Source organism: Zingiber officinale, chromosome 9B, assembly GCF_018446385.1.
Source record: "Zingiber officinale cultivar Zhangliang chromosome 9B, Zo_v1.1, whole genome shotgun sequence".
NCBI classification, from domain to species: domain Eukaryota; kingdom Viridiplantae; phylum Streptophyta; class Magnoliopsida; order Zingiberales; family Zingiberaceae; genus Zingiber; species Zingiber officinale.
The window spans coordinates 115,204,229-115,276,317 of NC_056003.1; the positions used below are offsets into that span (position 1 = coordinate 115,204,229).

Here is a 72,089-nt window from a genome sequence, read left to right on the forward strand (position 1 = left end):
CTTTTTGGTCCAGAGGTGTTCTTCAAATTCTCTATTCTTATTCTTTAGTGCTTCAAAATTATATTTTATTATTATTAAATATTAAAATTTATTTTAAAGAATACCTCCATTCGTCGCTTTCAAAATGTGACATATTTTACTTAGTTACAACCTAGGTGGTTATTAATCCAAGACAGATAAAAGCTCACTAAGATTCTCCTTCGTTAAAGACGGAGAAGCCTCTTACACTCTTTGATAGCTTAGAATAATATTAAGAATTGAATACAAGAGTTGCTCTTAACTAAGTGAACTAGGGCTTTATTTATAGTGCTCTGGTCAAGCTTATCCATTGCGGACTCCAGGCGCCTGAATGGTGATCCGGGCGCCTCCATAGTGGCAAGTTTATCTCCATGCAACGGCTGGAAGATTGAATTTTTCATGTCTGAGCGCCTAGACCATGTCCGGGTGCCCGAACCATTGCTAACGTGGACCCAAAGAGTGATACACTGCTACGAGGCGCCTGTTCGACACCTTGGTAGTCCGGGCGTGTCGACCAGTTAGCCCAGTGCTAACTCATCTGGGGCATTCTCCGGTCACTGACTTCATCTCCAGTTGCTTGGATGATCCTCTAGTCTTCTAGAGTTGAGCTCACCCAAACTCAACTCCAGCTTCTCATCTCTCGAAAACACCACGCGCATCCTTCTCACTCCACTGGCATACTCTTCCGCAACTTTTCGTCCCTCAGATGCACCGAGCTCATCGACTTGATTCTTGTGCCATCATTCTCATTTGTCGCATCTTTTGCTTGACTTCTTACATTCCTAAGTCCCTGCACACTCAAGCGTAAGACATCAAATACTTAGAGCCTAATTAACTTGATTTGGTTGATCACATCAAAATCACCACGGGGGGGGGGGTACTTACATATTACCTACGAAGATAAGAGGATCTAGTAAATGGTTGTTTTTTTGTTGAATGAAGGCTCGCTCGATTATAGAAATGCTGAATACTATCATTGCTTAAAACCATGATGCATTTCAGGATCATGAAGTAGAGAGACATTCAGTTGATTTACAACTTCAATTCATATCTTAATTACTTGTAAATGTTAATATCACTTACAAGGAGATAGAAGATGGAGAGATGTCTAGAAGTGAGCATGTTGTTGAACTAATAAAGTCTAACAATGAGGACTTAGAAAATATTAATGTTGATTAGTCAGATTATTAAATATTTGTATTATTGTTCATCAAGTAAGTTATGCTTCCATCTTGTTTTGTGCAAAAATTACCATATTAGTAAACTTTATTATGATGTATTGTAATGTTATTTTATAGATATTATCATGGTAGAACAGACAGTAGCACTATATGGTCATATAATTCTAAGGGTTGTCGGGGAGTCGTGGGTATTTTTTGTTATTAGTAATTCAAGTCCATATATAATTTTATTTTTAACATATCTCTCATACCTTAATATTTTTTCATGTAGTTTTACTCCAAATAGGCATCAAGTAGTGACATACAATAGCGGGAAATTTAAAGAAAGAGTTTGTGCTTTTGGTACTATATGGAGGTATGTAGAACAAGAGATGAAATATTTCTATTATAAAGAATTTGTAGTAAGTAATTGAATATATTTGGTATTATATAATATATTTATCCTTTAATATACTAAATTTTTAACTTATAATTGTAGAAAAAATATACTTAGGAGGAAGGGCATGAAATATAATTTATAGCCACTTGAAATATATATTGTGCAAAACTATACAAAGACCTTTTATACTATATGAGAAGTAATGACATGAGGACAGTGTATGTATAAAAAGAGATCTGGGGTGTATGGACGACCACCTAGGCTGCAGAAAGTGACAATCAAATTTTGAAAAAGCTCGAACAAATAGAAATACAGAGTCAGGTGACCCGAGCACAGGATTCACTCGGCATACGTCATGATCCCCATCTATAGTAGAGCATGTCATGGATTTGGTGAGTTTAATTTAAAGTTATATAAGCAAAATTTTAATTTATTACCAAACTTATATAATTTTGGCCCAACTTGTTTGTGCATGCAAGAATGTTCTCTAGATCGACGACCCACTTATTTAGAGGTCTTTATCAAGACTCACAAGAAAAAGAATGACACATTTATCGAAACTCGATCCAAGGTCATACATATAAGATTATTAACTTTATTACATTTAATCATTTACAATGATTACCTTTAGTAATTGTGATCAAATTGGATATTAATCATATTATTTTTTTTTCCAAACAGAAGAAAATGATAAATGGAGTGACTTAAACATCTTAACCACCAGTAGAGGGGGAGAGTTACAAACTGTATCCACCGAGGTGATAAATGAGATATATTATGATGTGGTCGGTGGAAAGACAAAAAACTCTTCCCTTAATAGCCTTGTCTTCCAGGCCAAAGTGGTATTTGATCGTTTGAGGATTCCTAGGAGTTGTGCTACATTTTCTTCTTCTTCTGAGGTGCAGTCATTAGACACGAAAATTAAGAATTGCGCACTCAACTGGCCTCAATGGATCAAAGGATGATTGATCAGGAGCAGAGGATGGAGGATTGGGAGTGGAGGATGGTCAAAAGGGACAAGAGTCATGATGCTGCCTTGGCCTAGATTTAAGCAGTCATTGCTAATTGGACCCCTGACATTGTATGATTTTGAGTCACTGGAGACTCAAGACCCATCAAACCTTGTTGATTATCCTATTCTCTGATTTGTTCAACTACAACTTAGTTTTTTTTAAATATCATACATAAATTATATAAAATAAATTTATTCTGTTTTGATATTTTCTACTTGTTCATTTCTAAACATTATATTACATTTTCTTAGGAATCTCTGTTGATATATTCATTATCATCACTATATGATCCAAGTATCTTTTTTTTTTATTACATGTGGAATTAGTTATACATATTATATAATTTTTAAATTATATATATTATATATTTTTTATTGCATCATTCTGATTACAATTTATCATATTTGACTTTTTGTAGGATTTTATATTACTACCTCATATGATTGTATTTGAATGTATTATTTGAAGTGGATTTCTATGTATGGATTTAGATACTTTATTCTAGATATTTGGATAATTTGTATCATATTATGGATCATCATATGGATTTTAATTTAGTTTGTTTGTGTATGATTACGATTAGTTTGTATGATTGTAATCGTGATTAGTATGGATTGTGTGGATTGTGATTAGTGGTATGTATTGTATGAATTGTATTTGTTTATATGGATTGTGATTAGTTTGTATGGTTGTGATTAGTTTGTATTATTGTGATTAGTATGTATGGATTGTGTTTGTATCACCATCATCTGTGATGGTTTATATTGAAATGGAAATTGTAAATAAGATACATTCTGAATATAAAAATTTTCTTACAATTTCTTTATTATTTACCGATGGAGATTCAAATTCTGTCGGCAAATATCAATATAGAATTGCAATACATTTCCGATGAAATCCTTGATTCCGTCGAAGATTGTCGATGGAAAATAAATTTCTATTGGTGATCATTGACAGAATCATGGATGCTGTCGGTATTATCCATAATGATTTTAACTACGAAATTTAAATTCCGTCAGTAAAATCTTCTACAGAAATATACCTTTCGCAAAAAATTATCGATAAAATTTGTATTCTGTCGATAATATTCATCTACGACCCAATATTTCAATCGTCTGTCGTTAGATTCAATTACCAACTAAATATCAAGAGAATATTTCGTCGTTAACAGTAGATCTTTTTTATAGTGGATATTTCTAAAACCATATATGTAATGGGGGTAAATGTATATTCGCCTGTTAAATTATCAAAAAAATAGAGATGGTTTTCATAGTGCCCATAGAATAATTTTAAAATACCTTTATTATTTTATTCATTGTTAAATTATCCGGTATTTTTTTTTGTTTTGTTGTTAAAATGATGCATAGCAATTAATAAACATGTAAGTCGAGTAGTAATTACCATCAATAAAATAAATATTTTAGTTTTAGATAGGGAATGCTTTGATAATGAAATGCAAGTTATAAAGGGCGTTTTTCATTAATAACGAAGAACACTTTGACTGTATTATCAATAACTAGGGCATCTTTAATAGTAGGAGCTCTTTCTCATAATATCACATCAACATCATGTCAAAATTATAAAATCCACTCACTCTACTATATAAAAAAAATCTTTCGATAACTCTAGTCCCACACTTTCTTACACATTATCCATAAAATATAATATTAAATATATCGTAATTAATAAATTACTTTTTCATTGATTGTAACTGTAGCGTATCCAAATATGCTGAACCAAGTTGGCTCGAAGTTGATGATGTAGTTAACTATCACGTAGCTTGCAATTTCTTCAGAGATATTCTTAAAATTCTTGGGTGGAGCTAGCCTTGAAATATTTGTGACGGATGCTCTCCTTTATCATATCATTTAACCAATTGATTATTGCATGCCCTCATTCTTAATAAACATATTGTACAAAATAATACATATATACATGATGTTCTTCAAGTTATTCTTATACCAAAATCGTCTTGGACCTTTGATCATTGTCTGTTGAGATTGGAGCACTCGAAATGCTCGCTCGACATCCTTTCTTGCGGCCTCCTATCATTCCTTAAACATCTTTCTCTTGTGATCCTGGGGCTTGTAAAACTCTTGACAAAAATAGTCTATTTTGGATAGATATATACATACCATCAGTTAAATAGTATTTTTTATATATTGTGCATTGTTAACTGTAAAATTAACCTCTGGTGTATTTCCTTATAAGACATTGTTGAATAAATTTGATTGGCTAAGCATATTGATATCATTACACGACCCTGCAACCCTAAATAAAGATGTGTGAGATCCATAAGTCTATAGATGTGACTGCTTCAAGCACAATTGTTGAGAAGTCATGATCTTCCCGAGTAAATTGACCTTTCTAAGTGATGAGGTAAATTTTCCATTGTCAATGCATACAATTAAGACTACCCAATATGTCAAGGAAGCAGTGTCTCTGCTCATGTATTTCAAGCAAGTATTGGATGTCAACAACATACATAGGGTTTTCTTAAATATTGAACCCCACACATTTCAATTACAAATCGACAGAAGTTAAACAAGCATTAGATAATAGTTTTTTCAACAATCCATAGGCACTCATGATAATGATCAGCATGGACTCTGTACACCAATTGGCAGATAATCGCTGTGCATTTCTGAAGTGGTGACAAACATTTTTTTTCCACCGCATTGGCCTTCTATTAAAAATAATTTTCAAGACATCGATTATGTGAAAGAATAACCCTCTTTGCATTTGAAATCGATGTTGGAATATAACATCGAGATATATCGGCTCATCAGAGAAGTAATCATTGAAAAGATGAGCGCATCCAACTTCATGATCCCGATTCAAATATCGTCTCCTCTGTATTCTGTCAAAATTTTTTTTAACTCTTTGATATACCATTAGTCGTTGTTCATATAGTCGAAGTATTATTTGTTCATTTATATCCTCTGTATTTCGATCAATTTATTTTTCCAGAATTTATGGATCATAGATTGATCTTAATTTTTAAACATTTGGAATACATGAAGATATTTGCGTGGTTGAAAGGATGGGAGATGAATGAAATGAAAAAAAAAAAAAAAAAAAAAAAAAAGTAGAGGGGAGAAAATAATATGATGGATGAAATATTGAAGTTGTACTTATAGATAATTTTTTAAATAAAAAAATAAAAACTATCCTTGGAATAATAACTAAAAATTAGAGCCATTGAACAATGACTTTTTAAAATTATTTTATTATTTTTAATTTTTTAAAATTAAAATTAAAAAATTATTTTAATAAAAAAAGTTTCCTCGTCGTCATAGCAATACGATAGGAGCTCCTATGGACCTGGGTGAGTATTCGATTAAAATCAAACCGAACCGAATTAATCGAAACCAAACAAATCAAATTTTTTTAACAAACCGAACCAACAATTTTTTTTAATGAAAACTGATTAAATTTAACCGATAAAATATCAGTTAATTAGTCGAAAAATAAATAATTCGAGCTTTTATATAATTCTCCATTTCTCCTCCCGATGTCGGGTGTTTGAAGCCACGAGGACAAAGGCGTTGGGTAGAATTTCATGTGTGGTGCTGTCTGAACCCAAACCTAGCAACCACACAATCGACATCATTGGGAATCAAGCAAGAAATTTCACTAATTTCAGAATTCCCACTGAAATTAGTAAGAAACAACTCACCGAATTTTAGAATCCCCACTAAAACAAGCAAGAAACAACTCACCATATCAAGGGCTATGGTCTTGGGGCTGTAGTCTTGGTCGGAGAGGTAATCCGAAGAGGAGTTTAGGAAGCAGAAGACTAAATGGAGTTGCTGTCAGACTGGAAAATGAAAGAGATGAGCTTCCCGACACCGAAGATGAGGCTAAGAAGCCAACTAGGGCTCTAGTAAGCAGATAGCTCGACTTCCTCTTCGATCACGGAGGGTCTTCCCTCCCGATCTACCCTCCTCTGGCACTGTGTGGCAAGCCCTAAATAGGGAAATGGAGAAATGACAGTGAGTGAAGTCCAGAGCAGCGATTGACGAGTGTCAAGATTGAGGAGAAGTCGTGGACCGATTTACGGAAAAGAAGAGGAGACTCATGAGGAGAGAAGTCGTGTAAGAGATTTCTTTTATTCGGTTTGATGGAAAAAAAATCAATTTATTTGATTTAACTAAATTTCATTTTTAAAATTAAAATCGAACTGATTAAATCGATATAATTGATATTTTTTTAAAAAATTAAAAATTTAAATTAACTAATTAAATTTTAATTCAATTAGTTTATAAATTAATTCAATTTAACCGAACATTTGATCACTCTTATTCGTAAATACTCTAACAACCTCCGTGCCCACTATATCTGTATTATTTTTATACAAATTATAAATTATTATAAACTACATGGCCTCAACTGTAAAATATTGATTCCTTGATTGTGTACTCCGTACCTGTGGGCGCGCTGCAAGCATTGACAATGACCATGAGAGATGAACGTAGGTCCCACTAAAGAAATACACGTGTTTGATTAGTTTAGGCGGACTGTGGTGTTTTGAGTTTGTGTTAGATGCGAACTTATCGCCTCCGTCTTTATTCCCTCGCTCACTCTATTCCCATGTGATCGCCCACATTTGCTTACCACTTCACACTGATCGCTCTTCACTGAAAAGTGCCTCAATACACACACACTGCGAGAGCGAGCGAGCGAGCGAGCGAGCGAGAGATAGAGTGGCAAAAGGTGACAAAAGGTGAAACCCTCGCCCTCAGGACCCCCGTCGTACTCTGCTCAGGGTCATCACGAGGGAGATAAATCACGGTAACTCGGTGGCAAGTACGCAGTGGGCCGAGACTTTTTTACACAGGGATAGAGAATAAATCCCCGTTACCCTGCGGACTCGAACCCATGTTCTCAGTGGCAAACTTCCACGCCTTTACCAGCCGAGATAACCCCGTGGGGCGAGCGAGAGAGAGAGATAGAGAGAGAGAGAGAGAGGGGAAAATGGAAGGGAAGGGGTCGATGCTGGTGCACGTACTGGTAGTGGCCCTCAGTCTCACCGCCTTTGGCTTCGCCATCGCCGCCGAACGCCGCAGGAGCACCGTAAGCGTACTGTGCCTTCTATTTCTTTTAGCACTTAAATGCCGCCACTGGCGCCGCGCTTCTATGAATCCTGATCTGGATCACAATGGAATTGTTCTGTATGTTGATCTGGCTTTTCCCGTTGTTAACTTCCGTGTTGTTAGTTTTCCGGGGGAATCAGGGATGATCATCGCTGGATCTCGATTTTTAGAGAACTAGTTAAGGGTTGAGTGGTGTTAGTAGATGATTAGGGTTCAGATTTACAATGATCGTTTTTGTTATTGAAACATCCTGTTGATTCTATTATTGGCTTGCGAATGAAGTCTTCCATTCTAAAAGAAAAAAAAAAAGTAGGTAAAGAGAAACAGATGGGTAGGAGACATGGTCTAGTGCCCATCGCGCAGGTTTTCCTTGGAACTGGTTTGCTGATTTCCTTTGTCTGTAATTAGTGGCTACTTTTACATTTCTCATGACCAACACCTAGATGGTGTTTGACACAGGTAAAAATCACTAAGGTGAATGAGCCACCATGCTAATTCAATCAAGCGTGTCTTGACTTTCTTTGCAATTATAATAGATAAAAAAAAAAAAAAGGGCAGCCCGGTGCACGAAGCTCCCGCCATGCGGGGTTCCGGGGAAGGATCCATTGTACGCAGCCTTATCCTGCTTTTTGCAAGAGGCTGTTTCCAGGATTCGAACCCATGACCTTTTGGTCACATGACAACAACTTTACTGTTGCGCCAAGGGTCCCCTTCTGCAATTGTAATAGATAAATTATTTTTTTCTCCCAGTATTTAGATAAAATCACTCCATGGGGTTGGGAAATACTCTCCTTTTAACAATGACAACATGAGTGAGATTCATTTACGATGAGAATTTTATATGTATCACTCACATTGGTGTGATTTACCATGGTGATTTAATGTAACCATTCAGAAATGCTGCAATGTTAATTTTATATTATCTATCCTTCTAGAAAGCTACTCCAAAGTGAGACCAAATATATTAAATATATGATTGTTACAGGAATCAAAGGAGAATTGGATTGACTAAATCACATAAACCAAATACCATCTTATTCTTTACCTGTCACTATAAGTAAGTTTGTCATGATTCAAGCACAATGATAAAATTATTACTTTATCTTGATCAGTTTAAATGGTGGCATAGACAAGCATCTGAAGCTATGTTGATGAGCTCGATTAGTTTGACTGGGAATGCATAAAGCCAAATTGATGGTAGTATACTCACCAATGTCTTATAAATTCCCTCATGGCAATGATTTGAAATGTGAGATTGAATCGAGAGGTCACAATAATTCCTTTTTAAAAATTAACGTCCATCCAAAAGACAAAGCAATAGCCCCATACATAATTGGTCCTTGTGAGGCTTTATGTTGTCCGCCATCACTAGTAATTCTTTTCTACTAGATTAGTTCATTCATCCTAGGTTTAGGTCAATTCTAATTTTATTTGTTACAACCTAGTGCGATATTAAGCAAACTTATTAACTTCGTAGTGATTTTGAAATATTGAAGTTTAATGATAGAGGGCTCCTTAAAGCATTAGTAAATCTTTTAATAGGATCACGATATTAACTCTCTTAATAAATCTTTGATTTTGATTTGGGGTTAATTTTGGGATGCCATAACATTCGGTTAGGTCCAATTTTTTTTATTCCTTTGGGTGGGCAAGGGTGGGGTACATAAATGGTGAACAATTAATCGCTAAACACAAGCTCAAACCAATTGTTAGATGGGGAATGTGCATGTGTGATCAATCACACTATCTAAATGCAATGGAGAAAAATAAAAGAAACAATGTTAACAGTTATTTTAACTTGTTTCAAAGACTCTGCCCATGACCCATGTCACAGCTCATCCATGACTGAAAATGTCAAGTTGAGCTGATTAGTATATCATCCAGTTCACTGATTTGCACTTGGAACATTTGCAATATTGTGACATTGTGAGCAAATGTTATGGCGACAAACAAATATTGCTCCTGTGAAATTGTGTGTGTCTTGCAATGTTGGCGACGATCGTGCAAGGGTTCCACACTTGCGACATCAATAAGGTCACGTGTATGGTATGACGTTTGCAAAGCTTCTCCTCTTATGCCTTTTTGCATACTAACACAGGCAAAGCTTCTTCTACTGCAAGCTTCTCCTTCTCCTTCTCCTTCATGTCCCAAATCTCCTCCTTTGCATCTTGGCACGAGCAAAGCTTCTCGTACTGTTAGCTTCTCCTCCTACTTCGTCTCCTGAATCTCGTCCTTCGTATCTCGACATGGGCAAATCTTCTCCTACTATGAGTGAAGAAGGTAATCTCCTTCCTTGTTTTTTCCTCTCCTTCTCCCTTCTGCCTTCCTTCTCCTCTATGATGCCTTTGATGCTGCATCTCGACACACTTCAGTATGGCACGAAATTGCCTCATTTCGGTCAAAATCAATATCCTTACTTGGAACAAGATTTCAAACCGTGATCTCTCCCATAAATAAATCCACTGAAAAGGGTATAGCAAGACTGCTCTTAAAAACTTAAATACAAAAGTACCTCGAGATCCAATCTAGAGGTTACCTTGTACTAAATGATTTATGTTCAAGAGAGAAAAACCCTAATCTCACTCTAGAAAATGAAATGGAGCATTGGATGAGTAGTAAATTGGAGAATATTTGCTCAAGGACAAGAATGGATTGTAAATGCATTAAGTTTTATAACAAAATCCTTCCAAAGAGTCATTTAAACTATGGCTCAAATCGTCACTTGAGCAGCCTTTTTAACCAAAATTATTGACCAAACATTATAATGTAACTGTTGGAATTTCTATCATTCCAAAACTAAGGTCACTCTAGGATTGTTGGTCTACCAAAAATTTAACATTGCTCAACACAACTTTCTAAAATAGAAAATTGATTGACCAAACTTAGGTGTTCATCGACCTGCCTTTGGAGAAGGTAGGTTTCCAAGTTAGTTTTGGTTGATCCTTCAAAACTCGAGGGCTAACACTAAACTCTTATATAACCTTTTAGACATTGTTGAAGCTTCTAAATTTCTCTGTCACTTTACACCTTAACATTGCTTTCAATCAAGCATAAGGCATCCATCTAGGTCTCTCTACGTCGACCTTAGATAGTCTTTGATGCTTAGGATTAAATGTCGAGACCTAGCTCAAAGTCAATGCCAATACTTAGGATTAAACCTCAATATCTGACTCAAAATCAACGATAAGTGTGATATGACTTCTTTAATTGCTCTCTTGGTAACTAAAATTCTACCTTGATACAATAATACATTCAATATAAAAGTTATTTGGAATAAACCAAAAATACAATACTTGTTATCGAGTCTTCTGATCCACATTCAAGCTTGAAGGCATCTCTTCGACGTCAAAGCTTTATGCAGCTTCACACTCGATCCAATTAGCCTATTAAAGCTTAACACATGCAATCCTGCATTACTCAAGTGGACTTATCAAATACAAACCATTAAACAAACATTAAAACACACTATTAACACTAATCACAAGGGAGGAACCAACAACATTAACTTAGTACATTTATGTTATCTATGTTGTCTCTATTAAATTGATTTCATATACTTCTTTGTGATTGGTATGCATTTCCACCCCATTGCATTTTTGTTATAGGGTGAGCAACACTGTTTTTATTGGGTTGATGTGAGTCATCATTGACTATATTGCCATACCTATATTGAACTTTATGTTAGGTGGTGTTATTAATAGTATACCAATCAAGTAAAACTAGAGTTTTCTTTAATATGCATCAATGTTTTACACCTTTAACACTAACTGGTTTAACTCACATAATATAATCTACCTTGTACATTAGAACATGCTCATAGCATCATGACCTATTCATATCATTTGATCATTTATTAGAGCTATGCTAGTTCTCTAGGTGATATTTTTTTTATTTATCTTTTTAGCAATCTCACACATCCATTTTAGTGTTTCCATTTATCTTACATTATTTTTTGTATGTGCGATTGCAACTCAAATCCATAAAGTACAACAGGACAGTTGTATACAATATAATTTCTTGTGTTAGCATGACAGGTGCACAATGCTCACAAATATACTGTTGTTAGCTCATCTCCCTTTCCAACCACGCACTTCTATCCGATATGTATTAGTTAAAATGTTTTTGTAAATATCTAATTCTTTTTGAATAATATATCTAAGACATTAATTTCATATTCATCTATTTTGAAATGTTTCCTCAATTTTTTTCTTATTATTGAAATTGTAATTCACATAATTCTTTTTTAGTTCCAAAGAATGTAATAATGAGGAAAATTGTTACGGTATCTCCGTAGGTAGTCCCATCTACCTGTATGTATATTATTCATTTACGTTTACATCCCTCAATAGGGTATCTCCTAAGGTAGTCCCATTTAGCTGTTTATATATTATTCTTTATATTTATGTCCCTCAAGTTGGTATATTTACAATTGAATCCTATATTATTGATAATTTAGTTCTCAACACTTTTGTCTAAATTAGTTTAGGAAATATTACATATATACACAATTCTCATATTTGCAAAGAGTCAATGAGCAAAGCTGCTGGCTAATAATTTGAACCAACCAAAGGGGTGTGGATCTGCTTGGATGACACCTTATCTCGGATAAAGTAACAATAAATCTCAATCTTTTTTGTCTTATCATGAAAGATAGTATTAGTAGCATTGTGCATTGCAATTTGTTTTTTATACTATAATTTAATTGGCTCACTTGGAAAATTTCTAGCATAGTCACTAATTATTTGACTCTGATGAGATCAAATATAGCAAACTAACTTTGCACTTTTCCTTTGAACTTGACATGACCCATATATATATAGATATATATATTTATTTGCTCTTCTAAAATATATAATTGCTTCTGAAAAGAACAATATCGACACCAATATCCTGATTTGAACCTCCTATCCCTGGGAGGCCATGTTCATGATATATGAGACATTTTTTGAGCAAAACTTCAAAGAGTTAAGTAATCACAATTAGTCTCTTGAAATTCCTATATCAGATAATGAGTCTCCTTGTCCAATTAGGTCTCTCCCCTAATCCAACAACTTCTATATCAAGAAAGCACTATAGGTTGCCAAGGTTTGTGATTTAAAATTGCTAGTGAAGGTCCTTTTAGTCTTCAATAGTGATGGGATCATCCACGTAAACAATAAGAAGGATACCCTTTCATAGTGTAAAAAATTTAGTGGTTTAATTATGACCCTCCCAAACTAAAGTAGTGAGGTAGGTACAATCCGAAACTTGAACTCTGAACAATCTAGGATGTACAAAAGGAGTGAGGTATATTGAAAGGGAGAGGCGTGATGGAAAGGTGAGACTTCTCAATGCGGAGGTCGCATGCACAGAACTAGTTGTTGCTCATCATGGAGAAGAATCGGCCAAGAGCCATTGACAAAATCAAGAAGATGATAGAGGAAGATATGGCCAGCGAATGAGCAATTCGAAGCAACTTCCCTATGAAGAATAGAGTTATGTGTAAAATTATTTGGGCAGTTTCCTAGTTAGTTACATGACTACAACTACCTTGATATATATTATTATTGTTCCTTTTACTTTTATATCCTATAGGTTAATATATTTATAATTGAGACCTATTTGATTTCAAGTATGCTCAACAAATTCTATTTAACTTAATACCTCAAAGTTCTCAATTTTTCTCTTCATAATTCAAGTTTTGAATTTATTTATTTATTATTTAAATCTCAAATTGATCAATTTATTATAATACTATCCATACATAATATAATTAAGGATAATTATCTTGAATTTGATTATGATTGGTTAATTCATTATATATCAATTCAAAAAATGATAGCTTAGAGCTAAGCACTTATATCAATTTAAGTATTCAATATTTATTTATTTTTTCTTTAAGAAAAGAAATGAACATGGAAAAAAATTGATAGGAAATGATATAGAAAGATTTTCCTAGTTTATGTTTCCTAGAAGAAAAAGAATGTAGTAGGAAATCTTTCCTATCTTTTCCTGACCAAAAGAGAGACGACGACGATGACGACAACAACAACAACCAAGTCTTATCCTACTAGGTGGGGTTGGCTGTATGGATCCTTTTACGTCATTGGGCTCTATCTCCTACTATGTCGGGATCTATACTTAAATAAATTTTATCTAGTTTTATTGTTGATAGCCAAGTCTTTTTTAGTCTTCCTCGTTTAATGTGCGTATTTGTCATAACTTCACATTACCTAACCGGAGTATTTATTGGTCGTTTAAGTACATGATCGTACCATCTTAAACGTGTCTCTTAGAGTTTTTCCTCAATAGATACAATTCTGACTTTCTCTTTAATGCTCTCATTTTTTATTCTGCCCATTCTCATATGTTCACACATACACTTTAACATCCTCATCTATACAACTCTCATCTTCTGCTAATGTGCTCGAGTCATAGCTCAACATTCAGTGTCATATAATATAGCAGGTCTAACTGTCGTTTTGTAGAACTTCCCTTTAAGTTTTAGAGATACTTTACAATCATATAAAATACTCTATTTCAACCATCCTGCTAGTATTTTATGTAAGACGTCTCTCTCAATCCCTCTATTGTTTTGCAAAAATGATCCTAAATACTTAAATCTCTCCGTTTCAGATAACTCGTCATCTCCTATCTTAACAATTGTCTCATTACATTTAATATTGCTAAACTTAAATTTCATATATTCTGTTTTTATTCGACTAAGTCTAAAAACTTTCACTTCTAGTATTTCCTGCCAAGATTCTAGTCTAGGATTTACTCCTTCACGTGTCTTATCTGCCAAAACAATATCATTTGCAAATAATATGCACCATGACACTGTGTTTTAAATGTGTTCAGAGTTCGTCCATGATTAGTGTAAAAAGATAGGGATTTAAAGATGATCCTTCATGTAACCCTATTTTTATTGGAAATGCTTCACTTAATCCATCTGAAGTCTTCTCTCTGGTTGTTACATCCTCATATATATCCTTAATTAGTTCAATATATATTACGCTAATACCTCTCTTTTTTAGAATTCTTTACATAATTTCTCTTAAACTCTATCATAAACTTTTTCTGTCAATTGTATAGATCTTGTTTTTGTTCTTGATACTTTTCAATTAGTTACTTGAGAAGATATATAGCTTATATTGTCGACCTTGTATGAACCCAAGTTGATTTTCGGTCATCGTGGTCTTCTCCCTTAACCTTATCTATATTACGCTTTTCCAAAGTTTCATGGTATGACTCATTAGTCTAGTATCCCTATAATTTGCATAGTTTTGTACGTCTCCCTTGTTCTTATATAAGAAAATTAGAGTACTTACCCTATCACGTAATTTTTCATTTTCAATATCATGTTCAATAATTTTGGAAGTCGTTCAATACCTTATTTCTCTATGCACTTCTATATCTCCATCGGAATATCATTTGGTCTAATGGTTTTTTCATTTTGTATCTTATTTAAAGCTTGTTCTATTTCTAAAATTTGAATTCTACGATAAAAATTAAAATTTCTATACTCATTTGACCTACTTAAATTAGCTAAGTTAAGATGATCACCTAAATCTTCATTAAAAAGTTGATAAAAATACCTCTTCTACCGCTCTTTTATTTCTCCATCATATACTAGTACCCTTTTTTTTATTGCATTCATTTTTAATACATTTTGTTTGGATAAGATCTTCTGTCTTCCGCTCTCTCACTTTAGTTATTCTATAAATGTCTCTTTCCTCTTCTTTTGTATCTAATTTTCGATATAACTGTTCAAAAGTTTCATTCTTTGCTTCATTTACTGTTTTTCTTAGCCTTATTTTTTTGTACTATTGTATATTTTTTTAAATTTTCCTAGTCTTATAAATATATAATTCCTTATAGGTTATTCGTTTTTTCCTTCAGTTTCTGTTTACTTTCTTATTCCACCACCAAGATTCCTTCTTGGTGGTGCATACCCTTTTGACTCATCGCTACTATTTTCAACTTCAATATCATCTTATCCCATGTCATATTAGAGTCACCGTATATTTTATCTAATACTTGTACTCTTACTGTATTCTTAAATATGTTTTGCTTCACATTCTTTAACTTCTATCACTTAATTCAGGAGTCGTGTATATTTTTCTTTTATTGATATTATGATTGAGGATATATCCAACACTACTAACTTATGTAGTTAAACTTTCTCTATGGATGATCTTGTAATCTTTTAAAAAAAAAATTCTCTCTCTTTCTAATCATAAGAAAGTCAATTTGTGATTTTTTATTCCCACTTTTGAATGTGATGAAGTGTTCTTTTCTTTTCTAAAAAACATACTAGTTTGTATAAGGTTATATGTTATCGTAAAATTCAATATAGTTTTCTCTTCTTCATTTCTTGTTTCACCCCTATAACCCCATGCACCCTCTCATTTTTCTCATTTTTTCCCTTCGACATGCCCATTTGGATCGTTTCCTAAGGAAAAATATAATATCATGTCTAAGAAACAAGGAAATTGAATCGGAATTGAATTTTGATTTTCCTAGGCTGGTTCATTACAAAATAAAATTCTATTAAAAAAGGGAAAACACAAATTTAAGGTATGATGGCAGGAATTTGCTCGAAAATCCACTAATTTGGATATTTTTACCTTATCCAACCTTGGGGTAATCTCAACGTACCAAAAAGGTGTCTTGCACCGCATCATTCCCCTAGGGTGGAAAGAATTTGCTCTCGAATGTCCAATTGCATCCAGTGACGAAATCCTCAGCCTTCCCATGAATACGAGTTTTGTTGGGTAGTGGAAGTGCATTAATCTAATGTTGGATATTTTGCAAAGGTGATTACTCCTTCAGCAAGTTGGCAAGAAAAACATCTACAAATTCCTCTACCAATGGCTTGACAACTTCTAGAATAGTTATTTAATTTCAGGACTCATTTCTTTACTAAACAAAATGAAGACCATGCCAAATTCTTCCATCTGTTCTTTGAACTTCAACAGAGATAGTAGATTAATCCTTCGTTTACAATTAGTAGGCTCTTTTGTGGGTAGCAACACAATCTTTTTTTTATTGAAATATGACATTGTAAGTATTATTTTGATCATCACGATGAACTTTCTGTTATATTGTCATGGTCTCCCCAAAAGTAAGTGTCATGCATTCAAGGTTACCACACCATACCAAATTTGATCTTTATAATTGGTTCCAATAGAAAATGAAATCAAAGCTCATCTCTAAAACTTAACGTCATTGCCCTTTTGCAACTAAGCAAGTTTGTAAGGTTTGGGGTGCTTCTCAGTTTTGATGACCAATTTTGTATTAATTCTTCAGACACCACATTTTCATAACTTTCTGAATCAATCACGAATTTACATACCTTCCCATTAACTGTGCATGTTGGTTGAAAGATGTTGGTTTGCAGCCATTTGTTATCCGTCCTCTTTGGTGCAAGATAAGATCATTGCGCCATCAATAATGGACCTACGTTGTCACTGCATACTCCTCTTTCCCTACGTTGTCATTATCTTTTTCATTCTCATCATGATATTCTCATCCGTGCCCATAGTTTCTTCATGTGTGCCCATCATCAATGAAGGCCTCTTGCCAACCTTCTTGTAATCTTGTAGCCAGTGTCCTGATTCACCACAGGTATAACACCTCACAGGTTCATAATTGGTGGGTTAATTGGAGTTGAATGTTTCCTGTGCCACTACGATTATTGATGGTTGATCTACTGCCCTCTCATGGCCGGGATACTCTAAACTTGTATGCCAATTAGATCTCCTCTCTATTTGTAATGCCTTTTGGTTTGCCTAAGAAATGGAGATGGGGTCGAATATGTCAAGAGAGTCAGGGAATATTTTGTCACAAACCCCTGATGTATCAAATAACCATTTGATCTTCAAAATTTGACAGTTTGTTTTTAGCAAGTGATAAAACTTAGAATTATATTCATCTACAATCATTGAACCTACACAAATCTTGTAACTTTTGGTACAATAGACGAATATAATTGTGATAAAGAAATGCCACTCGCATATGTTTTTGTAGTTTGACTGAACAAGTAATTTTGGCCTTGCCCATCCTCGAACACTGAAGTTTATTCTATTGCCACCATGCACTAGCATGCCCCTTGAACGGAGCCGCCACTAACTGAACCCTACGATCTTCTGAACCTCTTTGAAATCTAGTATATCATCTACATTACCAATTTAATTTAGTAACTCCTCAGGTTGTAGGTTGCCATGGAATTCAAGGATGTCAATGTGAATCCCAGCGTCCCACTATCGATTGTCATCACACTTATGGTCAATTGGTAGTGTTGGTATCTGTTTAAGTCGTTGAAGTTGTCCTTCCCAAAGGCCCTCCTCCACAGTGGACTTGGATCCCGATTCAGATTTCTAAGTTTCATCGTGAGCATGGCGAATTGTTCTTGCATATGTTGTTGCATTTGTTGGAATCGCTCCCCAAGTACTGCAATTTGATTGCGGTTGTAAATTTCGTCCCGTGGTGTCACTTGCTAATCTCTTCTAAGTGGTATATTGTAGAAAGCGTAGAAGTGTATAGTAACAAAGAATTAACCCATTGATTCACACAAAATAGCAAAGAAAATCTCAAGAAAAATAGGAAAATAGGAATGACCTATTGATTCATATAGAATAGTCAGAAAAGTCTTGAAAGTAGAACACTCAAAATAATTTTATTAATCTTTAATTGTTCTTAAACAAAAGTTATGCCCGTATTTATAGAATCAGCTACAATAATTGAATCGGGGAAATAGTTTTAAAATCAAAAGTACATAATTAAGGAAAAATATAATATCATGCCTATGGAATAAGGAAATTGAATCGGAATTGAATTTCAATTTTACTAGGCTGATTTATTGCAAAAATAAAATTCTACTAAAAATGTAAACACAAATTTAAGGTATGATGATAGGAATTTGCTTGAAAATCCATCAATTTGGATATTTTTGCCTTATTTGGCCTTGGGGTGATCCCAACATGCCAAAAAGGTGTCTCACACTACATCAATTGATAAGGAATGAAATAAAGTATGAATACAAATTGGTAAGCAATGGAAAGGCATAATTTCATGTAGATTGTTCATTAGATGGAATAAATGACTCATTCAAGTTCATGGATAAGGAGTAATTTCCACAATACTAAAATATCTTTAGTAGAAATTGTTCTCTTAGTTTGCACTTTTCATTTAGCATCCTTGGCCAATCCAAACTTAGTGGCATAGCCAGAATTTTCAACCAAGAGGGGTGAATTATCCAACTCTAAAAATTAGAAAATACTTAAAAAATATAAACTGAAATTTTAGAAAATTCTAAACATTGGTGTAGGTCGATTTTCACAATCCAAAAGTCTAAATTTCGAATTTAAGGAGTAAAACAACAACAACTAAGAATTATTTGTGATCTCATTTCATCATAATATTTAGCATTCCTAAATATGAGACCTCCATTCTAATCTAAATAACCATCCTAACTAGCAACCTAATAAAATAAAGTTTATACTTTACAACTCTCCATCAATTAATAAAACATGAAAGAAGAAAAGAACAACTTACTCTTGTTGTTGTTGTGATTAGACAAAGGGGACAAGAGCTGCTTGTAAAGGGTTGCTCGCTAGAAAAAAAAGGAAGGCCGTTATTTTTGAGAAAAACATAGAAGAGAAGATAGGGAGGAAGAAGCAAAAGAGGAGAGCTCTCTCTACCTTCTTCGTTAGCAATCTCGACTAACTTGGGTGAGCTCAACAATGACACAAAGAGAGCAAGGTGCCAACAAAACCCTAGAAAACACAAGAAGAGGATGAAGATGCGAGATCTGCTCTTGTTGCTAGAAGAGGGTTAGCAGCTGATGTTGTGTTCCTTGCTGGCTGGAGAAGAGAAAATAGAGCTCTTGTACTTGGGAAATAGAGAAGAAAAATTATTGGTTTATTGTCATTGGAGAAGAGAAGGAAAAGAAGGAAATGAAGAAGAAGAGGAAGGGAAAAATAAAAGAGAGGCATGGGGCGAAGCTGTGAAGGCATGACAGTGATGTACAACATGGCGGGGGCTGTTGGATGTGTAGGGAGAAAAAAAGGAAAGGGAAGGTTTCCTCAAAAATACGCTAATTCGTTTTAACAAATCGAACCTGTTTAAACTTAAACTTGGTTCGGTCATAACTTACCAAATCAACTCCAAATCAATCCCGGTTTGAACCAACATAATCATTACCTCCGCGCCTATCCGTTGGATTTAGTTCGAACCCGGTCCCATTTTAATTTAGCGCCCTCAGTTCGTGCCTACCTAACCTAGTCAGTATGCACGGTTTGCTTGGCATGTTTAACAATCTAGCACAACCAACACATCTAACCTACTTGGTCCAGATGAGTCGTCAATTCATTTAGTCTGCTCAACCTAATTGTCTGACTCAACCTATTCCTCCTACTTCACTTGCTTGATCCATTTGTCCAAACAGCTTACTTGGCATGATTTTTCGTCCTACTTGCCCATCTCGTCTATTCCACCCAATCTGCTCGATCCATTTTGGTTACTTAAGTTGCTTGAACATACTACATTACCTGCAGACCAATTTATACGATTCATTCTACTCATCTGCATCCTTATTTGTTAGCCTATATCTTCCGCTCGACCAGCTCAACTTGCCTCATATGCTCAGCTGTCCAACTTGACGCCTGTTGGCTTGCTCAATATGTTCATCTCACTCTGCTTGCTCAGTGTACCTCACTCAATATTTGATCAACTTGCCCCATATGCTTGACTGTCCAACTTGATGCCTATTGGCTTGTCCATTCTGTCTATCCATGCTGCTCGCTCACTGTGTGTCATTCAAAAATATATGTTGTACTAGAATTGAAATATAGTGGATGTGTGTATTCCTTGGAATGGTGAAATAGGTAAGAAGGATCATTAGAGAACAACAATTGCATGGGCATTGGTATTCCAAGTTTATTTTTTATCCAAACATGAACTATTTATTCCATAAGAATTTGTAAGGAATAGAATAGATATTCTACTAATCCAACACACCATCAATTTTTTGTCTTGGATTTTACATCTCTTCGCATTTGCTCTGTTACAGATGGGGGAATCGATAGTTACACAACTTTTGTTCTATTTAGAATCAACCTACAGATATATGCCTATAATTACATAAAGCACTCAGAATTGCTGATCCTTTTTTTTTTTCATGCCATGAACTTTGTTGCTTTGTCCCAATTCTAAAACCCTAGTATTTTATTATTATTATTACTTTTTTTCCAATTCAGTGCCTTGTCTTTGCTAATTTTAGACACTTTTTTTCGAGTGTTCCCTACAAAAGAAAAACATTCATTGATACTAGCTCTAGGCACATTGTTGGTCTTATGCTTCCTCTCGTATCTGGCTTATTCGTCAAAACATTCTGACACATTGTTGCTTTTCTTCACAAAAATATTTCATGTTTGTATTTTCTATTATCAACGGTGATTGGTGCAACATTTGTTTTACTTGTAGGTTTACATTCATGTTTTTGTTATGGCAGGGTACTATTGTAACGGACACTTTCAATGCTTCATATTGCGTTTATGATTCAGATGAAGCTACTGGTTATGGTGTTGGTTCTTTCTTGTTTCTTCTATCAAGTCAATCTTTGCTTATGGGGGTTACAAAATGCATGTGCTTCGGCAAACCTTTAGCACCCGGTGGAAATAGAGCTTGGTCAATTATATATTTCGCCTCATCATGGTGATCCTCCTCCTGATTGTTTTATTTAGTATTATTGTTATTATTTTGACATGAGCAAATAGGGGTATGGATCTATTGCTAATGAACTTTTTTTTTGCCAGGGTAACATTCTTGATCGCTGAGTCATGTCTAATTGCTGGTGCTACTAAGAATGCATACCATACCAAGTATCGACATGTCATCTATGCACAAAACTGGACCTGTGAGTCTCTCAGGAAAGGAGTATTCATTGCAGGTGCGGTCTTTGTGGTCTTCACTATGATTCTAAACGTATACTACTATATGTACTTTGCAAAAGCAACCAATCAGGCAGCTCGAAAGACCAACAAGTCTAGCTCAACTGTTGGAATGGCTAGTTATGCTTGACTGATGGCCCAAACTTACATTTCTAAGCCAGAGTTAGAAGTCTACACTATATATCTGCATCTTGTATTGACTAATTATATGAACTTAGGTTTGCGAAGAAGGTTGATACTAGTATATATTGGGGACCCTTCTCTTATCAACAATCAGTCTGGTTTCATCTTTTTGCTAAAGTACCGAAGTTGTGAATTTTAGTTATGGTGTAACTAATGGATTTTGTGCAACCAATGATGCATGGTTACTCCATTGCAATCTTTTAAGTGCACGGATTTGCTATGAACTCAATCTCACATCCTCTAGGTAAATCATCAATTTGGCCTAGTGCTAGTGTAACCAAAAACCAAATTTGATCCATTGCCCCATCCAAGTCTATTCAATTATGCAATTGAAGTTTTTCAACATTTTTGTCACCGTCAAATATATATATTTTTTTCAAAGTGATCTGGGAAAGAACCAAGTTGATCCTTATTGAATGTTTAGTCATTGTAGTTGGCATTTGTTAGTCCTCTGAGTATCAAGTGTCTAGGTATTTTTTTTTTGTGAAAAAAAAGCAAATCTCTATTGGCTACTTTGGAATTTATCTCATCACACTTGTGCTGTCATATTCGTCTTATTATTATTTTTTTGGAAAAAAAATATGATAGGAGGTCCACAATTGGAGTAAATGTGATAACACTTCCCGCTTGATATAGATAGATAAATCATGCGGATATTTTACATCTATTGTAATTGACTGAAGATTTATTGGAGCAATTACCTATGTAATTATCAATTGTGTCAATCTATGGATTGATCCGTGGAGACTATAGGAGATTCTTTTATAGAGAAATATGTTATCAATTACGTATGTAATTATCAATTGTGTTAATATGTTTGCATCACGGCCAACATTTGCATTCCTTTTAAATTAAAGCTTTCAGCATTTAAGGCAGGAAGCTTGAACATGTGTAACACCAAGATAACCTAGTGGTATCCGCAATAACAACCTTACCTTAGATCAACAGATTATATTTACGTGGCCCTACCTCAAGTTGAGCTATCATCTGCCCCCGGCAATGGTACAGTTGTAATGTGTTTGATAGATTAACCAAACACCTATGGTTTAATTTTCAACTATAGTGTATTACAGGAATTTTTCTCTAATGAGATGAAAAACATGGATGTTGGTTCTTAGGTGAAGAATTGTGTATATTTTTTAATTTATCCTGATAGTAAGTGGAAGCTTTTTATAAGATTGATCACCTTTAAAAATTAATCGGCGGTTTAAAAAATTGAATACCTTAAAAAAAAAAAACAAGTTGAGTTATCATCTCCTCAAACTCTCTACTCTGACTTCCGAGCTTGCTGCTCTAAACTTCTACCTCTTGCTGCAATAGGTCACGTCCGTGACTTATAGATCTATAGGTCTCCTCGAGACATGATTATTACCGCCTATGCAGTTATCGGCCGTAAATAGATATGGTCCATGACCCCTATATGGTCCCTCCATGATCCATAATTTGTTTTCACTTGTTCGCCAAGCTTTAGTTCCCAGCTTACTCCACTTGGATTTATCTGCCAAGCCTTTAACTCCTAGCTGACTCTATTTGGACTTGATTCACTTAGCTCCCAACTAGGATTTTCTTGCTTGGTTTCCAATCAAGACTTAGCTCTTGTCTGATTTCCAAACAAGACTGACACTGCCTAGTCTCACTAGGACTTCCACTGCTTGGTTCCCAACTAGAACTTGCACCTCCTAACTTTGCTAGGACTTTTCCTCTTGTCAAGTAACTTGCACTTGCACACTTGGACAATATTTCATCAGTACACAAAGCATACTAACTTTAAATTAAATCATACATCAAAACATAGGTTCGATGTCATAGCCACTCAAAAATTGAAAAATATGGATTTGGACCTCCCTAAGCCTTCTCTCAACATTCAGTACATGCCCCTCATATTGACATCTATTGCAGACTTGCCAAATTAAATACATTATGCAAGACATCCTTAAGTGGTGAGTTTTAGTGAGCATGCTATAACCGTGGTAGTGTCAGTGGAAGACTTCCAACATTTGCTGCAATGTTCTAATGCCATGGTTGATTTTATATATATATATATATATATATATATATATATATATATATATATATATATATATATATATATATATATATATATATACGATTTTGATATACTGTGCGACGACTGTATGCGTCGTGCAGTATATCATGATTTTTTTTTATTAAAAAAATAAATAAAATATATTAATTTTGATTAAAAAAATAAATAAAATATATTTTTTATGATTTTATTGGTAGGGTTTAGGCATCCTAATTGGGATATAATTTTTCAGTTAATTTTTTTTTTTAAAGATTTTACCTCTAGGTTTAGATTTTCCAATTGGATTATAGTATTTAGTTAAAAAAAATATTACAAATAAAATAAATTTAAGTATTTACGGAGTATTACAATATGTTAAGGGGATATCATAACGTGTTAGCTCCTTATATAAAGAAATATTGTTTTTTTAATTAAAATGTCTGTGTTTTGTTATTTTTAAATTTTTTTTTTAATTTAAAAGATTTTGATATACTGTGCGACGACTGTATGCGTCGTGCAGTATATCATGATTTTTTTTTATTAAAAAAATAAATAAAATATATTAATTTTGATTAAAAAAATAAATAAAATATATTTTTTATGATTTTATTGGTAGGGTTTAGGCATCCTAATTGGGATATAATTTTTCAGTTAATTTTTTTTTTTAAAGATTTTACCTCTAGGTTTAGATTTTCCAATTGGATTATAGTATTTAGTTAAAAAAAATATTACAAATAAAATAAATTTAAGTATTTACGGAGTATTGTAATATGTTAAGGGGATATCATAACGTGTTAGCTACTTATATAAAGAAATATTGTTTTTTTAATTAAAATGTCTGTGTTTTGTTATTTTTAAAAATTTTTTTTAATATTTAAAATTAAAAAAATTAACATTTCCTTATATAAATTTTTAATACATTAATATATCCCCTCGACATATTACAATACTCAATAAATATTTAAATTAATTTTATTTTAACTTTTTTTAAACCAAACACTATAACTTAATTGGGAAGCTTGAACCCTAGAAGTAAAATCTAAAAAAAAAATAACTTTATACTATAACCCAAAGCCTGAACCCTAGAGGTAATCTAAAAAAAAAATAGCTTTGATACTATAACCCAAAGCCTGAACCCTAGAGGTAAAATCTAAAAAAAAAAAATAGTTTTGATACTATAACCCAAAGCCTGAACCCTAAATAGCTTTGATACTATAACCCAAAGCCTGAACCCTAGTGGTAAAATCTAAAAAAAAATATAGCTTTGATACTATAACCCAAAACCTGAATCTTAGAAATAAAATCTTAAAAAAAAATTAATTATTTTTTTAATTCAAAATAAAAAAAAAACAAAACACAGACATTTAATTAAAAAAATAATATTTCTTTATATAAGTAGCTAACATATTACGATATCCCCTTAACATATTACAATACTCCGTAAATATTTAAATTTATTTCATTTTTAATTTCTTTTTAACTAAATACTATAATCCAATTGTAAAATCTAAATCCTAGAGGTAAAATCTTAAAAAAAAAATTATATCCCAATTAGGATGCCTGAACCTTACCAATAAAATCATAAAAAATATATTTTATTTATTTTTTTAATCAAAATTAATATATTTTATTTATTTTTTTAATCAAAATAAAAAAAATCATGATATACTGCGTGACGCGCACAGTCGCGCACTGTGCGTGTCGCGCAATATATCAAAATCGTATATATATAAAAGTTGAGATCAAATCCTAACTTTTAGGGTTAACATAATCTTATCTAATAAGACGTGGTCTTACATGATTTTATCAAATAAGATGTGTTCTCACATGATCTTATCATATAAGACCTGTTGTAATCTTCACAACTCGAAGTCTTATTAGCTAATAAGACGGTCTCCAAATTACAACCCAATAATAAATGTGGGCTTCATTTGGTTTGATCATGTTTGAAATAAACTCAAATGCATATTGGATTAACCTATTAATCCAATGTGTTTAAGATCCAGTTAGATTAACCAAATAATCCAATAAGTTTAAAATTTAATTAGATTAACCCATTAATCTAACAAGTTTACGATCTGAAACAAATTTTGGATTCAAAACTTAGGTCCACCTTATTTTAGTCATACTAAAATAAAACAAACTCCAAATTGATGTGCTTTCTGTGTGTGACTCAATATGTTCTTGTAACGTTGATAGTGACTCTAAAATCTCATTTTAGAGACACAGACAATGAGTGACATCTAACAATACATCATGACTATACAAGTGACGAGAGTGTCATAGATTCGACTTAACCTGTCTATGACTATGTTATTGTATAACTTAGTCCTTTTGTCCATGACATCTAGATTGATTTATGAGGTATAGATCATGTCATTCTCTTATCAATTTATGTATTTATTGATCTCTAAGTAGATATACTTAACCAACTAAGCTCAATATCTCATACTAACTTATTTGAATATGACCATGTATTTTAGTAGTCCTATTTAATTAAGGGGCCCAAAGACATCACTTCTGTTATATGGAAAGGACAAATATCATCTATATAATTCACATCCCTTCGCATAACTCATTGCATACCCAGTGGATGACTTTATAATCGATCTTATTACATGTGACGTTTGTCGATACTAAAGTATACAACTCTTTATGTAAGGAATCGTAGTGACTTCAAGTTAAAAGATTATTTATATTTATAGTCACTATGAGAATACTTATGACACTCATATTCTATGAAATATTCTCATGACTAGCCACTAGCCACTAGCCAATTCAGTACATTTTCTTTAATATATACTCATGTGTTAACTTGATATCTTATATTCATTACTTGTAAGATTAAGTCATCAGTTAACCTACATGTTAGTGTCAATGTATTAATATTACCTTTAAATATTAATATTTAGCTTGGAATAATTGAGAGTAATGTTTTATATATCTATAGTTTTTCACAATCAATACAAATAATTGATATTTTATAGAACAGAACATATCACTCTAGAAATTATTATATTTATTCAATTTGATATAGATATAAAGAAAATAAAATAAACACAAAATGTTACTTATTAATAAAAATATAATATAAAAGTCCTATATCAATTATCTGTTGGGTTTGGAGCGCAGCGGAAGACATATATTGAATCATGGATCTTTCGTGATACATATAGTTTTACATTAAATAATATAAAACATACCTCGAGTTCTCGATAGGTGTGAATAATATCACAGACAGATAAGACAGATAAGAGCCCCACGTGTGACTCCTCTAGCGGTATCCACGCGCACTAGATCACGAACTTGACACAACCGTTAGGTGCTAACCTCTTGGATCGACAAAGCCTTGGAAGCACTACGATCTCTTCCGAACGAAGAAGAAGTTGACAAGGGAAACTCAGAGAGAATGAATTCATTCTTTTCATCTTTCCGAGGATGACTACTTATAGCTTCCAAGGAATACGAAGAATTAAGTTCTCAATAAATTCATCATTTATGATCTTCATTAATTAGGAAGATGAAGAGTTATAGACTCCATAAATTCTTCATTTATAACCTTTATTATGATAAACTCTTCAAATTCTTCATTAATTATCATTATGATGACTGTTCGAATTCTCCATTAATCATCATGATTATGACTATTCGAATTCTCTCTTCTTTGTATCAAATAAATCCATATTTGATCTTGACTAACTTCCGATACCATTGTTCATGTCTACATGCTATGCGTGCGATCCTTTAGGTTTTATACACGAAGGCAGTGTAAATCCATACATAGACTAAGGTAACCGTCTAGCAACAGTTTTTAGTCGCCCAACCCGATACAATGAATATCAGTCATAAACTGTAAACCACTATGAACCAATTATTGTGTAATCCAATCTCTTCATCTAAGCCTACATCCTAATTAATTCGGTACATTATGCATCATTACCAAATTAATTATTTTACTTGATTTCTAAGATATAATAGACTCCTCTTGAATGATAAATTATTCCTCCCATGGCCATGAATTTTAAGTCACTAATATCTCTATCAAGCGGCCAGGATGTTAACTTCTAATCCAAGAGAGCAATGAATCCTCTATTGACTCAACGCTATTCTCTCTACGCTTTATCATACACTCAACTATCGTATTAATCACAATCCGATTAAAGACTGTTTTTAACGATGTCAAAGCACATAACTCCACGCATAGAATAAATGAAGGTTTCAAGTCAAAAGATCAATTACACTCGTTCATAAAAGGAATAACCAATGATGCTTAATATGTGGTCTCCTCTTGAGCGGATCGTATCCAGTGTACCTCTAAACTCAAGGCACCCCCAAGTACAACTTGGATATCCATCTCTCGGTCTATCTCGACCTAGTCATACTCAGCGTTGATCTAGATATCCATGTCCCCTCTAGATATCTATCCGATTAAGGATTGTTTTCAGATTAATATACCTATTAATTTGTGTGATTTTATCATTAATTATATACGTATAAAAAAGTAAATAATTAATAATAAATATTTACTTTTATTAAATAATTATCCACAAAATATATAAAAAGAGTGTCTTGACACATAAGTAGACACTAACATTATCTCATGATTGACTCTTAACTGTTTCATCCGCCTGTTGGCAAAGTGTACAGGTTTTGCAAGACTTGTATGATATGATGTCCTTTGTGCATATCTGCCGGTCTGCAAGGAGCCAAACTATGAATTGACGCTTCGACATGAGATAAGACTTCCATACCAGTGAAGCCCACTCTTTTTTTTTTCACTATTGTGCTGGAAGTAGTCATAAGCCGAACTGTGCTGCAACTCGCCATCAAACCAAGAAGAGGACAGAACTGCCTCCCTTGATGTACATTGCTGACCTGTAGTTGTACCTTGTCCCTGATATATAAGAGATCAGATTCTCCCCTCATCAAAAAGAGCTTTGTTAGCTTATACCGTATGGTCCACTTTCTCCATTTTATTCACTATTGCTCTTAGTGACTTAAGTAAGTATCAAAGATATCTCGCCAGAAATAACGTTAGCGCCTTTGCGGGTTTCTGTGTGTGTAGGTCAGACCAAACTGCAAGTCGAATTGCACCTTTATCTCAACATCCACATTGTTCGTAGATTTCTACACTAGTTCACCTCCACTAACATCCTCCTCATTGGCAGAATTTAAAATCATCACCTAGTGTTGCCTTCGGCTTGATTGCCGCATGCACTAATTACTTGATTTAGAGAATGTTAGAATACAAATAATTTGTTGCCGCCGGAGATATACAGGGTATTAGTCGAATTTAAATATTCAAATTAAATTCAACTTACAGCTGAGATGACCTAAGCTGATAATCTTAGGCTGTCAACAGGGGCTGGTTTCTGCCAAGTGATGAAGGCAGTCTGCACAGTGTTGACAGATTGGGCTGATTGGCAGAACAACACAAACGGGCGCAGCAGATTAGAAAGGCCGAACGGGCAAAAAGGCTGACCGAGCGGGTAGACAGGCCTGATGAGAGGCAGGCCGGACGATCTGGTGTCGAGCAGACAGACAGGTCTGGCAAAAGACAGATCGGCCTAGCAGACAGGTCTGGACAGGCAGGTCGGGCGAAGCAGATCGGCCGAGCAGACAGGCATGTCAAGCAAAGCAGACCGACCGAGCAGATAGGCAGGTCGGGCGAAGCAGACCTGCCGAGCAGACAGGTCGGGTTGTCCAGTCTCTGACTAGCTGACCGGGCGAGTTGACAGGCCGGGTGAAGATCTCGAGCCGGCAGAGAAGCCTGTCGGTCAGACAAAGAGATCGACCGGGCGAGCTGACCGAGGCCTGCGAGTCGCAGTTTCCTTGAAACAGATTCGTCCACCTCCGGCTGTGCTTCGAGACTTACACGGGTCGTCTATTTCGACCGTGAATCCGACCAAGCACTGGTGGTCATGGCGAGCTGAGTGGTATCCGAATGCTATCACGGGCACTCTGTCGAGCAGGAGATGCACAACAGAGGAGGAGGAAGAAAAATGGAGAGCCTTTGCTTGCTATGTCTCTATCTTCTGCCTATGATCGGAGCCTCCTTATATAGGAGCTCGGATCAATGGCCAGAGTTAATGATCTTAATGGTCATTATTAATCTCGAATTTAATGCATCCGTTTCACAGCAGCAAAAGATCTACATGGCAAAATGTTGGTTATTCCACTTGGGCAAATTTTTGCCCCGACCGGTCCGGCATTCGTGTGCGCAGGTCGCGCTCGCACACGAGTCAACTTGGTTCAGTGCAATCCGGGCCTTGGATTTGCATCCCCTGGGCCTCTCCCCATGCATTTGTTTACATCCTCAATGTATGTGAATCAATATAAACCAACAAAAATACCTTGAAACTTTCAATGTAGGACTAAAGTCCTATTCACAATGGAGCCTCTCTCCTCTTCCATTTCTTCTCCATTCACTTAAATTTAACAGAGAAATCTCCTCATTTGAAGTCTCCTTTTCTTGCGGAAATTTAATTTATCTTTATCAGTGATAATCGTAGCCTACTCTAATACCAAATTATGATAGAGAAAATTTAATTTGATCTAGAAACATCATTCCATGAGTCATGTTGCATCAATTTTCACGTAGCGCAAATAAACATCTACAGCACTCGAATCACTCGTGCTGCTAGGCCGTCTCTCATGGTCCATCTATGCTTCTCAAATTTACCTAGTAGTAGTGGGAATTTTCATAGGGTCAAACCAGCCATCGTGAATTTAAGTGAATGAAGAGTAAAAATACTTGAACATCGGGGCTTCAAAATGTTGCTACATTTAGATTTCACTATAAAAGTTTTTGAAGAAAATATGCTCTTTATAAGTTGTGCATATCTAGATACTTAGTGTAAGTTCTAAGAGTCAATTAAGAGTTGATTGGCTTAGGATATATTGTATCATCTTTCATTAATAAAAGGTAAAAGTTATGATTATGATATTTACTTCAAATCTGTGCCAGATTAATAAGTATAATAATGTTCTAGAGTAGTAGGTTCTAATTATAACATCTCAACTGATTGAATTGATAGTGGGAGGCTGTAGATATATATATAGAACATTACTCTAAATTATTCCTAGTTAAGCACTAATATATAAGAACAATATTAATGTGTTGAGACTAATATGTAGGTCAATTGATGACTTAATATCATAAGTCATGGATATAAGATATCAAGTTGATACATAGGTATATATTAGAAAATATATATTGAATTGACCCGCCATGAGAATGTTTCATGGATTGTTATATAAGTGTCATAAGTATTCTCATAGTGACTATTGGTATAAATAATCCTTAAACCTAAAGTCACTACGGTTCCCTACATAAGGAGTTGTGTATTTTTGGTATCGACAAACGACGCATGTAACAAGGTGGACTATAAAGCCAATCACTGGGTATGCAATAAATTATGCGGAGGGATGTGAGTGATGTAGATGAGATCTATCCCTTCCATATGATGGAAGTAATATCTGTGGGCCCCTTGATGAAGTAGGACTATTAAAATGCATGACCATACTCAAATAAGTCAATATGAGATATTGAACTCATTTGGTTAAGTGAGTCTACTTGGAGATTGAGAAATACAAAGATTGATCAGAGGATGACACGATCTATGCCTCATTAATCAATCTAAATATCGAGGATAGAAGAACCAAGTCGTACAAGATAATAGACACAGAAAACTTAGGTCGGATCTCGACATTTTCGTCACTTGGGTAGCAATGATGCATTGCTAGATGTCACTCATTGCTTATGTATCTAAAATAGTTTTAGATACATTGTCAACATTACGAGAGTCTATTAGGTCACACAATACAGAGATGGATTCATTTTAGTTTGACTAAAATATGATGAACCATTGTACTATTGGACTGAGTCTAATCTGAATTAGACTCAAATAAATTCATCCACTAAGGATTAATGCCCATTAAAGAGCTTAATGGAGCATTAAAGAAAGGAAGACCAAAGGACAAAAATCTTTTGTATTCATTGGATAAGTACAAAGGGTCTTTTGCATTGCATTTTCAAAGAGTTTTTGGCTTGTCTTCTTCCTCTTCTCTTGGCCGAACCACCCAAACCTGTTAGCACAAAGAAGGTGCAATGAACGTGGAACGTGTTCATATGGATACCGTGGAGGTGCGGATGTTTTGATCGCGCCGAGATCTACTGAAGAATCAAAGTTGCTATCGGGAGTACCGTTCACGCAACAAATATAACTATTCTATATAACAGAGTAGCAAGAACGAGTATACCGTATTCGCATGGATCTCTGGAGAGATCTTTTTCTACTACATTATGTGTTGTTTTTCGTATAAGATACCTACATAGATCTCTAGATTGTTTATTGATATAGTATAAGAAAAATATAAGTATAGTAAAGAATAAATTTCTCAAATGTCCTTAAAAGAAAGACACCGTCAATATAATTCTCTCGACCTTATAATCAACCTTAAACGATCAACACCTCTGTATCAATATGCATGCAAAGAAAGAATGCACACAAAGACTCTAAAAAGAGTGCCAACAGATAATCCAATGAAATAAAGGAAAAAAAATTTCAAGTTGTAAATGAGATGATTAAGTAATGACCCCTATAGAGGCTATTTATTAATTACCAATAAAAAACATCAAATCAATCTGATCCATAAATTTAGGTCGACCAAAATAGTACCCTTTGTTAACCAACATTCAATAGATAATTGTTAGGTAATGGATACTTTCCTTCATATATGTGGGGCCGGTATTAGGGGAGCCGTTAAAGTAATGGATCTATCTTTATTAGGTAATGGATAGCTATATCTCTATGGTCATTTTTGAATGTTATCCTTGAAATGACCAATTTTTATTGACCAAAACTTCAACTTTAGTGGATCAACACTCGGTAAAATATACATTGGAAATTCAAATTTGAAAATTTGAGAAGTTATAAGTGTTGGCCAACCAACACCACGCATTTGATCCACCCACGTTTTCCTCATGCGCACGTCAGTATTCCAAGGGATAGTGGCGATATGTAATTACCTCCTCCGTGTTAGCTCTGGAACGATTGACGCAGTTACCTTTTACCAACTTGATCCATCCACTTTTGTAGAAAGTGGTGAGCGACATCATTATTAGACCCTGAGCGACCGTCTCTTGCAATTCAACATTGACTTCAATTTATTAGGACAATCATACCTTAACGGGTTAAGTCTGACTAAACTATTTTGATGTGATTGAAAAAGGATTAAAATTAGGTTTATGATATGAATTTGAATGTCTGTCCAGCGTGCAAGTATAAAAAATAAGTTGATGACTCAGACATGTGTAGAGAGAGGAGATTATTTTAGAGAAAGGAGATTATTAATGCAAGGATGGTTCAAGTGGTAGATGCTGACAAGAAGTTGAGTGAAGCAAAATCCAACAAGCACTTAGCAGACAAAGTTCAAGAGCTGTTTTGTAGACAGAAAAGTCCAAGAGGTGTTTAGCATATAGATAAATGTAGAAGTCTAAGAGGTGCTTGGTAGATGGAGAAGTTCAAGTGGTCTTAGCAAATAAAAAAATTAGTCAAGGTTGATCAAGAGCATAGAAGGTGTTAATTGAGAAAGACCTGGAGGAGAGACTTTTAGGTAAATGAAGAAGACATAAAGGAGAGACTATTAAGTAGTTAAGGAAAACCCAAAGCTGAGATCTCTTAACAAAGGAAGATATGGAAATGAGGCCTCTTAACATGTGAGAAATTATGAGATGCTATAATCTTGAATTTTTAGGTAAGCTTTGCCGAAGAATGTGTTCCACTAGTGAGCTCAGTTTAGAGCATATTCGGTCAACTAAAAAGGTTTTTCAACTCAACTAGGTAGTTGACTTACAATGTTCTACTCAAGAATGGAAGGGTTCTGTTTTGAGTTTGATTGATTGAAGAGCTTTCAGTCAATTGACCATACCAATTGATAAAAAATGACTTTTGTTGAGTTCTAAAAGAGATCGTTCTTGGCAATTGGATCATCTTGAGTTCCCTCAAATATATTTGAGTCAATTGAGCCAACCTAGAGTTGAGTTGATTGGCCATGGTTGTGTACCAAATAGGTTTTTGGAATCTAGTCGACTAGAATGGATTTCAATCAACTAGAATTATTCTAATGATATTTAGAGCTTTGTCTATATGAGACTTAGGAGATTTTTTTTTTTTGATAATTCTTACACGAAAATATTGTAATTCTCATACGACAATCGAGAAAAAATGAGATAATTTCCAAGGGCTTCAAAACAAGGAAAGGCTCATTTTTATGATACTCTAGTAACTTCTCTTATTTTTCTCAATGTGTATATCTTGTAAGAGAAGTGGTATGCAGTGGTAGTTGGTTTTGCTGTCTATAGAGAGAGAGAGAGAGAGGGCCTATGAAGAAGTGGGGAGTTGGGTCCTATAAATGTGATTGGTTCTGTGGTCAACTGGATTTAAGTTGAGAATCTTATATTGGAGAAGTGAAGAATTGGGTCCCATAAATCCAACTGGCGCTGTGATCGATTAGCTTTATGTTGAGAACCTTATATTGGAGAAGTTGAGAGTTGAGCCTTGTAAGTCCGGATTTAAGTTGAAAATTTTACATTGGAGAAGTGGGGAGCTACACCTTATAAGTTCGACCGACGCTATGACTGACCGAATTTAAGTTGAGAACTTTCCATTGAAAAAGTGGGGAGTTGAGTCTCGTAAGTCTGATCGGCGTTGTGGCCGATCGGATTTAAGCAAGGAGCTTTGTCCATGAGGAGTGGAGAGTTAAGCTCTGTATATCTGGTCGGCTTTAAGACCACCCAAATTTATGTTGAGCTACGTGTACCCTTATTTTAATTATCACATCAATCGACTTCCTTGACTTCGACTTAGCTCGGGGGCATCTGGTTCGTCTTATCAAAGACTATCCTCATCAGACCCTGGAATTCATTAAGACAGATGAGGACAGGATGGCACTATGTACTGATGATGTGGACCAATAGGGCATTGCTGGGTCAAAAGGTTCATTGGTCGATTCTATTGGGACCTATACGAGCTGGAAGGGGATGAATATTCTTTTAACGTCGACTTTGAGAATGCATAGCAGAAACTTTGACACAATAAGCAATAGACCACAACACAATACATTGAGTTCCTACTCCAAAGCTTAGTCCTAGTGATACTCCATTATGCCTTCTCCTTGTCGGATACCTTTTGGAGGTAGAGAAATCTCTTACAACACATGTTCTTACTGTTGGTCCCTTTGGAGACCGACAAGAGGGGAGGGGTGAATTGTCCTACAAAATAAAACTTGAACCTTTCTCGGATTTCAACTATATAATGAACACTTGTAATAAATAAATAAAAGAGACTAAGTAAAGAAAAGCAGACACCGGAGTTTTACTTGGTTTGCAATCAGGGGATTGCTAATCCAAGGAATGTAAGCGCACTATCTGATTCTACTCTGGGCGGAGTAGCCTCTTTACAACGTTGACAGCACAAATGAAAAGAACAGAATTGAAAGCACAGAAGGAATTGATTACAAGTTCGTTGTATTGAATGTACAAATCAGTACTTTATTTATAGTACTGGTCCGGGCGCCTGGAAGGGGCTCCGGGTGCCCCCGGGGGGATAAATTTTATCCCCCAACGGTCAGCTCGCGATCAGCTTCGATCTGGTCAAATATGAACCCCCGGGCGCCCGGAATGGTTCCGGGCGCCCGGAGGTCCGGGCACCCGGAATTGATCCGGGCGCCCGGACCTGTCAAGTCAACAAAGTTGACTCTGGTCCAGGCTCTCTGCTCCGGTTCAGCTCGTCTCAGTTCGCCTCGTCTTGGTTCGGGTCTGTTCGTTCCGGCTCCGCTAGTTTGGGTGATCTCAGCCTTCCGGAATAGGGCTCACCCGAACCCATGTTCCGGCCTTCTCCTCGAGCAGTCTTCCTTCCCGGTTTCTCGTCCCTCGAGCGTCGCGCACGCTCTTCTCGTCTACCGGTGTACTCTTCCGCGGACACCTCGTCCCTCGGACGCACCGAGCCCGTCGGCTCTCTCCCCATGCCGTCCTTCTCGCTAGCCGCGTCTTCCGCTCGACTTCCTGTGTTCCTAAGCTCCTGCACGCTTAGACACAAGGGTTAAACAAACGCAGGACCTAACTTAGCTTGTTTGATCACATCAAAACACTTTGGGGTTCCAACAATCTCCCCCTTTTTGATGTGAGCAACCCAAGTTAAGTTAGGGTAACCATATGCAATAAAAATAATTTATATTCAAATAAGTCCAAGTATTTTTCAAATGAAAAATTATATAACCTCCCCCTAGACTTAACATACTTCTCCCCCTTTGATCACATAAAAATTGGGGTTATAAACAAGTCTAAGGTAAATTCAAAAAAAAACTTTGAGTGTAAAAAATGTCTAAGTAAAGACACTCTTCAGAATTTTTCTTTCGAGAAAAATTTAAGTAAAACATTTTTTCAGAAAAAAAATAGTCATAATTGTTAATAAAATTTTAAGTTTGAAACTTATTTTAACATTCCCAAAAAAAACTTTTCTAACTAAAAAAAATTCTAAGTTAATATTCATAAGAAAAAAATCAATTTTAAGAAAAAAATATAAGGCAATATTATCATAAAAAAAATTCTAAGATTTCTAAGTCAATTTTCATAAAAATTTCTAAGATAAAATTTTTTTAGTTTTTTTTAAATATTTTCTAACACAAATTGAATAACTCTTTTAAAGCATTAAGTAATTTAAATTAATGCTTTTTCAGTTAGTCAATTAAACTTTTCATTTCGATACTTGGCTTCCAGGTCGTGGCGAGGCACTAGGCCTTCTTGGTTATTGGAGCAACAACTACTTCCTTAGACAAAGCCTCATAAAGAAATTAGTTGTTTAATTTCCTTGCTGAAAATGCTAAGTCTGACTTTAATTTTAAATTAAACAGGTTTTTGGAACCCAGTAGAGGTTCCTACCTACAGGATTAACCAAGTATTTCCTAGGTATATAGATTTTTGATATATTTCTAATTTGACTTTGATGAAATCTATAATACCAATTTAAACCTCTATAATTCCTAAAAGTAGAAATATTTGAACCATTAGATTTTTCAATCTTTCTATTTCTTCTTTTAGTTTTTCATTTTCAATTTTCAATTTTTCAAAATCCTCTATAAGACATGATTTTGCCAAAATTCTCTTTGTTTCTAAAATTTCATTTTCTAATTTGGCATTTTTATTTTCTAATTTGTACATGGATTTAGTCATAGCTTTGATACCAAAGTAAAGTTCATCAGGGGGTAAGAGACATACCTCACTTACCATATCAGACTTGAAGCCTGAATCTCCCCCTGCTTCGCTACTTCCATCTGAGGTCGCTCCCCCTTCATCGATGCTGGGTTCTGATGTACTTTGTCCTTTGTAGCTTGCCATCAGTGCTATCCCGGCATATTCTTGAGCTTCTGATTCGGTTGAAGAGGTGTCGTCCCAAGTTGCTTTTAGGTTGTGTTTCTTAGGTGCCTTCATTTTGACCTTCTTGAGTTCTGGGCAGTCTTCCCTTAGGTGTCCCTCCTTCTGACACTAGTAGCACCGTACCTTTCTTCTACCTTTTAGATTCTTTTTATTCTGCATTTAAATTTATTAGATCTAAAAAACTTTTTAAAGTTTCTTACCATGCACGCTTCTTGATCGTCTTCGGAGTCTGACTCGGGTTCATCCTTGTTGGTTGCGTTCAGCGCCATAGTCTGGGTTGTGTCCTTTGATATCTCTACATATCTAGTTTCGTGTAATTCAAGGGTAGAAAACAACTCTTCTAAAGTACTTACCTCCAGGTATTTTGAGATGTAGTAAGCATCGACGATTGATGTCCACTCCGGAGTTCTTGGAAACGCGTTGAGCGCGTAGCGTATAGTGCCCCGGTTTGTTACCGTTTCACCAAGGTTTTCGAGACCAGTGATTAGTTCTTTTACCTTTGCATGTAGACCGGCTACTTTCTCACCTTTCTCCAGACGAATGTTCATCAGTTTGTTGCGGAGGATGTCCCTTCTAGCGAGCTTCGCTTCGGACGTGCCTTCGTGGAGTTCCAAGAACTTCTCCCAAAGTTCTTTAGCAGATAAATAGTTTCCGATGCGGTTGACCTCTTGAGGCGGTAACACGCTCAGCAGGTGATGTTCCGCACGACTATTTGCTACCGACTCATTCTGCTCCTTCTTTGTCCAATCACTCTCTTCTTTTTCTTTTCCATCTTTATCTATTGGAGTTACAAAACCATATTTCATAATAAACCGAATTTCAAAATCTGTTTTTAGGAATACCTCCATACGACGCTTCCAGTCTGCGAAGTTCCCCTCTAATTTTGGTGGAACAATGCTTGGTCCGGCCATCTTTGTTGCTTCGATCGGCGGTTAGTCCTCCTGAAGCGCCTTGCTCTGATACCACTTGTTGGTCCTTTTGGAGGCCGGCAAGAGGGGAGGGGTGAATTGCCCTACAAAATAAAACTTGAACCTTTCTCGGATTTCAACTATATAATGAACACTTGTAATAAATAAATAAAAGAGACTGAGTAAAGAAAAGCAGACACCAGAGTTTTACTTGGTTTGCAATCAGGGGATTGCTAATCCAAGGAATGTAAGCGCACTATCTGATTCTCCTCTGGGCGGAGTAGCCTCTTTACAACGTTGACAGCACAAATGAAAAGAACAGAATTGAAAGCACAGAAGGAATTGATTACAAGTTCGTTGTATTGAATGTACGGATCAGTACTTTATTTATAGTACTGGTCTGGGCGCCTGGAAGGGGTTCCGGGCGCCCCCGGGGGGATAGATCTTATCCCCCAACGGTCAGCTCGCGATCAGCTTCGATCTGGTCAAATATGAACCCCCGGGCGCCCGGAATTGATCCGGGCGCCCGGACCTGTCAAGTCAACAAAGTTGACTCTGGTCCAGGCTCTCTGCTCCGGTTCAGCTCGTCTCAGTTCGCCTCGTCTTGGTCCGGGTCTGTTCGCTCCGGCTCCGCTAGTTTGGGTGATCTCGGCCTTCCGGAATAGGGCTCACCCGAACCCATGTTCCGGCCTTCTCCTTGAGCAGCCTTCCTTCTCGGTTTCTCGTCCCTCGAGCGTCGCACACGCTCTTCTCGTCCACCGGTGTACTCTTCCGCGGACACCTCGTCCCTCGGACGCACCGAGCCCGTCGGCTCTCTCCCCGTGCCGTCCTTCTCGCTAGCCGCGTCTTCCGCTCGACTTCCTGTGTTCCTAAGCTCCTGCACGCTTAGACACAAGGGTTAAACAAACGCAGGACCTAACTTAGCTTGTTTGATCACATCAAAACACCTTGGGGTTCCAACACTTACAAACAATATAAGCCAAATATAAATGCACAAATGAAATTGAAACAAACGAGTCTACACAAGTGAAGTTTGCTTTGCTTGTTGTTGGTCACTTTAGATTGCCTCTTGTTGATCTAGAAAATACAGTAGCATTTCGTCCTCAAACTCTCAAGAACCGAGGACAACTTCAAATTGTAGGACTGTATATTATTTTTCAAAATGAGAAATCAGAACGAATGGGAAGACAAGAATAGAAAATGTAGACACAAATAACACACTGTTTTACTTGGTTTACAATCTCCTAAAATTGCTACTCCAAGTCTTACAATCCATCGGGTGGATTGCTCCCTGAAATCACCTCTAAATCTTTTCCTTTCTTATAATCTTTCAAAGATGGAAAAAGCTCTTACAATCAAGAGATTACAATAAATATCTACTGTATCTCATAAAATGAATGCAAAAACAATGGTTACAGAAAATAGAAGTTCAGAGCTCACTGAAATGTGTTGGAGTGACATTACATGTAGAAGAGCCCTCGAGCACACAGAAACAAAACTTTAGAAAGAATTGGATCTTGAACACTTTCATGATTGCTTGAGTTGAATGAATTTTTTTTATATAGCTCTTTTTTGGTCTATCGGAAAAATCCTATTCGATCTACTGATTCACAACTTATCCCTTACTTGTCGTTGATCTGATCGGTTTTTCTGATCGACCGATTAACAGTTCTAGTCGACTGATCAATGTCCACATCAGCTTCTCATCAAGTTCATCTTTTGACTGGTATGTTCAGGCACTCGATTTACTTCCAGTTGCCTGATTTTTTGTCTTGTCATCTCCTCTATGATTATCCTCTACCAAGTCATATGCCATTGTTAGTGTGTGCACTTATATGCCAAGACACACCTTATGTATTTTGTGGATAATTATTTAATAAAGGCAAGAATTTATCATTAATTATTTATTTTTCTGTACGTATATGATTAATGATAAAGTCCCACAGATTAATGAGTATATTAATCTGAAAACAGTCCTTGATCGGATAGATATCTAGAGGGGACATGGATATCTAGATCAACGCTGAGTATGACTAGGTTGAGATAGATCGAGGGATGGATATCCAAGTTGTACTTGGGGGTGCCTTGAACTTAGAGGTACATTGGACACGACTCGATTAAAAGGAGACCACATATTAAGCATCATTGGTCTTTCCTTTTATGAACGAGTGTAACTAATCTTTTGACTTGAGACTTTCATTTATTCTATGCGTGGAGTTATGTGTTTTGACGTTGTTAAAAGCAGTCTTTAATCAGATTGTGATTAATACGGTAGTTGGGTGTACGACAAAGCGTAGAGAGAATAATGTTGAGTCAATAGAGGATTCATCGTTCTCTTGGATTAGGAGTTAACATCCTGGTCGTTTGATAGAGATATTAGTGACTCAAAATTCATGGCCATGGGAGAAATAATTTATCATTCAAGAGGAATCTATTATATCTTGGAAATTAAGTAAAACAATTAATTTGGTAATGATGCATAATGTACCGAATTAATTAGGATGTAAGCTTAGATGAAGAGATTGAATTACACAGTAATTGGTTCATAGTGGTTTACAGTTTATGACTGATATTAATTTTATCGCGTTTGGTGGCTAAAAACTGTTGCTAGACGGTTACCTTAGTGTGTGTATGGATTTGCACTGCCTTCGTGTATAAAACCTAGAGGGTTGCACACATAGCACGTAAACATGAACAATGGTATCGAAAGCTAGTCGAGATCAAGATCAAATATGGATTTATTTGATACAAAGAAGAGAGAATTCGAATAGCTATAATCATGATGATTAATGGAGAATTCGAATAGTCATTATAATGATAATTAATGAAGAATTTGAAGAATTATCATAATGAAGGTTATAAATGAAGAATTTATGGAGCATATAACTCTTCATCTTCCTAATTAATGAAGATCATAAATGATAAATTTATTGAGAACTTACTCTTCGTATTCCTTGGAAGTTATAAGTAGTCATCCTCGGAAAGATGCAAGGGTAGAATTCATTCTCTCCGAGTTTCCCTCGTCAACTTCTTCTTCGTTCGGAAGAGATCGTAGTGCTTCCAAGGCTTTGTCGATCCAAGATGCTAGCACTTAACGGATCGTGTCAAGTTCGTTATCTAGTGCGTGTGGATACCGCTAGAGGAGTCACATGTGGGGCTCTTATCTGTCTGTGAGATTATTCACACCTATCGAGGACTCGAGGTATGTTCTTATATTATTTTGTATAAAATTATATGTACCATGAAAAGATCCATGATCAAAAATGTCTTCCACTGTGCTCCGAATCCAACAGTGGTATCAGAACTAATTCGTGGTTGAATCATATAGTACGAAGCCGATTCTTCAAAATTTATTTGAAAAATCAGTGTTTCAAGAGATTTCAAAAGAAATCTTAATTTCTTTATTTCAAGTTATATGCCGTAACACTTCATGATAAAAATGAATTTTATCTAAAAACCTGTGAAGTAATACATGTGTAGGACCGTTGCGGCCGGTTAGAAGGGGGGTTGAATAGCTCTTTAAAAATAAAATACAACCCTTCCCGACTTTTCAAACTAACACTTGCATATAAGATAGAAAAGCAATAAATCGAAACAGAAAAAGACGAGGCACCAGATATTTACTTGGTTACAGCCGGGGAGGTTGTTAATCCAAGGAAAATGATCGCACTACTATCTCCTTCAGGCGGAGAAGCTTCTTTTACAGCAATGTAGGCACAGAATGAAAGAAGCTAATCTAAACAGTGAAGCGCACAAGCGTTGTTACAATTTCTGAACTGATGAAAAGCTTCTGGAGCAAGATTATATTTATAGTCTTGGTCGGGGCGCCCCGAAGGGTTCCGCGCACCCTGGGGGGATAAAACTTTATCCCCCAACGTTCAGATCGCTTTTGACGCGATCTGATCAACAAATTGGGTCCGGGCGCCCGGAGCCATTCCGGGCGCCCCGGGCTGTTCCGGGCACCCCGATGCCTAAAGTCAACTAGTGTTGACTTTTTCATTCGGGGACCACTGTTCTAGTTCAGTTCGCCTCGGTTCGGGTCTTTTATTCCGGATCCGCTCGCTTGGGTGATCTTTGCAATCCGGAAAAGGGCTCACCCGAACCCAACTTCCGGTCTTCTCGAGCGGGCTTCCCTCCGGCTTCTTGTCCCTCGGAATCGCCGCGTGTTTCCTTCTTGTTCGCCGGTGTACTCATCCACAGTCTTCGTCCCTCAGACGCACCGCGTGCCGTCCTTCTCGCTAGCTGCGTCTCTTGCTCCTCGAGCAGTCTTCCGCTCCGGCTTTCGTCTCTCGGAATCCCCGCATGCTTCCTTCTCGTTCGCCGATGTACTCTTCCGCAGCGCCTCGTCCCTCGGACGCACCTCGTGCCGTCCTTCTCGTTAGCTGCGTCTTCCACTCGACTACCTGTGCTCCTAAGCTCCTGCACACTTAGACACAAGGTTAGAAACACACAGGACCTAACTTAATTTGTTGATCACACCAAAACAACCTTGGGGTTCCAACATGTTGTAATTTAGATATAAATTCCTTGTGGCATAAGTAGATTAACATGTTAAAAATCTCCTAGATCTATTTGTCTTAAAAGATTAAGAGGATTAATGGAGATAAATATCATAATGAGATTATGCAAATGCACAAGAAGCTAATTATGGTGAGACATTTTAATAATTATAAAATCCCTTAAATATATTAAAGTCAAGATATGTTAAAAGTCCTCCACTAATAACTATGATGATAGTTAGAGTTTTTACATAGTCGGTGCAGCTCAGCTGTGGGCTTGTGTCAAAACATCTATAATTTATCATAATTATTAGTGGGTTGACTTAACTCAAATTCGTTGACTTGTTTAGTTCAGCTAAGGTTAACTGATTTAAGGGGCAAGTGTTGAGAATATAAGGCTCAACAAGACCATACCGAAAGTCACATAGATTTGTGATTGACAAGTTAAGACCTACTTGATGAATGTAGCATGTAGGTACAACTTAGCTGTGTGCATTCTATATGATTCAGGGTTTCAGTCCTATTAGAAATTGTTACCAACTAATTCCCGATTCTAACAGTGAGGGCTGTTAGACTTGAATAAAATAATAAGAGTTATAAAAGACCTTTATTAAATATATTCCATAAATACTAAAATTCTGTTTTAAATTTTAGATGACAAACACAAGTATTTTGTCACTGCGAAACATTTCGAGAAAGAGAATATCCTCCTCGGTTCCAACTACCTGGATTGGTATAGGAAATTGGAAATCGTCTTAAGACACGAGAGAAAAATTTACGTGCTCGAAGATGAACCACTGAAAGAGCCTACACCTAATGCTTCAAACGAAGATCAGTCATATTATGCTTAGTATATGAAACATGCACTGGATGTGCAATGTATCATGTTGTCTTCTATGTCTCCCGAGTTACAAAGTTAGCATAAGGACATGAGTGCTAGGGAGATTGATCAGTACTTGCGTGAGCTCTTCCAAGAGAGTGCGAGAGTAGAGAGGTATGAAGCCTCTTGAGCACTATTTCATACCATGCTGGAGGAAGGAAACCAAGTTGGGTCTCATGTACTCAAGATGATCGAGTACATAGAGAGGCTCGAGAGCTTAGGTTCCAAGCAAGACCAGGACTTGGCTGTTGACCTAATCCTATCGTCACTATCTCCATCATTTTCTCAGTTTGTGTTGAACTTCAACATGAATAGCATGGACAAGAGTTTGACTGATTTGATGGTAATGCTAAAACTGCTGAGAAGGATATGAAGGTAAATCCTTCACTGCATGCAATGATGGTCAGAAAGACCAACAAGTGCCCAAGCACCGGGAAGTTTAATCTTAAGGCTAATGCAGTGAAGAATCCTAAATATCAAGCTCAGAAGAAACTTAAGAAAGGGATGCAGGTACCCCAATCTGATGACAAGGAGGTCATGTGCTTCCATTGTGGCAAGAAAGGTCACTGGAAGAAAAACTGCTATATTTTCATGAAGAAGAATGCCAGTGGAGCGGATGCTTCAAGTATCTTTATGATAGAGTGCAATCTTTCTGTTTCTTCATCATGGGTCATAGATTCTGGAAGTAGTTCTCACATTTGTGCGAACATGCAGGGTCTAAGTGACTGCAGACCGTTGTCCAAGGGCAAAATGGACCTACGAGTAGCTAATGGAGCGAGAGTTGCTGCGTTAGCTATAGGAACCTATTCAATAAATTTGCCTAGTGGACTTGTTTTGAATTTAGAAAACTATTATTTTGTTCCTAGTTTCTCAAAGAATATCATTTCAGTGTCGAGTTTAGACACCAATGGATTTGTATTTCAATTCAAGGACAAGTTATGTTCCTTTTATTTGAATAATATATTCTTTGGAAATGATTCATTGAATAATGGTCTTTATGTTCTTAACATAAATGAACCGATCTATTGTATTGAAAGTAAGAAATAGAAATTACATGACTCAAACTTAACATATCTCTGACACTGTAGACTTGATCATATAATTCAGAAACACATCGTTAGATTACTCAGTAATGGGTATTTGGACTTTTTTGAATTAGAGCCCATAGATACATGTGAAGCATGTTTACAAGGCAAAATGACCAAGAAGCCATTCACCAAGATAGGTGAACGGGCAAAGGAACCACTAGAACTCATACATAGTGATGTTTGTGGGTCATTGCAAATTCAGGCTAGAGGAGCGTATACCTACTTCGTGACTTTTACTGACGATTTAAATAGATAGAGATATGTCTACTTAATGAGACATAAGTCTGAAACTCTAGACAAGTTTAAGGAGTTCAAGAATGAGGTATAAAATCAACATGACAAGAACATTAAGGCCTTTTGGAGTGATCAAGGTGGCGAGTATCTAAGCCAAGAGTTCATTGATTACCTAAAAGTGTGGGATAATTTTCCAACTTACACCTCCTAGAACGCTAGAGTGGAATAATGTTTCGGAAAGGAGAAATCGCACACTCATGGATATAGTTAGATTAATGATGAGTCATGCAAGTCTTCCAATTTCATTTTCGGACTAGTTAGATCAATGATGAGTCATGCAAGTCTTCCAATTTCATTTTCGGACTAGTTAGATCAATGATGAGTCATGCAAGTCTTCCAATTTCATTTTGGGGCTATGCCCTAGAAACAGTAGCACACACACTTAACCGAGTTCCAACCAAGACTATAGATAAGACTCCTTATGAATTATGGTTTGGAAAGAAACCAAATTTGTCTTATTTTAAGATATGGGGTTGTGATGCTTATGTGAAGAATGAAAATTCTAATAAACTTGCAGCAAGATCCATAAAATGTACGTTTGTAGGTTATCCCAAAGCTACAATGTGATATTATTTTTATCTCTCAAGTGAGCACAAAGTTATTGTTGCTCGGTATGCTACTTTCTTGGAAAAAGAATTTATTTCTAAAGAAAGTAGTGGGAGTAAAATAAGTCTTGAAGAAATTATAGACTCTACAAATAGGTTGGAAGATGAACAATTGGACAATGAGACAGTGCCACAAGTACAAGTGTCTCCTTCATCCGAGATTGCTCAGGAAACGCGAGATCAACATAAGTATACAAGAATACACCGAGAGCCAAACAGATATGGTTGGCTGGTAACCCAAGATGAGGAAGTGTTACTCATCGAAGATGATGAACCGTCGACTTACGAGGAAGCATTTGCTTCAAATGATTCTGAGAAATGACTAGAAGCCATGAAATCTGAAATGGACTCTATGTACACCAACCAAGTTTGGGAATTGGTTGATGAGCCAATTGGGGTAAAACTCATAGGGTGCAAGTGGATCTTCAAGAAAAAGATTGACATGGATGAGAATATAAGTACCTATAAAGCTAGGCTTGTGGCAATGAGTTTCAATTAACGTCAAGGAATTGACTATGATGAAACATTTTCGCCTGTTGCAATGCTTAAGTCCATTAGGATTTTGCTAGTTGTAGCAACTTACAAGGATTATGAGATTTGACAAATGGATGTTAAAACTACTTTTCTAAATGGAAGGTTATAGGAGAAAGTATATATGGTACAACCTCCTGATTTTATAAAATTTGAGAACGTTAATAAATTATGTAAGCTCAAGAAGTCCATTTATAGACTGAAGTAAGCATCTCGGAGTTGGAATCTGCGATTTGACGAAGCCATTAAAAATTTTAATTTTGTCAAAAATTCAGAAGAACCTTGTGTTTACAAGAAGGTTAGTGGGAGCAAGATTACGTTCCTAGTGTTGTATGTTGACTGATATACTTCTTATAGGTAATGACATCTCTAGCCTAGAATATACCAAGACTTGGTTGGGAGTGTCAATGAAAGATCTTGGAGATGCAACCTATGTCTTAGGTATTAGAATATATCGAGATAGACAAAGCAGGTTACTAGGGTTGAGTCAAGGTATATACATTGATAAAATGCTGAATAGATTCAGTATGCAAGACTCTAAGAGAGGATATTTACCAATGTCACATGGTGTGCATCTTTCCAAGTCTATGTGTCCAGAAACACAAGAGGGAAGAAGTAGAATGGACAAGATATCTTATGCTTCGGCTATAGGATTCATAATATATGCTATGATATGCACACGACCAGATGTTTCGCATGCATTAAGCATGACAAGTATATATCAGTCAGATCTTGGAGAGGGTCATTGGACCGCGGTAAAGACTATCCTTAAGTATCTTAAAAGAACAAAAAATATGTTCTTAGTTTTCGGAGGAGACGAGGAATTAGTCGTCAGAGGATATACTGATGCAAGTTTTCAGACAGATTAGGATGATCTAAAATCGCAGCAAGGATATGTGTTCTGTCTGAATGGTGTAGCTGTTTGCTGGAGGAGTTCTAAGCAGGAGACAATTGTAGATTCAACAGTTGACTCCGAGTACATAGCAGCTTCAGAGGCAACAAAGGAAGCTGTGTGGATTAAGAACTTCATAGCGGAGCTTGAAGTGATTCCTAGCATTGTTGATCCAGTTGTACTATATTGTGACAATAATACGGCCATAGCGTATGCAAAGGAGCCAAGGTCTCACCAACGATCCAAGCATGTACTAGGGAAGTATCACCTCCTCGGAGAGATTGTTCAGAGGGGTGATGTGTTGGTTAGTAGAGTAGATACTAGCGAGAACATCGCAGACCCACTCACAAAGGCCTTACCTTTACAGAAACATGAGACCCATGTGAGGAGCCTAGGACTGAGAGTCTATAGTGTTTGCAATAGTGCAAATGGGAGATTGTTAGTGTGTGCACTTATATGCTAAGACACTCCTTATGTATTTTGTGGATAATTATTTAATAAAGGCAAGAATTTATCATTAATTATTTACTTTTCTGTATATATATGATTAATGATAAAGTTCCACAGATTAATGAGTGTATTAATTTGAAAATTGTCCTTGATCGGATAGATATCTAGAAGGGACATGGATATCTACATCAACGCTGAGTATGACTAGGTCGAGATAGATCGAGGGATGGATATCCAAGTTGTGCTTGGGGGTACCTTGAGCTTAGAGGTACACTGACACGGCCCGATTAAAGGGAGATAACATATTAAGCATTATTAGTCTTTCATTTTATGAACGAATGTAACTGATCTTTTGACTTGAGACCTTCATTTATTCTATGCGTGGAGTTATGTGCTTTGACGCCGTTAAAAGAAGTCTTTAATCAGATTGTGATTAATACGGTAGTTGGGTGTATGACATGTTGGTTGCTACTCGGAAAACCTAGAGGTTCCACTGTACAAAAATTTTGTACAAAGATCTGAACCTTTTCCTAGCTACCATGTGTTCTTTTAAATTAAATTTTGGATCGCCTGCGGAACTTAACACGTTTGATCCAAAACTTAATCTATTTGTTCTTTTAGGTTTTGACTTGGATCTCCTGCAGGACTTAACACGTTCGACCCAAATCTCCTTAAGTTATTAATTCCATTAAATATTAATTTCCATAATTGGTTCCCAGTACTGACGTGGCGAGGCACATGACCTTCTTTGATATGGGAGCAACCACCACCGACTAGACAAAACTTTTTATGGAAAGATAATATTTAATTTCCTAAAATAACTTTATGTTAACCGAAAAGAACAATCAAATCACAAGGGAAATAAAAACAAAAGAACACTATATCGAAAACAAATTCGAAACTCTAGAATCGTATGCCTCTTGTATTTAGTATTATTTTCAAAAATAACTAGTATGATGCGGAAAGAAAAATACTAGTTATACCTTTTAGAAAACCTCTTGATCTTCTACCGTATTCCTCTTCTAACCTCGGACGTTGTGTGGACAACGATCTTCCGAGATGAGAAACCACCAATCACCTTCTTCTTCCTTGCAAGTTTCGGCCATCAAAACATCTTCTAGGATGAAGAGGTTCGGCCACCACCACCATGCTCCAAGGGATGCTAGAAACGAGGCTTGCTTTCTCTCCTTCTTCTCCTTCCTTGATCCGGCCACTAACAAAAGCTCCACCAAGAGGTAAGTTTCGGCCAACAAGAGGAGAGGAGAGAAATAGGGTCGGCCACACCACCAAGGAAAAAAGAGAGAGAAAAATAGAATAGAGTCGTTAGCTTTGAAGCCTCCTCTACCCCCTCTTTTATAATCCTTGATCCTGGCGAATAAGGAAAATTTAATAAAAATTTCCTTAATTCTTTTTCCATTGAAAAGGAAAAATTATTTAATTAAAAACAATTTTCTTTCTCAATTTTATTTGGCCGGCCACACCAAGCTACAAACAAGAAGAGTTTTAATTAATTAAAACTTCCTCTCCAGAAATTTATAAAATTTCTCCAATAATTTAATCCCTTCATGATTGGTTTATAAAAAGGAAATTTAATAAATTAAAATCTTTCTTTTAAACATGTGGATAAAAAGAAAGTTATCTCTAAAAATTAAAATCTCTTTTAATCTACAAATAAGGAAAGATATCAAATCTTTTCTCAATCTTTTGTAGAAACTAATAAAAGAGAATTATTAATTTTTAAACTTTCTTTTAAATCATGAACATGGTTAAAAAGGAAAGTTTTCTTAAAATTTAAAATTCTCCAATCAAATCACAAGGGAAATAAAAACAAAAGAACACTATATCGAAAACAAATTCGAAACTCTAGAATCGTATGCCTCTTGTATTTAGTATTATTTTCAAAAATAACTAGTATGATGCGGAAAGAAAAATACTAGTTATACCTTTTAGAAAACCTCTTGATCTTCTACCGTATTCCTCTTCTAACCTCGGACGTTGTGTGGACAACGATCTTCCGAGATGAGAAACCACCAATCACCTTCTTCTTCCTTGCAAGTTTCGGCCATCAAAACATCTTCTAGGATGAAGAGGTTCGGCCACCACCACCATGCTCCAAGGGATGCTAGAAACGAGGCTTGCTTTCTCTCCTTCTTCTCCTTCCTTGATCCGGCCACTAACAAAAGCTCCACCAAGAGGTAAGTTTCGGCCAACAAGAGGAGAGGAGAGAAATAGGGCCGGCCACACCACCAAGGAAAAAAGAGGGAGAAAAATAGAATAGAGTCGTTAGCTTTGAAGCCTCCTCTACCCCCTCTTTTATAATCCTTGATCCTGGCGAATAAGGAAAATTTAATAAAAATTTCCTTAATTCTTTTTCCATTGAAAAGGAAAAATTATTTAATTAAAAACAATTTTCTTTCTCAATTTTATTTGGCCGGCCACACCAAGCTACAAACAAGAAGAGTTTTAATTAATTAAAACTTCCTCTCCAGAAATTTATAAAATTTCTCCAATAATTTAATCCCTTCATGATTGGTTTATAAAAAGGAAATTTAATAAATTAAAATCTTTCTTTTAAACATGTGGATAAAAAGAAAGTTATCTCTAAAAATTAAAATCTCTTTTAATCTACAAATAAGGAAAGATATCAAATCTTTTCTCAATCTTTTGTAGAAACTAATAAAAGAGAATTATTAATTTTTAAACTTTCTTTTAAATCATGAACATGGTTAAAAAGGAAAGTTTTCTTAAAATTTAAAATTCTCCAATCAAATCACAAGGGAAATAAAAACAAAAGAACACTATATCGAAAACAAATTCGAAACTCTAGAATCGTATGCCTCTTGTATTTAGTATTATTTTCAAAAATAACTAGTATGATGCGGAAAGAAAAATACTAGTTATACCTTTTAGAAAACCTCTTGATCTTCTACCGTATTCCTCTTCTAACCTCGGACGTTGTGTGGGCAACGATCTTCCGAGATGAGAAACCACCAATCACCTTCTTCTTCCTTGCAAGTTTCGGCCATCAAAACATCTTCTAGGATGAAGAGGTTCGGCCACCACCACCATGCTCCAAGGGATGCTAGAAACGAGGCTTGCTTTCTCTCCTTCTTCTCCTTCCTTGATCCGGCCACTAACAAAAGCTCCACCAAGAGGTAAGTTTCGGCCAACAAGAGGAGAGGAGAGAAATAGGGTCGGCCACACCACCAAGGAAAAAAGAGGGAGAAAAATAGAATAGAGTCGTTAGCTTTGAAGCCTCCTCTACCCCCTCTTTTATAATCCTTGATCCTGGCGAATAAGGAAAATTTAATAAAAATTTCCTTAATTCTTTTTCCATTGAAAAGGAAAAATTATTTAATTAAAAACAATTTTCTTTCTCAATTTTATTTGGCCGGCCACACCAAGCTACAAACAAGAAGAGTTTTAATTAATTAAAACTTCCTCTCCAGAAATTTATAAAATTTCTCCAATAATTTAATCCCTTCATGATTGGTTTATAAAAAGGAAATTTAATAAATTAAAATCTTTCTTTTAAACATGTGGATAAAAAGAAAGTTATCTCTAAAAATTAAAATCTCTTTTAATCTACAAATAAGGAAAGATATCAAATCTTTTCTCAATCTTTTGTAGAAACTAATAAAAGAGAATTATTAATTTTTAAACTTTCTTTTAAATCATGAACATGGTTAAAAAGGAAAGTTTTCTTAAAATTTAAAATTCTCCTTTAATCAACAAATAAGGAAAGATTTCAAATTTTAAACTCTCTTTTAAACATGTAGATGATTTACAAATAAGGAAAGTTTTTATCAAAAATTAAAACCATCCTTTTAAACTACAAATAAGGAAAGAAATTAATCTCTTCTCTTAATCTTTTGTAGAAAGCTATAAAAGGAAATTTTTTAATTTTTAAACTCTCTTTTAAAATCATGATATCCACATAAGAAATAATTTTAATAAAAATCCTTTTAAATATTCTAGTGGTCGGCCACCTAAGCTTGGGACCCAAGCTTTGGCCGGCCACCTACATGGCTCATCCACTTGGTCTTGGCCGGCCCTAGCTTGGGTTCCAAGCTAGCTTGGCCGGCCCCATTGGATGGGTAAGAAGGTGGGTATGCGATGGGTATAAATCTCTATATACTAGAGGCTACGATAGGGACCGAGAGGAGGAATTGGTTTTGGTCTCCCGATGAAATTAAGCATCCCGTGTTCGCCCCGAACACACAACTTAATTTCATCAATAATAATTCATTCCACTAAAGAACTATTATTGAACTACCGCACTAATCCCAAATTACATTTTGGGCTCCTTCTTATTATGAGTGTGTTAGTCTCCCTGTGTTTAAGATGTCAAATGCCCACTAATTAAGCGAGTTACTGACAACTCATTTAATTAATATCTTAGTCCAAGAGTAGTACCACTCAACGTTATCGTCATGTCGGACTAAGTCCACCTGCAGGGTTTAACATGACAATCCTTATGAGCTCCTCTTGAGGACATTCTCAACCTAGATCACTAGGACACAGTTTCCTTCTATAATCAACAATACACACTATAAGTGATATCATTTCTCAACTTATCAGACTTATTGATTCATCGAACTAAATCTCACCCATTGATAAATTAAAGAAATAAATATCAAATATATGTGCTTGTTATTATATTAGGATTAAGAGCACACACTTCCATAATAACTGAGGTCTTTGTTTCTTTATAAAGTCAGTATAAAAGAAACGACCTCTAATGGTCCTACTCGATACACTCTAAGTGTACTAGTGTAATTATATAGTTAAGATAAACTAATACCTAATTACACTACGACTTTCCAATGGTTTGTTCTTTTCCATTATGGTCGTGAGTTACTGTTTATAATTTATAAGGTACTGATAACATGATCCTCTGTGTGTGACACCACACACCATGTTATCTACAATATAAATTAATTGAACAACTACATTTATCATAAATGTAGACATTTGACCAATGTGATTCTTATTTCTAGATAAATGTTTATACCAAAAGCTAGATTTTTAGTATACACTCTAACATGACAAAGCGTAGAGAGAATAGTGTTGAGTCAATAGAGGATTCATCGCTCTCTTTGATTAGGAGTTAACATCTTGACCGCTTGATAGAAATATTAGTGACTCAAAATCCATGGTTATGGGAGAAATGATTTATCATTCAAGAGGAATGTATTATATCTTGGAAATCAAGTAAAATAATTAATTTGGTAATGATGCATAATGTACCGAATTAATCGGGATGTAGGTTTAGATGAAGAGATTGAATTACACAGTAATTGGTTCATAGTGATTTACAGTTTATGACTGATATTAATTTTATCGCTTTGGGTGGCTAAAAACTGTTGCTAGACAGTTACCTTAGTGTGTGTATGGATTTACACTGCCTTCGTGTATAAAATCTAGAGGGTCGCACGCATAGCACGTAGACATGAACGCACGCATAGCACGTAGACATGAACAATGGTATCAGAAGCTAGTCAAAATTAAGATCAAATATGGATTTATTTAATACAAAGAAGAGAGAATTCGAATAGCCATAATCATGATGATTAATGGAGAATTCGAAGTCATCATAATGATAATTAATGAAGAATTTGAAGAATTATCATAATGAAGGTTATAAATGAAGAATTTATGGAGCCTATAACTCTTCATCTTCCTAATTAATGAAGATCATAAATGATGAATTTATTGAGAACTTAACTCTTCGTATTCCTTGGAGGCTATAAGTATCCATCCTCGGAAAGATGCAAGGGTAGAATTCATTCTCTCCGAGTTTCCTCGTCAACTTCTTCTTTCGGAAGAGATCGTAGTGCTTCCAAGACTTTGTCGATCCAAGAGGCTAGCACCTAACGGATCGTGTCAAGTTCGTGATCTAGTGCGCGTGGATACCGCTAGAGGAGTCACACGTGGGGCTCTTATCTGTCTGTGAGATTATTCAAACCTATCGAGGACTCGAGGTATGTTCTTATATTATTTTTTGTAAAACTTTATATACCACGAAAAGATTCATGATCAATATATGTCTTCCGCTGCGCTCCGAACCCAACAGCCATGTCATCAGTTTAGTGCTTATCCATACCACGTTAGTTCCCTGAAGCTTTTCTTTGACCACATTAGCTCCCCAATGCTTATCCTTTCCCATATTAAAGCATCCATAATTGTGGATACCTTCAAGGTGCTCCTTCAATGTCACTCAACGCCACGTCAAAAGTAAAAATCCCTCTATTTCTCTTCACTATTAAAAAAATCTCCCAACAATTTCTCTATAGGATCCCAAATATTTTTCATTATATATATATATTTATCTCTTCTTCATATTTTACAAATAATAGTAGTAATAATAATAATAATAATAATAAATGACGGAGCGACTCTACAAGTGCGGAGCCGCTTCGTCAATGAAGGGACAAACCTCCCTCCCACTATGAAAGCGAGGTTCATCCCTCCCTCCACGTCACTAGTCGGAGCTTCCACTGAAGATGGAGATGCTCTTAGGGTATCTGCAACGATGGATTTACAAAACCAAAGAAGTTGGGTTTTGTAAACCCGACTGCATTGCACGTCTCCTAAAAGTTGATGATTCAAAAAGCCAGCATCCAAAATTGGATGTTGGTTTCATATTACTTTTAAGAATAAAAAAATTAATGGACTTGGATCCCACTGTTAATTGTCAAACATATATTTATTTTTATTATTTGTTTGTTTTAAAAAAAACTTGGCAAAAATGAACGACAATGTTCATTTTGGCAACGTCTATTTTTTATGAAATTATTTTGTTCGTAAATAAATTTAGTGAAAATAAAAAATGGAGTTAATTATTATATATTAATTATTAAATTAATAATTTATTAAAAAAATATTAAATAAAACTAATATATATTATTAATAAATTAATTAACATGTATATTATAAATATATATTTTTGATAATATATAAATAAATATTAAATAAGATAGTAAATAGAAAATATAGATACTGATGTGGTGGGTCCAATATAATGTTGTTTGTTAGGTTTATGATTATAAGAAGAGGTTTATAAAAATTATAGATTTTTTATTTTTGATGTGACAATGATGTAATATAATAGGTCTCATGATAAAATTGAATTTATAAGTTTAGAGTTACAGTTACTCTTAATTTCTCGAAGCTTATCTATGACATGCCATAAGCCACTTCACAAACATTCTACCAACTCAACAATCCGGTTGACCGAACTTACTTTTCAGTTGATCAAAATTTATCTCCTACAAAACTAGCTAGCACAAATTATCATGAATAGATAACAAATATGATGCATGCTCGAACTTTTAACAGTTAATCTTGTCTGTTCTCGACTTCAAAACTCATGTTGGTTTCTAGTCGGATCACCATTAGCTGTAGGAGTACCTCCATCCCAAGGTCAAGATAACTCCTCATAACTTTCTTTTAGAAGAACCTCTTTCATGGCCGGTCCTGATTTTTTGGGGCCTTTGGCGAAAAGAGAAAAAGATGTCCTATAATTTTTTTTTTACTAACATACAATTTGAATAAAGTTTAATAATAAAACTTAAAAAATAATATATTTTATTTAAAATATGATGAACTTCATACAAAATATATTTCTCAAGATTCTTCAAAAAATATAACATCATACAAAATAGATTTCCCAAGTTTCTCCAAAAAGTACAGCTCCTATAAATACAAAAACAAAACAAGTATCAAATAATCATTGAAAAAATCTAGATCTTCTAACATTTTGGGAAGCAAAATCATCATTAAGGTCTTCCAAATCAAGTTTTTCTAACACCTCATTTTCAATGCATAAAATTGCCAAGTCATTTAATCTTTCTTGAGACATGTTGAACGCAAGTGCGATTTTATCAATTTTAGTTTAGAAAAACTTCTTTCTGCTGATACTACATTAATGAGTATAGTTAACAAAACTATATAAGCAATGGAAATATTAGGAAAACAACATAAGACTTTTACAAACTCAAGAACTTCAAAAGCTGACTTTGTTTCTATTGGTAAACACATTTGTAGCACTTACAATTTAGAAAATAAATCATCAGCATCAATATCAGACTTGTCATTGTATTTTAGAGCAACTTGAAAATTATCACAACACTCATGCAATCTATTATCATTCATTGAAAGAAACTTTTTAGAATTGAATAGAAAATCAAAAATGTTTTCAAAGATTTCTAATTATTCAAATCTACTTTTTAAAGAGGAATTATCAATATCAACAACAACAATAAAATAATTAATCCTAAAAGATTCCTTAGCAGATTATGAAATCTCTTCATGATAATTTTCATCAAATTGTTTATTTCTATGAGTTGTACGTTTTTAGAAAAAATATGATCAATTTCTATTTTAGATGCAATCTCTTTCGCTAATTAATGTCATAGCAGATTGAAAACCTTCCTCCCTATATCTTTCAAAATAAGACATCAATCCTCTCAAAATCTTTATTGCAATATCAATTTGCATATCTTTAGATTGCAACTTTTTACTAATCAATTCAACTTTTTTCAAAATGTTATGTCATATACTCATGTCCAACAAAAATTCAAAACTTTCAAGTTCATGTGTTACTAAAGATTCAACCTCACTCCTAGTCTTAGCATCTTCACTAACTTTCGATAATTCATATACAACTTCTCTTATCTCATTTGGCTATGATACTATTAACATGACCTTCCCATCTTGTTGTTGACAATGACTTTAGAGTTAATTGATGAACATGATCTTGTAAAATCTTTCACTTTTTTGTAGAATTAGCAAATAAGTATACATGTGTTGCACAACTCCAAAAAAAGACACAGCCTTAACACAAGAATTTGTCATATCACAAATTATTAAATTAAGAGAATGACAAGCACATGACATATAAAATGCTCTTAGATTTATTTTAAGAAATCTCTTTTGTACACCTTGATTTTTATCTTTCATATTAGAACCATTATCATAATCTTGCCCCCTCACATTATCAATATCAAGTCCAAGGGTTTCTAAAACAGATTGTAATTCATTAAAATGTCCTAATCCAGATGTATCATCCACTTTTAAAAACTCTATAAAATACTCATTTACCTTTATAGGACAAACTAAGACATCCACACATCTGGATGAACATGATCTTGTAAAATCTTTCACCTTTTTGTAGAACTAGCAAATAAAGTATACATGCATTGCACAACTCTAAAAAATGACACAGCCTTAACACAAGAATTTGTCATATCACAAATTGTTAAATTAAGAGAATGACAAGCACATGACATATAAAATGCTCTTAGATTTATTTCAAAAAATTTCTTTTGTACACCTTGATTTTTACCTTTCATATTAGAACCATTATCATAATCTTGCCCCCTCACATTATTAATATCAAGTCCAAGGGTTTCTAAAATAGATTGTAATTAATTAAAATGTCCTAATCTAGATGTATCATCCACTTTTAAAAATTCTATAAAATACTCATTTAGCTTTATAGGACAAGCTAAGACATCCACACATCGAATTATCAAAGTCATTTGCTCATGGTGACTTGCATCTGAAGTACAATCAAGTATCACTGAAAAATATTTTGCCTTTTTTATTTTTTCAACTATAGTACTTCTGACTTTAAAACCTAATATAAAAATTAACCCATTTTGAATCTTATGACTAAGGTAATGATAATGAATCTCATTATTTTGAATGCGTCTAAAACGCTCTTGCATTACCAAATCAAATTCTGCAATTAATTCAAGTAGTCCCAAAAAGTTATCATTACTACTTTGGTAAATTATTTCATTATCCCCACGAAAGTCAAATTATGTTTAGCAAGACATTTCACAACAGAAATAATCCTAGCTAAAACAAGTTTCCAATGTTCTTTCTCTTTCTTAATTTGCACTTGGATTTCTTTGTCAATTGTTTCATTCTTTTTCAATATAATTTCATTGTTCCAGTCAGACAACTTTGTACTTACGAAGAATGGTGTCTTCGTAGGAAAGGGGTACCTAGAAAAGGGTCTATTCAAAATGGTTGTAATGCCTGTACTCCGAAATTTTGATGGTAATAAAATAAATACTTCCAGCTATGTTGTTGAGTGTTTTAATTTATGGCATGATCGACTCGGACATGTGAATAATAATACTCTCAAATGTCTCGTCAAATTAAATTTATTACCAAACGTCAATGTTGACGGAACACATAAATGTGAAGTGTGCGTGGAAGCGAAAATGACGAAACTACCTTTTCATTCGGTGGAAAGGACAACAACTCCTCTGGAGTTAATACATAGTGATCTATGTGACTTGAAATTTGTGCAAACTAGAGGAGGTAAAAAAAAATATTTTATTACTTTTATCGATGACTGCACAAAAGTTCTGTTATGTCTTTCTTTTAAGAAGTAAAGGCGAAGCCCTAGAGGCGTTCAGAACCTATAAAACAGAAGTTGAAAACCAACTTGACAAACGAATTAAAATAATTCGAAGCGATAAAGGTGGAGAATATGGTGCACCGTTTGATGAATTTTGTACAGAATCTGACATTATCCATCAAACAACGGCGCCTTACTCACCTCAATCAAACGGTGTTGCCGAACGTAAAAATCGGATACTAAAAGAAATGATGAATGCCTTGTTGATAAATTCAGGCTTACCTCAAAACTTGTGGGGGGAAGCAATATTATCGGCAAATCACATTCTCAACAGAATCCCTCATAAGAAAAATGATAAAACTCCATATGAACTATGGATAGGCCGCGAGCCATCGTACAAATACCTGAAAGTGTGGGGGTGCTTGGCAAAGGTCGAAGTACCTAAACCAAAGCAAGTAAAGATCGGACCTAAAACGTTCGATGCGATATTTGTCGGATATGCCCATAATAGTAGTGCATATCATTTCCTAGTTCACAAATCAGACATTCCTGATATACATGTGGGAACAATCATAGAATCTCGGAATGCGATATTCTTTGAAAACGTATTCCCAAATAAAAAGGGAAACGTTGAAAGTGATAACAACGGAAGTTCAAACAAAAATGATGTTACCGAATTTAGCTATTATAAAAGGACTATTGACGATCAAAGTGAAGAGCCACGTCGTAGCAAACGGGCTAGAGTTGAGAAATCGTTCGGGCCAGATTTCATGACTTTCATGTCAGAAATGGAACCAAGAACATTAAGTGAAGCTCTCTCTAGACCCGATGCTCCAATGTGGAAAGAAGCTGTCAATAGTGAAATTGAGTCTATCATGAATAATCATACTTGGGAATTAGTAAACCTTCCTTCTGGTAATAAACCATTAGGTTGTAAGTGGATACTAAAACGTAAGTATAAAGCTGATGGATCAATTGACAAGTATAAGGTCAGACTTGTAGCCAAGGGGTACAAGCAAGAGGAAGACCTTAATTACTTCGATATATACTCACCGGTGACAAGGATTACGTCCATACGAGTGCTAATAGCCATTGCAGCACTGTATGACCTTGAAATACATCAAATGGATGTTAAGACTGCGTTCTTAAATGGTGAGTTGGAAGAAGAAATTTATATGGAGCAACCCGAAGGGTTCATGGCTCCTGGAAATGAGAAAAAGGTGTGTCGACTTGTTAAGTCGTTGTACGGACTTAAGCAAGCGCCTAAACAATGACACGAAAAATTTGACAAAGTAATGCTGTCAAACGAATTCAGAATAAATGAATGTGACAAATGCATTTATGTCAAAAACACACCTGAAGGCTATGTAATTGTCTGTCTATACGTAGACGACATGCTAATAATGGGCAGTAATCATGATGGAATCATGACTACAAAGAAAATGTTGACCATAAATTTTGATATGAAAGATATGGGTCAAGCAGATGTTATATTGGGAATTAAAATTCTCAGGACATCAGAAGGGATAGTTTTAACACAATCCCATTATGTAGAATCTGTATTGAAAAAATTCAATGCGTACGATCTCTCTTCAGTGAAAACACCTATGAATCTAAGTCAACACTTAGCGAAAAACCATGGTGAGACCATATCGCAGTTGGAATATTCTCGGATAATAGGCAGTTTGATGTATCTCACAAACTGCACACGTCCGGATATTGCCTGTACGGTCAACAAACTGAGTCGTTTTACGAGTAATCCAAACGACACCCATTGGAAAGCATTGATGCGAGTTCTCAGATATTTGAAATATACTATGAACTATGGATTACATTATGGAAAATATCCCGATGTGTTGGAAGGATATTGTGATGCTAATTGGATATCAGATACAAAAGACTCCAAATCTACTAGTGGATATGTATTCATGATCGGTGGGGGAGCAGTATCTTGGAAATCCACTAAGCAGACTTGCATTGCTCGGTCAACTATGGAATCCGAGTTTATAGCACTAGACAAAGCAGCTGATGAAGCTGAATAGCTGCGGAATTTCTTGGAAGATATTCCTAGCTGGGTGAAACCTGTGCCTGCCGTACTAATCCACTGTGATAGTCAATCGGCGATTGGAAGGGAACAGAGTAATATGTATAATGGGAAGTCACGACATATACGTCGTAGACATAATACCATTAGGTAGTTGATCTCGAATGGAGTGATTGCAATCGACTATGTTAAGTCCAAAGATAATTTGGCTGATCCTCTAACGAAGGGGTTGAGTCGAGATCAAGTATACTGCTCATCAAGAGGAATGAGATTAAAAATCTACAACTAAAATGACTGTAGCGGTAACCCAACCTTGTTGACTGGAGATCCCAAAATCTTGGTTCAATGGGACAACGAAGTTACAGAAGTTGTGGTCCAGCACATTAGATAGTTTATCTCTATCCCAATCCTAGGATGAATTTGTGCTGTCCTACCTCATGTGGTGAGGTTAAGCTTATGCTTTTTGTGACTTCTATACCTGATAAGGTGGAGTATGGTAGGATACTCTTGATAGAAGTGTCACCTATGTGAGTGTGAAGACAGGCCGCTTCAATGAAACACTCATGAATCCAAGATGGTATCCATGGCCGAAATGGAACCAACCATGAGAACCTAAAGTAGGTGAGATAGATCTCTGTGTGGGTGTTATTGTCTAAGTATACACCAACAGCTGAGCAGTTCAAGACATCACGTTCACTGCGCAGCCTAGTATACTCGATAGCATTTCACTACGGAAGGTTCAAAGCCACAAGCTACCTCTCCCGATGCAGTGACTTATCGATTGGACTCTTGTAAAATGTCAGCATGCATACACGCATTCATTAATTTCCATTCATGTGGGGGATTGTTGGATATTGGGGCCTTAAATGGACCAAAACGATTTAGAGGAAGGAAGCCATCAATTGTTGAAAGTCGTAATTGACTTCAAAATTGAAATCTACGATTCGCGTAGATAGATTTAGACTATTAATTTGCTCAAAACCGATTAAGGGTGAATGAGAAATTAATGTTTAAAGTCAGCCCAAAATAACATTTATTATTCATTAATAAATTGCATGGGAGAATAGTCCCACATCGAAAATTCTCGATGTGTATTCTCTACTTATTAATGAAGATGTGTTAATGGAGTTAACACAAAAATAAAAGGACAGGTGACCCCTTAGCCCAGGGCGAGCAGGTGCTCGCACCTGTGAGCCCGCCACCCGCCACGTGCGCACGTGCGCAATGGGCGCTTTGTAGGCGCACTTTGCACTTGACTTAGGGAATGTTTGGCTACCGTTGATCAACGTTGATCAAATAGGTATGATGGATCGCTTGTGATGCGATCTAGAGCGTTGGATCGCAAAAGAGTAACGATCTGACGGCCTGGGATGAGACTTGATCTGAAGCATCGAATCAATGGATCCAGATCTGATGGCCGATGACAACGGGATCTGAGGGTCACAACTCCTCAGATCTGATGGATGAGATTGAAGTGAGCTTGGTGAAGGGTTACAACCCTTCAGAATAGATGATCTAGATCGATCCAGCCCAAGGAACACATCCACTCATCCAAAGGACACTCAACCTCTTCTTACAGTATAAATAGAACCCTCCAGATGATGGAATACTCACTCAATCCTCTCTTCTCTTCCTCAAGCATTCATCTCATCTTGTGCATTCAAGAGTCCAAGAAGTCTACTAAAAGGTTCGCTGGTCTCGGAAGTCGGAGTGCTACGATTCCGAGACCTTCGTCGTTGTATCTTGGGAACGAATTGCAACAATCCGTTAAGCACCGTAGCGGAGCAATATCGTTTACGGAGATAGTGTCGAACACTAGCCTCGATGATCAGTTTGCATACTCCTGAAGCTACCCGGTATCAACATTTCTGATGTAGGAAAAAGGTACTTGCTAACTTTGCTATCACCACCTCTTCATAATATATGCTCAACTTCAAAGCACAGTCATGGGGATGTCTATGTAATTCTTCTTTCATCACCTATAGTAAACAATTCACCCTACAACAAACATTCTTAACAAAAGGTTGATAGTAGTCTTAGATAAATCAAATACAATTTTATCTTCACCAATCGCCAAAGAGAGTTTAACATCAATTATGGCTCCATCGGTGACTAAGAAGTGCCTTTCTAAAATAATGGGGATCGAGAAACAAAATCAACAGAAATAATAAAATTTCTAATCTTAACTATAACACCCTCCAAAGTATCCAATGGGTATTTAATAAAATTATTTGTTGGTGTACGGAGTACCAGATAATCGAACCTATTTTTGATATTAGCAAAAGTTCAAAGTTAAGTTATGTTATAATCTAATAATGTTGATTAAGTGTGCAGGGAGCACAATCGGGAAAGCCTTACTAGGTTAGTTGGATCAGATACTGTTGGTGCAATCGTTCTCCAGGGTTTTGATGTTTATTTGATTATATGTTTAATGGGGTCTAGCCAAGGTTGACATAGTCAAGTGAAAATTCTAGTCAGGTCAAAATTTGATAGGATGACTAGCAAGGGTGAGAAGTCTACCGATTAACTGGCAAGTGTAGTAAGGTTAAGGTGACTAGATGTCTAGCAAAGGTGAGAAGTCTACTGAGTGATCGGCAAGACCAGACAGGTCAAGGTGATCAGATGTCTGGCAAGGGTGAGTAGTCTACCAACTGATTGAAAAGTCTAGGTATGTTAAGGTGACCAAATGTCTATCAAAGGTGAATTGTCTATAGAGTAACTAGTAAGTCCAAACAGGTCATGGTGAACGGATGCTTGGCAAAGGAAGATCCTAAGGGAGTAATCCTTAGTGGTGAAGTCTTGGAGGAGTGAACTCCAAGCAAAGGAAAAAACCCTAGAGGAGTTAATCCCAGGTATTGAGAAGTCTTGGATAAGTGAACTACAAGCAAAGAAAAACTCAAGGGGAGTGAACCCTAAGTAATGAGAAGTCTTGGATGAGTGAAATCCAAACAAATGTGACTGAAAGATTTTCGATGGACCACACGCAGTCAATTGGACTAATATATTTTGGATATTGCTAACATTATTTTATCTTTATTATTTATATTTATTGTGCTAATTCAGTGCTACAGAAAAGTCTTAGTGGCTTGGGTTGATCAGACACTAAGCAGACATATGAAGTCCAAATTGGTCTAGAGGATCAAATGTTTAGCGAGTAAGTTAAGGTAAGATCCTAGAGTAGGGTGGTGAGGTCGTATCCCAGTTGGGACAAACATTAGGTAATGATTTGACTGAAGAAACCAACAGAACTTTCTAAGTAGACCTCTTGTCAAAGTGTCAACACTTTTCTCGAGCAATCGGATTATCTATGATACTATATTCACTTATCCCAAAACACCCGAGCATTTTCTTAATGTAGGCCTCTTGTCAAAGAGCCAATATTTTTCTCGAGCGATTCCTCCGGATATCTACTTCGAGAATAAACTTAGCTTCACTTGTGTCTTTCACATCTAAGTTGGCTAATAACTATATTTTAATAATTATTAAATACTCAATGTTGTTCCCAGCCAACAGTATGCCATCAACATACAACAATAGAATCACAAAAGACTTATCTGACCATATTAAATAGACACAATGATCTGTTGGGAGATTGTTGGTGCAATCGTTTCCCGAGTCAAGGTTGACCAATTTGACTAAGCTTGAGTTTAGATGTTTGGACAATATATTTGGATAATATGTTATTGGACAATATGTGAGAAAGATCAAGTAGGTTAAGGAGGACCGATACTTGACTGGTAAAGTCCTATCTAGAGGTTAAGCAAGACAAATCATAACTCAAGGGTTAGGAAAAGGGAAAGTCCAAGTAGGTCAGGGAGGATGTCATGTTGGCAAAGAAAGTCCAAGTAGGTTAAGGAGGATAGCACGTTGGCAAGGAAAGTCTTAACTGCAGTTAGGCAAATAAAGTCCAAGTGGGTTAAGGAAGACTGCACGTTGGCAAGAAAAGTCCAAGTGAGTCAAGAAGTACCCCACGTTGGAAAGGAAAGTCCTAACTTGGGTTAGACAAAGGAAAGTCCAAGTGGGTCAAGGAGGACTGGACGTTAGCAAGAAAAGTCCAAGTGGCCAAGGAAGATCGCACGTTGGCAAGGAAAATCTTAATTGTCTGTGGTTAGGCAAACAAGTCCAAGTTGATCAAGGAGGATCGTACATTGGCAAAGGAAAACCTTAACTGCGATTGAACAAGAGGAAAATCCAAGTGGATCAAGGAGGACCTCATTTGGTTATCGGAAGTCCAACTAGAAGTTAGCAAAGTCCAAGTGGATCAAAAGGTTGACTGAATGCTTGGTAAAAAAGTTCCAACATGTCACGGTTGACCAGAGGTTAGGCAACGGAACCCTAGACTCGGGTTAAGTGAGTTAGGGATGAGCAATCAATTAAATAATCGATTGCGCCAAATCCAATTGATAAGTGGATCGATTGGGAGCTTGTCTTCACGAAGTAGAAAGGGCTTAGATCGATTGGGTAATCGATCAAGGTCAAACACAATCGATCAGGATCAGTTAATCTATTGGGAGGAGAAGTTTACGAAACAAAAAGGTATTGGATATATCAATTTGGTAATCGATCAAGACCTACGCTAATCGATCAAGTGATCGATTAGGCACATTTCTTTGCGACAAACAAGAGCTCTTGTTCGATCAAGAGGAGTTTTTCGCGAAGCACAGAAACTTGCTCGTGAGAGTGTGATTGATTGAGTAATCGATTGGGAAAAGCTCACAAGCGAACAATGGGCTTCGTAATCGATTGGGTGACCGATTTAGAAGGCCCATAATTGATTGGTTAATCGATTAAGTGACAAAGAAAAGAGTCGTTGTGAGGTTTAGACGCCTGGATGCACTCGAATTTGACGTGTCAATTGATTGCGAGTAAGGTCAATTGATTGGGTTCCTTAATCCGCGAGATATAAAGGTGATGGCAAAAATTGAAATGCAAAACTTCTTCTCTGATTCTTTCTACCAATTTTTGAAGGTTCTTGAAGTAAAGCGTTGCTGCATTTCTAAGCATCAAGAGACAATCCATAGCAACAAGAGATCAAGAGCAAATGTTCCTCATTGTAGAATTCATTTCCTTCTTGTTGTATCTTTTGTTGCATTTCTTGTGTCTTCTAGTGTTGGAGTTTGTACGAGGTTTCTCTGCCTCCTAGGAGGATTTCATAGTGTACTGTGAATGAGGAGAGTGGATCCTTGGATTAGTTATCTCAAAGAGGCTTAATTTGCTTACAGGAGGAAATAGAAGCTACGTTAAACGATTAAACAAGGGGGCTTAATCGCTTACGATCGATTCTCGTGTAAACGAAAAGCTTCCTAATCGATCAGGCTAATCAATTTGGAAGGCATAATTGATTAGGGCAATTGATTACACTTGAAAATATAGCCGTTTGAAGTAGGTTGCTAATGTGGTAAGCTATTAAGAAGAGGCTTAATCGATTAAGGTGTCAACGGTAATTCTAGAAAAGAGTTCGCTCAACACTGTTTCATTAGAGGTTCTTGTTCAAAGTTTCACATGACTTCACACCAGTTCTTGGAAGCTTAGAGTGAAGTGTAGCTGCACTTCTAAGTTTATCAAGAGGTGTCTACAAGTAAGAAGAAAGAAGCTAGGGTTTTATTTGCTATAAATCTTGTAAGATTTCTTATTATATTAGCTTCTTCTTGTTCTTCTTCTTATATTTTTGTGTGTGAGCTTGTACGAGACTTCTCTACCTTTGGATTGCTTCCAAGAAGGAGCTCTTTCATAGTAGATGTGTGAAAGAGTGCTGGATTCTTGGATTAGTCACCTCGCTTAAGATGGATACTAAGTAAATCAAGACGTTAGCATTGCTTCGAGTCCATTCTACTGTAAATCATTATCGAAGCGAAGCAAGCGAGCTATTCACACCCCCCTCTAGCTCCGAAGTGTCCCAACATTCCTCTCACTGCCACATATGCTCTATTCCCCACATATAACCTCTTCGTATAGAGACTCAGACGGTGAAGCTCCACAAATACGCTCTTGTCATGAGTTATATGGTCTGTAACTCTTGAGTCTACAATCCACAAAGGAGAAGAGTTAGTGAATATCACACTAGATAACACATAACTCATACAATGTAAAGAAGAAGGATGTACCTTTCGCTCGCTAGACTCATGTGCGAAATGCCCAAGCTTAGCACATATGTAGTATTGGACATTACTCTTATCGAGTTTCTTCTTCTTACGCTTCTATCCTTTCTCATCAGTCTTCACAAATGGCTTCCACTTGCCATGGACTTTGACCTTCTTCTCATGCTTACGCCACTTGTGCTATGTACCTCGAGAGTCCTTACTCACTCTGTAATGTAAGCATAACTTGAAGTAGACCTGGTCACTTCCTGGGGTTCCTCCTCGAGCTCACAATGTTTACTCACATCCATGAACACTACAAGAAAACAAGGTTTCAGAGATTAAAATTTTCGTCTATGAAAGTTATTTTTTCATCTCTAAAGAATGTTTAAGACGAAATATTCTATATCAAATATCTATTACTAAAAGCCCCGTGACTAATTTTGAGATGAAAATATTCCGTCTTTAATTTCAAAAATAGTTTGAAATTTTTTTTATAAGTATGTTTTTAATTTGACCAAATAAAATTAGTTTTAAATACAAATTCTGTATCTAATTTTGATTTAAATCCGTCATATAAATCCGTATATAATTTCATTTAAATTTATCACTATATATATATACATATGTAATATTTTACAAGAAATCATCACACATTTCAAATAAATTAAAAATATTTAAAAATAATAATTTCTAATACGAAAGTATTATACAATTAATATTGAAATAAATAAATATTGATATTATCCAAATACATTTAATCATTAATCAAAGATAAAGTAATTTAATTTTTATTTCACCTATTACAACGTTCACATGGGTTAAATCCACACACACCATCCACTTACATGGGTTGCCCATCAATTCATAACATGTAGCCCTCACGTCATTCTGCTCCGGAGGCCTGTATAGTTGACTGTACTTAACTTTGTTTGAACCTAATGGAATTCCCCGTTTCTTGGGTTGAGCATGAGTATCTCTCATGCATAAGCATCTTGTAGCTAAAGTCAGAAACCAACCATTGTTGTTTGAGACACCAACAACTTTGGCAAGGCCTTGTTCAACAGCATCTCCAAGGCCATCGATGTACCCTAAACCAAGTTCCGTAGTACAAATCAAAACCTGAGTTGAGTTAGATAAATGAACGTGATACGGTGTATAATGGTAGGGTCTAATCAAGGAGATGTGATAGTCAAAAGTCAAGGGGATGTGACAGTCAATATACGGAGTGGGACCACCAAGGGCCATCCGACGTATAAAGCCAGAACGGGGTCTATCGGTCGGGAAACCAGGTCTGCAGCAGAAGGCGTGATCAAGATCAAACTCGGCCTGGCTTTACCGACCAAGGATGTTTCAATCGCACCCGGACGGGATAAAAGGCGCTATGCGACAACAGATCAGAGAATCGTAACCGTCTGTCAGAGAATATCTACTGTTTGCCAGGGAATATTCCAGCAGTTAGGATCATCTACCTGAAGAACCTTCCTCTAGGCTAGAGGAGAAGGTCACGTGCCCTCCACCACTCGACAAGTCCTGACATCCGACATCCTCTGACAGGGGTCAGTCTCCAGAAGATACATACTGTCATATAAAAAGGGGCGTCCTCTCCCTTGCGCAGGTACGCGCGCACTCGCACACTTGTCTACTTTTCTTCTTCCTTCGTATACTGTTCTTCTCGGGAAAAAGTACCTGACTTAAGCTTCGGAGGACCTGCTCCGGGGACTTTTTTCCTGGTTCTTGGTCTCTAACGTTCCGTTTGCTTGTCTGAGTGTGCGTAGAGTTCTAGTACCACCGGCGTAAGCCCAGCAGTTCTTCAGGGCCACGTGGGGGTCCATTCTCTAAAGCCCGTGCGACCGTAGCATCAAAGTCCCCTCTCCGTCAACACCAACGATATTTCATCCGGCCTCCGTCTGACTCAGACTTCGAATAAGATCAGAAGGAATAAAATTACTTCCATGCGCATTAAAGGAAAGTTAAAGGCAGTTACCCTCATTTCCTCATATTCCCGGCCTGTGAATAATTGACAACAAGAACATCAGTGATAATGTTAACTTTGTCAAGTTTCAAGAAATTGTAGCAGGAACACACTTATAGACACACCAATGTAGTTGGTATAGTTCAATTGATGTGCGATCAAGACGTAAGAGCGAATCCTTCAGAGCAGAGATAACACTATGTTGACCCAATCTCCATTGTAGCGTTGTAAACTTAATGGCAACAATAACTTCAATAGAATTTTTTTTTTGTTTGCTGCCTCTCCTTAATGAATCTGTTTTACAATGTCAATTCAAATCAAAGTAGGGATTCAGAACCCTTTGTCAAATGAAGTATATCAAAAATAAATAATATTTATCATAAACCTAAGAACTTCTAGTCCAGATTAAAGATGGTAGAAAGACTTAATCAATTACCTTTCAAGTAATAATTTAGAGCTCACTGCCCCCATAACCTAAGAAAATTACCTTGTTTTTAGCAAAATGATATTAGTTCAAGAAATCAAAATATCAATCAAACTAATTAAAGAACCAAATTAACTTAAGAAATTCTACCTACCCAAGCCCAGTAAACTTCAGGGTTATACCCACATCAATGCTTGCACTGAAAACAGCCTTAGCTCCCTTCGACTTCCCATCTGTTACCTCAAATCAACAACATGAAAATTGAAAAATGAGTAAACAACAGAAGTAAATAACTTTAGTGTCACCTCAGATTAAGGAAGTTATGTTTAAAGTCGCATAAATCCGATCATCATAGCACGAGTTAGACTTTCGCACTCCAACATTGCATGAATTATCAAATTATAGTAGCTTTGACAGAAATGAAACAAAACTCTTATACATTTAACTACAGAGGACAATATCAGGACGAACATGAAAAGTCATTGGATTTTGAATTGTGCAAAAGCAATTTGTTTGTCAAACTATAAATTTAAGCATATAATCTTCTGTTATGAGAACCAATATCTTTTCCGCTACTTAACATCATACATCAATGTTAAAATATTCAATCAATATATTTAATAAAAACATGTATGCTATAAAGAATTTGAAAAGACTAATTGGGTAGTAATTAAGTTAAATAAAAAAAATGATAATCTCAGTTAACCTCATTAATTATCCTTGGGTGACCGGCCCAGCCCCACTGGTGCTGAGCAAGTGAGCATTATAGAATGGAGAAGGCCGGAGAAGAAGATTAGGATTACCTAAGCTTCGGTGAATTGTTGTGTCTTGGTGGAAAGAATGTCGGAGAAAAAGATCGCTGGAAAAGAAGCATTAAGTCGTAGGGGTGGCAATTTATAACCCGACATGAAAATATGACCCAAACCGAACACAAAAAAATCAAGTTAGGGTCGGGTCTTATTGGGTTCGGATTGTGTTCGGGTCAACCTTATTGACACGATTAATAAACAGGTCGGGTTTGGGTCAACATGAAATGACCCGATTATAACCCATGAACTCGTTTATAAATATCTTCAAGTTAGGTTTGGGTCAGATTCTAATTGCGTTCGGGTTAAAATTTTTGGGACTTTTGGGTCGCAAAAATCGCTTTTTGCGATGCGGAAACCCCGAAGTCTTGCCACGGATCCATACGAAGATATATAAAAATTTACATATACATGTTTCCTATCCTAGATCTACACTAGATCTACAAGAAAGTGAGTATATCTTTGGAGCGAAGCCCTTCGCAAATCCCGCTCGTCCAAGGTCCGTCGGATCTCAAGTGTGTTCAAGTGTACGCACCTCTAGAAGTATCCACACGAACAAGAGATGGAGAGGAAATCTTAGAGTGTGCTAGCACTCCAAGGAATCTCGACAATGGAGGAAGAGAGGGAGAGCAAGAGAGGAGAGAAGGAAGAAGAAGATAGCTTGAATGCACACTAATGTGATTCCTTAATGTGGCCGGCCACACATGGAGGTTTTTAAACCTCCATGTAATACCAAGAGTCAAGACTCTTGGTATTCCTCATGAGGTGGCATACCATGAAGTAATCTTGATGATGTGGCACATCATCATTGGCCGGCTCTATGCCAAGTCACAATGACATGACATTTGGTCAAGTCAAGGTCAAGTCAAACTTGACTCTTCATCTTCCCTTTCAAGTCAAGTCAAACTTAACTTAAATTCTCCCATGGTTGATCAAATCTAACCATTGATTCAAGCCAATTTGATTTAATGAATTTCTATTCATTAAACTAAATTGATTTAATGAGTCATAATCTAAATTAGACTCATTGGACACATGAATCTAATTGAGTCCAACTCAATTAGTTTAACTTAGATTACTCTTAATCCAATTTGGTTCATCACATGAACCTAACCCTCTTGGTTCATCATATGAACCTAATCTCCATCTAATTGCCCTTTGTGTGTGACCCTATAGGTTCTTGTAACGTTGGCAATGCTCCTAAACCCATTTAGAAGCATAAGTAATGAGCGGTATCTAGCAACATATCATTACTACCCAAGTTACAAGAATGTTGAGATCCAACATCACCTTTGTGACTACTAATTGTGACCCTCACAATATATGACAATGTCCTTCTATCCTTGACATCTAGATTGATCAATTTAAGGCATAGACCGTGTCATCCTCTAATCAATCTATATCTTGAACTTCAAGTAGACTCACTCTAATCAAATGAGCTCAATATCTCATATTGACTCACTTGGGCATGGTCATGCACTTAGTGGTCTCACTCTATCAAGAATAATGATGTCACTCCCGTCATATAGGAGGAATAGATTCCATCTACATCACTGACATCCCTCCGCATAATTTGTTACATACACAGTAATCGCCTTTATAGTCCACCCAGTTACGGGTGACGTTTGACAAAGCCAAAGTATGCAACTCCTTATGTAGGGAACCATGGTAACTTCAGGTCCAAAGACTAATAGTCATACTAATAGCCATATGAGAAAGTATACGACACTCATATGACGATCCATGATACTTTCTCATGGCGGGTCATTCAGCATACATTCTCCAATGCATACCTATGTGTCAACTTGACATCTCTATATCCATGACTTGTGAGATCAAGTCATCGAGTTGACCTACATGCTAGTCTCGTCGCATTAATATTATCCCTGAATGTTAATACTTGACTAGGAATGATTAAGAGTAGTGTTCTCTATATCATCTCACTATCGATTCAACCAATCGATTGATATAGATAAGAACCTTCTACTCAAGGACGCTATTATACTTAGTTTTTTGGCACCAATACAAGTAAGTATAATAACCATAAAGAAAATGCCTTATAAATATATAGGAATATGATACATCGAGTCCATACAACAATCATTATATGATTGACTCTATGGCTCTAACTAACAATCTCCTACTAGCACTAGTGTCAATCAGTGTAGGCTCTAAGGCCCAATGACCTAGTATGACCATCATGCTTTCTCTGTGCCAAAGCCTTGGTCAAAGGATCAGCTATGTTAGCCTCTATAGGTATTCTGCAAATCTTCACATCTCCTCTATCGATGATCTCTAGAATGAGATGGAAGCGCCGTAGTATGTATTTGGTCTGCTGGTGTGAGCGAAGTTCCTTAGCCTGTGCAATTGCTCCATTGTTGTCACAATAGAGCTATATAGGATCGGCTATGCTAGGAACCACCCCAAGCTCAGTAATGAACTTGTGGATCCAAACTGCCTCCTTTGCTGCTTCTGATGCAGCAATATACTCGGCCTCTGTTGTAGAATCAGCAACTGTGTCCTGCTTCGAACTCTTCCAGCTCACAGCACCACCATTCAAGAAAAACACGAACCCAGACTGCGATCTATAATCATCTTGATCAGTTTGGAAGCTGGCATCACTGTAACCCTTTACAGCTAGCTCGCCATCGCCTCCAAATATCTAGAAATATTCTTTAGTCCTTCTCAAGTACTTAAGAATATTCTTGACCGCTATCCAGTGACTCTCACCTGGATCTGACTGGTATCTGCTCGTCATGTTCAAAGCATACGAAACATCAGGACGAGTACATAGCATGGCGTACATGATAGATCCTATGGCTGAGGCATAAGGGATCTTATCTATGCGGTCTCTCTCCTTTCTAGAAGAGAGACTTTGAGTCTTCGAAAGACTCATACCATGTGACATTGGCAGAAATTCTTTCTTGGAATTCTGCATGGAAAACCATAGTAATACCTTGTCAACATATG

General features: G+C 36.0%; 1 protein-coding gene and 1 long non-coding RNA gene across 2 annotated transcripts; one reads left to right on the forward strand and one right to left on the reverse strand.

The window, feature by feature from the left end:
- Nucleotides 1-6,050: 6,050 nt before the first annotated feature.
- On the reverse strand, nucleotides 6,051-6,676 carry LOC122025068. The gene is made up of 2 exons (XR_006123594.1): nucleotides 6,314-6,676; nucleotides 6,051-6,179 (listed from the first exon to the last, which is right to left on the reverse strand). It is a non-coding gene; the product is annotated as an uncharacterized LOC122025068 (long non-coding RNA).
- A 502-nt stretch (nucleotides 6,677-7,178) lies between these two features.
- On the forward strand, nucleotides 7,179-22,028 carry LOC122025493. The gene is made up of 3 exons (XM_042584304.1): nucleotides 7,179-7,667; nucleotides 21,183-21,385; nucleotides 21,487-22,028. The coding sequence occupies exons 1-3, from the start codon at nucleotides 7,473-7,475 to the stop codon at nucleotides 21,749-21,751; spliced, it is 663 nt and encodes a 220-aa protein (XP_042440238.1). The 5' UTR covers nucleotides 7,179-7,472; the 3' UTR covers nucleotides 21,752-22,028.
- Nucleotides 22,029-72,089: the final 50,061 nt, after the last annotated feature.

Excerpts from the sequence above, each read along its gene's own strand:
- LOC122025493 (XM_042584304.1), top strand. The coding sequence starts at position 7,473 with ATGTTCTCAGTGGCAAACTTCCACGCCTTTACCAGCCGAGATAACCCC. Across the intron at positions 7,668-21,182 it reads CCGAACGCCGCAGGAGCACC|GGTACTATTGTAACGGACAC; the intron begins GTAAGCGTACTG and ends TTGTTATGGCAG. Across the intron at positions 21,386-21,486 it reads ATATATTTCGCCTCATCATG|GGTAACATTCTTGATCGCTG; the intron begins GTGATCCTCCTC and ends TTTTTTTGCCAG.